General features: G+C 39.5%; 2 protein-coding genes and 2 long non-coding RNA genes across 5 annotated transcripts in view; 3 read left to right on the top strand and 1 right to left on the bottom strand.

Moving 5' to 3' along the window:
* Positions 1–17,243: 17,243 nt before the first annotated feature.
* LOC101794042 (uncharacterized) lies at positions 17,244–30,339 on the bottom strand. Its single transcript, XR_011806519.1, has 5 exons — positions 29,462–30,339; positions 28,789–28,966; positions 27,231–27,304; positions 19,337–19,386; positions 17,244–18,348 (listed from the first exon to the last, which is right to left on the bottom strand). It is a non-coding gene; the product is annotated as an uncharacterized lncRNA (long non-coding RNA).
* LOC119716311 (uncharacterized) lies at positions 19,413–38,581 on the top strand. Its single transcript, XR_011806520.1, has 3 exons — positions 19,413–19,807; positions 28,778–28,934; positions 30,349–38,581. It is a non-coding gene; the product is annotated as an uncharacterized lncRNA (long non-coding RNA).
* Positions 38,582–42,270: 3,689 nt separating this feature from the next.
* On the top strand, positions 42,271–46,358 carry MMP7 (matrix metallopeptidase 7). Its single transcript, XM_005010497.6, has 6 exons — positions 42,271–42,438; positions 42,954–43,177; positions 43,284–43,432; positions 44,742–44,867; positions 45,415–45,576; positions 46,139–46,358. The coding sequence occupies exons 1-6, from the start codon at positions 42,319–42,321 to the stop codon at positions 46,159–46,161; spliced, it is 804 nt and encodes a 267-aa protein (XP_005010554.1). The 5' UTR covers positions 42,271–42,318; the 3' UTR covers positions 46,162–46,358.
* Positions 46,359–69,814: 23,456 nt separating this feature from the next.
* TMEM123 (transmembrane protein 123) overlaps positions 69,815–72,089 on the top strand; it is a 17,341-nt gene continuing 15,066 nt past the window's right edge. For both annotated transcript variants that reach the window (XM_027468025.3, XM_027468029.3), the window contains exon 1: positions 69,815–69,973. In XM_027468025.3, coding sequence (XP_027323826.1) covers positions 69,916–69,973 — 58 coding nt within the window. In that variant the 5' untranslated portion in view covers positions 69,815–69,915. The remainder of the gene's footprint in view (positions 69,974–72,089) is intronic.

Below are 72,089 nucleotides of genomic sequence, written 5' to 3' on the forward strand. Positions count from 1 at the left end.
TGTGAATCTCTAAAGCTAGCTGACAATTTGTGGATCAGTTAGCTGGAGATGGAGAAAGATCTGACAGTTAAGGTTATCTTTAGCAACCAAAACACAAAATTAAAATAAATTGTGCATACTTCTAAGCTACCTTTTATTCATATTGTCTGCAGTTTGCTCATTTATAGCAATGTCCTAGTTTCCTAAAGAGTTACTGGAATAATTATATGTGAATTAGGATTTCATGTCTTGTACAGAAGTTCTAGCTCTGTATAGGAAAGTTATGCCTGCAGAGGAGAACACTTACTGAAGACAGTTAATACTGCTGAACACTAAGTGAAAGTAAGTATACCAAAAGTTTAAATATGGAAGGAGCCATTTACAATCATATTTTCCATATAGAGACTATGAACTTCTCTAGCAGTTATCTTCCATACAAGAGGACTTACAGTTGAGTTGCTTGTTTGTTTGTTTGTTTTGTTGATTTTGTTTGTTTGTTTGTTTTAAGAAATCAGTCCAAACTTTACCTAAAGACATGAAGTGATGAAGAATTTCCAAACATTAAATTAGATGTTTTAGGATTTGAACTATTTTCTCTTAGCTTAAATGGAAAAAAAAATAAAACATTTTCAATCAGATCTAACACTCCTTAGGGTTTTAGTGTCATTAGTCAGATCCTAAAGCTATGCAGGAAGACTAGTGCACACCCTGCACTGGTGGCAAAAGATCCCAAGGAAATACATCATATATCAGTTGCACCATGTAGCAGTTTTTGTTGTTGTTTTTGTTTTCTCACTTGTGCTGAATCATAACATTGGCATCTTTTTCCTTCTAATTCATATTCAAGGTCCATATCTGCTACTGCAATACTGAGAAGCCGACAATTTTTTTATGACATCTTTCCTTTTTTCAGGCCATCATTATTGGGGGACTTAAAGATTTCAAATGCAGGGTCCCCCTCTCACCAGTCTACCTTAAGAATGAAAAGGAGATGCTCTTCTTTATGGGAGACAAATATTACAGGTGTATGACATGACAGTCTGACCCTTTTGGACTGCGGTTCAGGGACCAGGGAAATGCAGAACCACCCGCTGTAGGAGAAAATCATGTCTGAAACCACCTAAAGAACCTGAAGATGTGCAAAACCATGGGACCTGATGAGATGCATCTGCAGGTCCTGAGGGAACTGACTGGTGTAGCTGCTAAGCCACTACCTAATTTGAGAAGTTGTGGTAGTCTGCTGAAGTTCCCACTGTCTGTAAGAGGGGAAGCATAACCCCCATTCTTAAAAAATAAGGGAAGAAAGGAAGACACAGGGAACTACAGCACAGTCAGTCTCACCTCTGTGCCCAGCAATATCATGGAACAGATCTTCCTAGAAATTCTGCTGGGGCACATAGAAAATAAGGAGGTGACTGGTGACAGCATGGCTTCACTAAGGGCAGATCATGCCTTACAAGCCTGGTGGCCTTCTACAATGGGGTTACAGCACTGCTGGATAGGGGAAGAGCAACAGACATCATCTACCTGGACTTGTGCAAAGTACTGGACACTGGCTCCCATGATATCCTTGTCTCTAAATTAGGCAGACATGAATTTGTTGAATGGACCACTCAGTGGGCAAGGAATTGGCTGAATGGTCATGCTCAAAGAGTTGCAGTCAGTGGTTCAATATCCAGGTGGAGACCAGTGACAAGTGGTGTTCCTCAGATGTCAGCTCTGCCAACAGTGCTGTTTAACATCTTTGTTGGAAACTGGACAGTGGGATCAAGTGCACCCTCAGCAAGTTTTCTAATGACATCAAGTGGGGTGTGGTGAACATGCTGGAGGGAAGGGATGCCATACAGAGGGACCTGGACAGGATGGAGAGGTGGGCCTGTGAAGGTGGCCCCAACAAGGCCAACAACAAGATCCTGCACTTGGGTCAGGGCAATCCCAAGCACAAACACAGACTGGGTGGAGAACGGATTGAGAGCAGCCCTGTGGAGAAGGACTTGGAGGTGTTGGTTGATGAGAAGCTCAACATGATCCAGCAATGTCTCTAGCAGCCCAGAAAGCCAACCATATCCTGGGTGGAACAAAAGCAGCCTGGCCAGCAGGATGAGGGAGGGGATTCTCTCCCTCTGCTCTGCTCTCCTGAGACCCATCTGGAGCCCTGAGTTCAGCTCTGGAACCCCCAGCACAAGAATAACATGGACATATTAGACTGTCTCTGAATAATAATGTGGAGGGTGCCTCCACTGAGCACAGCTAAAGGCAAGCAGAGATTGCTCTGCCATCTCTTCACCCTCCCCAGGGCTGGTGTCTTCATAAGCTCAGTGAGATATATTCTCATGTCCTAGCTAAACAGAACACACAAGCATGGTTCATAAAATCATGGCTCCTTCAGTTTGGCAGTCAGGCAAATAAGAAACCAATGTTGAGAAAGACCCACAAAATCTTTATCCCACACTATTCCAAACAGTCAGTGCTCAAAATAGTCCTGAGATAAACTATTCATCTACAGATCTTCTGTAAACACCAAACCACCGAAAGAGAAAGTTCGCAGGTATCTGAAGTGCCTTAATGCAACAGATAACTTGTTAGATACATGTAGTAGATCCCTTCTTGCCATGCGTACTTCTTCTGCCCTCAATACATTCTCTCTCCAGGAAGATACTCTGGAGAAATAAGCAGAGTCCAGAAGACAGTCCTATCAAACTTGCGTTTAAAATAGAATTAATCGTCCTTAAAATTTTCTGGCAAATTTGGAGTAGAAATGCAATTCAAAATACTTACAATAGCTAAGTAAATAAAGAATAAAAATATCTTAAAATTGGCAGAATGAGAAGAGAACATCAGTAAAAAAAAAAAAAAAATCATTTCATATATCTGCATACCTAAAAAAAAAAAAAAAAAAAAAAAAGATTATTTCTCTCTCCTATCTAATATATTGCATTTTTTTCTGACCTGTCTAAGTAATTTGTAATCTTCTTTTCTTTTGCAAATTAAATGGGAAAAAAAATGCAGTTACTCAAAAAAAAAGGGAGGGGGGAGGGGGGTTGAAGTTAGGGGGAAAATAGCTAAAACTTTTCCAATAAAAGTTATTGGGAAAATTCTGACCCACCTGTCTTAAAATCAATTCACACTTACTAAGCGTATGAAATAAGGATGCAGAGTGAACGCAATATTGTTACAGCTGTTCTGAGTAAACCACTGAGCAAACACATTGATTCATTCTAAAGAAACCACATATGGAAAAGCTGTAAAATCTTCGTAGGAGGTATGAAATTAATTTGACTTGGTGAACACAGAGCATGTGTATATTCTGTCACGGGCACTGGTAATAAAATAAATAAGGATGAAACTAAACCAGATGTCTGTGCTACTGTAGTTATTATTTAGTAAAGTTATCAGCCAATGGAGTGCACCTGAGTTTCCCTGAAGACTAACACTAAAAGTAGCATTTAAGATTTTAATTTGATTTTCCATTTTATTGATTTCACAGTGGAAAACTCACTTTAGAGGAAGAGACACTGAGTTGATCTTGATGATATTTTTTTTTTCTAGTAGCCCAAGAAAACTTCCATTATCCCAAATCTAATTATGTTTCATACTTGCAGTTTCTATAGATTTTTTTAAGATCGATCAGTTTCCTATTGATCTCTACAAATTTTTTCCTTTAACCAAATTCTTCAAACATTTTTTTTTTCTGGCCAATGCTGTCCATTTTTTAAGGTATCAGAACGTGTTACTGTGTCCATACAGACCATACTATGGAAACTGCACAATCCAAGTGAAAGAGTCTTAAACCAATTGAAGAGGTGAGGAGTAAAGGTTTGCTAGGAAACCATAGCAGGGTTATTGGGAGTGAGCAAGCATTAAGGCTTGCATGCTACTCTGAGGGAGAGGCAGCAGAGGGGACTAAGTAGGTAGCTTTGTTGTCTTACTGCTCCTCATACACCACCAATAGACTGAAAAGTCTTTTGTCTGCTTTCTGATATCGCGTATTCAAATTTCTGTACCAGAAGTATGGTTTAGATCTTAATTATTGATTGCAGGGAAGGAGTCATGTCATCCCAAACATATTTTTAAATATATGAGAAAATAGTGCTAACACTGGTCCATTTATAGCATTCATAACATAATTCTTCCAAACATATGATGAAAGGCAAAGAAAGATGGGAAAAGGCTATCCAAAGGGCATTGATAAGGAGTTCATAGAAATCAGATGGCAAATGATGCATCACTGGAAGGGAATGGTGAGTATTTAACTACACAGCAAACAGGCCTGATCCTGTCAGTCTGTCCTCTTTGGAAGTAAGGAAGTCAATATAAGCACAAAGTCTGCTTCTTTATTGTTTGATTTCTGTGATGAAGCTGAACAAGACTTCCTGTACATCTGTTTTAACAAAGACTCTGAAATGTATCAGATCCAGATCTGAACAATTTAGTCACCAGATGATTTAAAATCCCAAGGTATAATTTGCATTTAGTTTATCATTTTTCTCCCCCTTAGTTTTAAACTGCTAAGAAACTTTTAATATTTATTCTCTTCAGTGTTAAAGGCTACATGATGAGGTTCCAATTAGGAAAAAGTTGTATATATATTTATTGCATAATGGAAATATTACCTCTTTAAAAATGACTTGGAAATCTCATACACGTTGCTCCAACAGGGAAGCTTTGAATCCCAATTTTGTTTATTTTGGCATAAAGACCTAGTATAACAAGCGAAGAAGTGACTGGCCCACATTGAGCCATGAATGCTTATTATTAACATAATTTTAGGATTAATTTGACAAGGAATTTGAGTTGATTGACAATGAATGCATCAATATTCTACAGTCTGTGCAGTCAGGTTAGCCAAGCTTGTGTGGCCTGTGTACACTACATGTGAACAGCCCAGGTACTGCTAAAACCAGAGCTGGGGTAACACAGATTTGAGTGTTGGCTAATGGTATAAGCTGAGTCTTTGAAGCAAGGTAGTGGAGTGACAGCCACTACAAAGAAGGAATAGATAAAGATGTCCCAAACTGGCTATAAAAATAACCCTTTGTCAGAAAAACAAACTTAGTTATTAAACTGTTAAGAGGAGAAAGATTTTCTTTTTCACATTATAAACAACTCACCAAGAACATAAGAACACTGTAAGGATTGACAGCAGCCAGCAACATATAGTTTTTCCTGTGGCACGTAGCAATCACTACTGACATGCATTCATTACATAAAATGTTCTTCAATGTTCAGATGTGTCTGTAAGCACCAAACAGTGCTCACTGCGGCTCACATTGCATACTCTCCAACAGCAAAACTGCTCCTGGGAGCTCAGTCTAGAGTTGGTTGTGTCACCCTTCTCATTGACACAATACATACATGTAGGTCTGCCAACAGATGCTTTAGCCTGCTGATAGCCGTAGGGGCATTTCATGAATGCTGGCAGGATGTGGCATTCCTGAGGATCAAATCCAGAAATTCTTCAACAAGATCATGAAAGGATTCATGAAAGGATTTTAAAGATGCATGAAAATGAATGTCTGTTCTGTCTGAAACACATCCTTGATATTTAGGCTAAATTTAGATGAAGCACCCTGGGAACAGCCTAGATTTGCAGCAGCATCAGGCTCAGCACAGCCTTCAAGCCATGCCAGAGGAATAGGGTAAATCCTCAGCTCCAAAAATCTTCAAGCTGTTTATACTTTTAATGGTACCCAGGCAATTCAGTTTAAAGCTGACTCATCTGTCTTTGAACTACAAATGCATGGGTATCAACTTCTGCTTGAACTTGTCTTCCCAATCTTAACATCCCAGACCTTAAAAAATATCACTACTCATTTACCATTATATGCTAATTCTGTATTTTTAAAATTCCAGGAGGCCTCTTACAGCTCCATAATGTAAATACCACTATAACACAAATTATAGCCACTATGTAACATGCATGTCTAGCTACAAACTATTGCAGCAGAGCCCTTAGAATGAGTTAGTTCATCTAAAGAACACTTATTTTTTTATTTCTTCTTCTTTTTTTTTTTTTTTCCTTTTCTTTCCCTGGCCCAAAAGCCTATGCATATGACAGAGAGAACGAAAATGTGACTAATATTGTGAAAGGCAATTCCTAGTTTGGTTGCAATTACAGTCCTCAGTAGATCATCAGATGGAAACAGAAAAGAAATGGAAATTGGACTATGAGGACCAGAAACAAGGTTACTCCATTGCCAAACTTTTCCTTTTACATTGGCACAGAGCAGGAGGAATGCTACTAAATCCATTTAAGACTATTCCAAGAAATGCATGTGTTGGCATTTCAAAGAACTTCAGCCTCACCTTAGAAATTCCTGGGCCCATAATTTAAATAATTTTCTCCTAACTGGAATTGATTGTAATGAAATTCAATGAGTCTTTTCTGACCACTTCCTAAAAATCTGAATTTCCAGGGAACAAGATGACACAATAGGAAACCATTGCAGAAGCTGATTAATCAGACACTTTCACCATGGAACCTGCCAAATATTTCAGAAAGAGCAGCTAAGAAGGAAGAAACACTCTTGTGGTTTAAGTGATCCTATGCAAGATTAATGAACAGAGAGGCAAATATTCACACCCATCCAATGTCTAATCATTTGAGTTCGTTACACTGTTTCTTCAGTCTGACATTTCATCAGCACAATCTGTTTTCATCAAGGGAAAAGGGGATTACAAAGCAGAAGATAATCTCCACTCTTCCACTTTAGTTTGAAAGGATTTACTGTGTAATCTCATGAAAGAGGCTTGACAGAGTGGTTACTCAATTATTTACTTGAAAACATTGGTAGAGGATTTGCATATCACTGTTGAAAACAGGGGAATCATAGGGTAAAGTATGAATACTCACAATGTCTGGTGCCTTCTGTTGTCATTGTGTTGTCATAGAATCATAGAATGGCTGGGGTTGGAAGGGACCTTAAAGATCACTCAGTTCCAACACCCCTGCCATGGGCAGGGACACCTCCCACCAGACCGGGTTTCCCAAAGCCCCATCCAGCCTGGCCTTGAACTCCTCCAGGGATGGGGCATCCACAGCTTCTCTGGGCAACCCACTCCAGTGCCTCACCACACTTACAGAGAAGACTTTCCTCTTAATGTCCATTCTAAATCTATCCTCTTTTAGTTTAAGGCCATTCCCCCTCATCGTATCATATCTACCTGAGTAAAGAGTCCTTTTTCATCTTTTTAATAAGACCCCTTTAAGTACAGAAATTTATTGTCAGAAAGTGCAGTCAGGCATTGGAATGTGTTGCCCAGGGAGGTGGTGATGCCACCGTCCCTGGGGATACTAAAGGAAAGGTTGGGTGGGGTACTTAGGTACATGGCTTGGTGGGTGATATTGGTGGTAGAGGGATGATTTTATGATTCTATGATAAAGGAAAACAGTTTTCCCAAGATAAGAAAAGCAGGTGCTGTTTTAACAGATTAATTCTCCACATCATCAAAATCTTATACTGAGTCTGGTATTTTTCAAAAATACACTACCTAGATATATGAAGCTGTGCCACCAACTCTCCACTGCAACAGATTTATTATTCTTATTAGAGAGCTTACAGAACTTCATTCATCTGGTAATTTGGAACCTATTTGTTATTTCTCTTCTATTTTCTCCCTATAAATTTCCATATCCTTTAAATACTGATGTCTTAGTTTGAAGAGAGTAATTGTATCTCATCTTCATTGCAACAATTAAAATCATTGATGTCAACTAGAGGTGTTTAGATTTTGCTAATGAGATTAGCAGCTGCCATCCAGTATGGCTTTCTTTCCTTACACAGGTGAACAGAAATGCTCCTGAGCAGAAAGCAAAGAGCCTGTATACTCAATAGTACTTAACTTCAGCTTTGAAAGTTTTGAGTGATATTATTAGCCCTGAAGTTGTCAGACAGTTGGACTATTTTGGGCTTGAAGGTCTATTGCCACTGGTCTATTCTATTCTATTACCCCACAGATATTTCTTGCACACAGTGCAAGAAAAGCTGCTACAGTGGTGTCTTGGAAAGAAAGGTCATTCAAAGGTATTTAAGAGGAAGGCATACTTTTGTCCTTGCTCTGCAAACTTATTGAATTTTGCTACAGATACTTCAGTGGTGGATTACTTTGCTGGTTCAACAGAATAGTTAGTGCACAATATAGATAAAGTGTATTTTTATAAATACCTTTGTAGCTCATAGAAACTCCTACCCTTTGGACAATCAAGGAAGAAGCTGGCTCATGTGGTTGGTTCTTCACCTAAAGTAGATCTATATTCTATATTATGATGAGAATGAAAAATGAAGTCTTGTGTAGTGTGGAAAAAAGAAAAAAAAAAAAACAAAAAAAAAAAAACAGGGGGAAGAACTCATCTTTGGTATCTTTGGAGCTGAGCATGGTTAGAACAGGCCATGACCACATATTTTCAGAAGCATCCTGTATTAAAACAAAAATTCCCAAGCCATTGCTTCATATTTCTTCCTGACTGTAACTATATCCTACTTCCTTGTGACATACTATTCAGCTTTGGGAACTGCTATATCTCCTCTACATTAGCTGCATTTTCTTTCCCAGGTTTTAACTTGCCGTTTGTTTACTGCTTATAAATCTGACCACACAGTCTGACTTCCTTGTTCAAGAAAAACCCAAGCCTCTTTGTCTCTTTGAAGCACCTACATACTGAAAATACAGCATTCTTAGGCCACGACATTTTATGAGGACGTGCATATATCGCAAACACTGACTGATACAAGCTATGTTTTACAGCTCTGTGCTCAGTACATCAAAGTACGTTTTATGTTACCCAACAGGGCTTGCTGCCAACAGCGTCATCTCATTTAATAGCAAAACACAAAGATTAGTTATGTGGTGGAGGGAACACTAATACAAAGCTAATGTTTGTGAACCCTAGGATTTCATTCTGAAAGCAAACATTATGTGAAGTTTGAGGAAACCATAAAGGGTGCCAAACTCAGCAAATCCCTCCTGATAAACACCTCTTTATACCTTTATTTGCAAGTAAATGAGTGTCCTTTCTCAGACCCTGGTTCTGGAAATACTTATGCACATAGAAATGTGTTTCCTCAGAGCAGTCTTGTTGATTTCACCTGAAAATGCATACATGCTTGAAGTCAAGTACACACAAAGGACTGTGAAGAACATGGAGCTTTTAAAAAGCTGTCTTGATCCTTCCTTTGCTTATGGTGCTGTAAATCTCATGCAGTGCCACTGAAAATGAAATAAATTAGTAAATGAAATAAAACAGCTAGAAGTGACCAGGAGAATAAAACCCATCACAGAAAAGATAATAACCTTCAATGGACACAAGCATTGAATTCAACAGGTGTGGTTGCTTCTCAAGGCCCTCACCATTATAGATCATCTGCACTGCATCTCAGGCTGCAAACATAACACACCTCATTTGACGTTGACATGAGAGATACTCTCCACCCTTACTGACTGCTGTGAAAAGTCAACAGGAAATATTTATTAATAAAATCTTTTCCTACTTACTTCAAAGATTTCGCAAGGATCAAAACCCATTTTGGACTGAAATCTTGGCCCCGTTGAAAATCACCAGCAAAGCTGCCACTGACTTTAAGAAAAGCATGGTAATGCCTTACTGGACAAGATTCCATGATCCTGTCCACAACAGCCAGTGGCAGATGCTTGGAATAAAAAGTACAAGGCAAAACATAAACAGTAGTCTTTGCCCTGGCAAATAGCCTTAGTGTTTTTCCATATGTGTTCATGATTTCATTCATTTTATATTTCTTGGGAATGATCAAGCCAAATCCTCAGATGAAACTAACCTAACATTTGATCTTATTAGTAATTTGAAAGGAAAACTCTTGTATTCTTCAGAAACAGGTATAGTAAATATTATACCATACTAATTGTGGGAAACAGGGAGAAGTTCAAATTCAGTAATCCTGAAGAAACAGGTTTTTCTGATCACTCTTATAAGTGAAGAAGTGTCACTTGTGTCTAGGAAATATTTTTCTTCCAGACCAAGTTCTTATCCCTGAATGCTGTACTCATAGTAACAAAAACATAGACTGTGACCAAAACAGAAGCAGAAGAATGGAAAATACAAAAGCAGACATAGTTAATATTTATCTTGGGAAAAATTATGATTCCTGTTCTTATAAAAACACTCAGAGCATTTAATATCGATAATACTCTAAAACTTTTTAAAAAATCTTTTCATCTCTCAAGAAATGTCAGCATGATGCATACATCTCTTTCACAAGTTAAAGACAGTTTTATCAGAATTAACTTACTACAGACTTAAACATTACTGCTTATTAAGTCTTCTCAATAAAACATTATATATTTTCCAAAATGAACTTGTTCCTTATTTATATAAAACCCTTTAGCATTCGAAAAGTGTGTATACATAAAATATACATACATCAAATATATGTATATCTTTTGGTAACAATAGACACTATTGCAATGCTCAAAACAATATTACTTGATGATTTTTTTTTCTAGCTGAAATCTATTTGAAAAATAGAGTCCAAAAAACTTAAACTCTTCAGTGTATTTAATTGTTGATATACAGCTGAGCTAACCTCTTGTCTTGTTGAAAAATTGATACTGCAAGAGTGCTCCAGCCCTGATATAGTCCTAGGATGTTTCTACGCATGTACTTTTCATTGGGACTGCAAGATTTCCCACCCTGTGGCTACTGTCATTTCAAAAACAGACACAATTTTGGCAACTGCCAGTTACATTCACTATTAAATATTGTACATCATCATTTTACATCATTTTTCTGTGTTTTACAGAAAATTTACAAAAATTGTAATTAGTCCATGCTGAAAAATCTATTGAATTGTACAGATGTATATAAGACATATATAAGACATGTATATAAGATAAGATCACTATATGCAGCAAATAACAAGTGGCAGATGTGGTAAACATTCTGTTCAAAAACGTTGTACTTACTTTATTCCATGTCTTCCTCAGCAAGGCACAGAAACATTAAGATAAACAGAGAGAGAGAGATTAGCTATCCTATTAGGATCTATCTGGATAAGCTGGGATAGCTAAATATTTCTACTTTTTCTTTAAAAGCAAAAACAAAGCCCCAAAGGGTTTTCATTTTGAATGCTATGCAAGATTATAACAGAAACTTTTGCAAAAGAGAAATTCAAAATAAATGGGGTTTCAAACCAAATATTCCCCAATTCACTGTATTCTATTAGAACAAGTCCTTTCTTCTTTGTCCAACAGCTTTCTCTTGACAATGACAAACTACAGAGGTAGCTGTAGTCTTCTAGGAAATGTTTCCTCCTCTTGGTCTTGCTGGATCCTTGTAATCTCTTTGGCTCTGCCTCTTTCAGACTTCTTTTTGTCCCTCTCACTCTCTGCCAGTTCTCCAAACATTGTTTCTGCATGAGCTTGATTTATGGATGAAGTGATTTTCTTGTCCTGCCTTCAGCTTTCCCCTGGATGCAGAATGCTACAGCCAGGAGAAGGCTACAGGAAGCCTTTTCAGTGCCAAGTGCCCAGTGTGTTTAACTAATACCAGTACATCAGGTCTTCAACACAATGCAAAACCAAAGAAGATAAAAAGTTTTTTTTTTTAAAAAAACTAACTTTCAAACAAGCAAACCAGAAAAGAAAAATCAAGTTTCAGTAGGTTTCTGCAAAATGTTAGCTGTCTTCTTTACCAAAACAGATTTTCTGCACTTCATTATAGTTTTTAAATCTTATACACTTGACCACAAATCTGATACTGTTGTGGACATCTGGATGTAGATTGTTGGTAGGATGTTAGTAGCAACTAAAAAGCTCCCTCTTCGTGAGGTACCTGAAACTTGTATTTTCCACATTTTTAGTCTTCTTTGTATCCTATTGGTTTTCTGATCTTTATATAATCTGTTCTGACATTCATCAGCCTCTGAAGGTTTTCAAATGAATGTGTTTTGAAAACAGGCAAAAGAAAAGGGATGTGTGGTTGTTTTTTCTTCTTAACTAAGACTTAAAATAAATAGATACAATCTGGCTTTTGTTTGAATCCTAAACAATTAACTATCTGTTAAGAGTGACTTTCAGCTTGTTGTATTGAGAAACTTTAACTGCACACAACATATCAAGGTATTTTTTCTTAATACAAGGATTTTGACATGTTTTATAATCTCTATAGCATACAAAACTAACAAGAAAAGGGAAAAAATTTCAAAATGCAAAGTTAGAGGAAAAAAAAGTTGAAATAAAATGCATCTTTTATAGATTTTGTGTATGTTTTCTTCTGTTGTCACGGATAATAATAATAATAATAATAATAATACCACAATAGTAAAAATGTAAGTGTTATGTTAATTTTATTGAGTGACTATATGGTTCTTTTTTCATTTCACAGAGAGATGTTCTCACCTCAGCAGATCATGGCACTTGAAGACACACCAAGTCACCATGCCTTCTACATTCTCATTTACTCCATTGCCCATTAGAATTTACCAATGTTAATAGTATTTATGTCATCAGAATAGGCAGGATAAAGAAGACAGTAAACAAAGAGAATGTATGTTTGAGGAGCCTCTGTCTAATGTGACAATTGCTAAAGAACTCATAGAAGGAGACAGGGGCAAAGGATGTATGGTGAAGTCAAAAAAGGAAGAGATTAATGTGAAATGGAAGAAGGTTGATAAAGAGACATCTGGCAATATCTTCTAGCGAAGGGGCATAGAGATCAAAAACATCAGATAAATAAGCCACAAGTTTCAAACATGTTCAAGATGCCATTGCCAAGATGAAAGGGATTTCCTAAAAGAAAAAGGACTGAATCAAAGGAAGGACTTTAAGAAGGACAGGGAGAAGAGGTGAGGAGGCGGCGCTGACAATGAGCAGCTGAAGTGCTTGGAGCTCTGCCTGGGGATGGATGAGGAGCTGACAATGAGCTTATGGGTCAGGATTACAGGGAGGGCAGGAATAGGCGGTATTATAGTGGGCATCTTCTACAGGCCACCTGATGAGGCAGACCAAGCAGATGAAGCCCTCTACAGACAGATAGAAACAGACTTGCATTCTTAAGCCCTGGTTCTTGTGGGGGACTTTAGCCAACTGTTGGACAGCACAGCAGAGCATAGGCAATCCAGGAGGTTCCTGGCATGCATTGATGACAACTTTCATCTCCAAGTGACAGAGGAGTCAATGAGGAGAGGTGATATACTGGATCTCATTCTCACCAACAAGGAGGGGCTGGTGGGAAAGGTGAAACTCAAGGGCTTCACTTGGCTTCAGTGCCCATGAAATGGTGCAGTTTGGGATTCAGATGGTAGCAAGGAAGGAGCACAGTAAGCTCACTGCCCTGAACTTTGGGAGAGCAGACTTTGCCCTCTTCAGGGATCTGCTTGGTAGAGTACCATAGGACAAAACCCTGGAGGGAAGAGGAACCCCAAAAACCTGGTTAATAATCAAGGATCACCTCCTCTAAGCTCAGGAGCAATGCATCCCAACAAAGAAGAAGTCAGGTGAAAATGCCAGGAGACCTGCATGGATGAACAAGGAGCTCCTGACCAAACTTAAACAGAAAAAGAAGGCCTACAGAGAGTGAAAGCAAGGACAGATAGCCTAGGAGGGATACAGAGACATTGTCTGAACAGTCAGGGATCAGTTTAGTAAAGCCAAAGCCCTTTTAGAATTAAATTTGGCCAGGGACATCAAGGGCAACAAGAAAGGGTTCTATAGGTACATCAGTGGTAAAATGATGATGAGGGAAAATGTAGGTCCTCTCTGGAAGGAAATGGGAGACCTGGTCACCTGAGACAGGGAGAAGGCAGAGGTACTTAATTACTATTTTGTCCCAGTTTTCACTGTCAAAAGCTCCAGCCACATGGTTCAGGCCCCAGAAGGCAAAGGCAGGGACTGTGAGAATGAGGAACTGCCCAGCACAGGAGAAGATTAGGTTCAAGACCATCTAAGGAACCTGAAGTCCATGGAACCCAATGAGATGCATCTGCAGGTACTGAGGAAACTGGTGAGTGTAGTTACTAAGCCACTATCCGTAATATTTGAGAAGCTGTGGTAGTCTGGTGAAGTTCCCACTGTCTGTAAGAAGGGAAACATAACCCCCATTCTTAAAAAAGGAAGAAAGGAAGACATAGGAAACTACAGGCCAGTCATTCTCACCTCTGTGCCCAACAAGATCATGGAACAGATCCTCCTGGAGATTCTGCTAAGGCACACAGAAAATAAGGAGGTGACTGGTGACTGCCAACATGGCTTCACTAAGAACAGATCATGCCTGATAAATCTGTTTGCCTTCTACAATGAGGTTACAGCATTGGTGGATAGGGGAAAAGCAACAGACATCATCTACCTGGATTTGTGCAAAGCATTGGACACTGTCCCTCATGATATCCTTGTCTCTAAATTGCATACACATGGTTTTGATGGATGGATCACTCAGTGGGTAAGGAGTTGGCTGGACGGTCACATTAAAAGAGTTGTGGTCAACAGTTGTATATCCAGGGGAAGATCAGTGATGAGTGGTGTTCCACAAGGGTCAGTATTGGGACCAGCACTGTTTAAAATCTTTGTTGGCAACATGGACAGTGTGGTCGGTTGCACCTTCAATAGGTTCTCGATGACACCAAGCTGTGCAGTGCAGTTGACACACTGGAGGGAAGAGATGTCATCCATCCAGAGGGACCTGGACTGGATGGAGAAGTGGGCCTGTGCAAACCTCATGAGGTTCAAAAATGCCAAGTGTAAGGTCCTGCACCTGGGTCGCAGCAATCCCAAGCACAAACACAGGCTCGGTAGAGAATGGATTGAGAACAGTCCTGAGGATAAGGACCTGGGTGTGTTGGTTGACAAGAAGCTCAACATGATCCAGCAATGTGCACTTGCAGTCCAGAAAGCCAACTGTATCATGGGTTGCATCAAAAGAGGCATGGCCAGCAGGGTGAGGGATGGGATTCTCCCCCTCTACTCTGCTCTCATGAGACCCCACCTGGAGCACTACATTCAGCTCTGGGGCCCCCAGCACAAGAAGGACACATAAGTATTAAAACAAGTCCAGAAGAGGTTCATGAAGATGGTTAAGGCTGGAGCACCTCTTCTACAAAGACAGGCTGAGGAAGTTGGGGTTGTTCAGCCTGGAGAAAAGAAGGGTCTGGGTAGACCTTACAATGGCCCTCCAGTACCTAAAGGATGCTGCAGGAAAGCTGGGGAGGGACTCTTTTTCAGGGGGTGTAATGGTAGGAGAAGGGGGAATGGATTTAAACAAAAAGAGGGTAGGTTTAGATTAGATATAAGGAAGAAATTCTTTGCTTAGAAGGTAGTGAGGCCCTGACACAGGTTGCCTAGAGAATTTGTGGATGTCCCATCCATGGAATTGTTTAAGGCCAGGCTGGATGGGGCTTTGAGCAACCTGGTCTAGTGGGAGGTGTCCCTGCACATGGCAGGGGGGTTGGAATTAGATGATTTTTAAGGACTCTTCCAACCCAAATAATTCTATGAATCTATGATTCTATGAAAGAAAACATAGCAATACTTGCAATTTTTTGAAGGTCGAGTGAGGTCTTTTGGAGCAAAGCAGATAAATCATGCCTCTCATCATCACATGAACGAAGAACAGGACCAGCTCAGCAGTAGTGATGTGGGCCTGTTATGTCCTTTGTTAGGCCGGATGTGATATTTTCCACAAAGTTTTTTTGGGACAGCTACTGATTCTGTTTGCAAATAATATTTTGACACCTTCTCCCTATCCTTCATTCTAGCATTTTACTAATGGTTTCTGTAGGAGCAGAAAGACATAGGAAAAAAAAGTTTCCATGGGAATGAATACAGACTGCCTTGCTGTGAGCTGGGCAGGCAGATAGGGAGTGTCTCTCTCTTCCCACCAATTACAAAAGAAGTCTCAAGAGGTTTTTTTTTTAAATTGGCCACCTTAAGTGTAGATATCTCAAGCTAAGTAAAACTCATATCCCAGCTCAAGTTCAGCTTCTAAATATGTCCATAAGCATCTGTGGTCACTATGTCCAGCAGCTAGGTGCCTCTTCCATGCTCCAGCTCCAAAGTTAAGCATTTCTCTGTCTAGCTCATCTAGGTTTCCTCCCACCCAGCATGTGAAGTAATCTCTAGACTAAAGACATTTGCCCAACTTATTATCCTTCCTCTCTCAGTGTAACTTTGGTAGTAGCAGCTGAACAGTTTCTCAATCATGGAAGAAGTTTTGAGATAAGGATCAGAAATGGATGAGATAATCCCCACTTGGGAGAAAGACAAGACCCATGACTTAACATTTTTTGCTGTTTGTTTCAGGAGATTGAAGCATTTATTATTGCCTACATTAGTATACATTAGATAAATAATTTCTTACTGCTGTTTTTCATTCTTGCTAACAGACAAAGTACACATGACCAGCTAATATTAGAGAAGTCCCTTACTCATAAACTTTGTAGGCAATCAGGCAGTGGGGAGTTTTTCCATTTAACTGGTTTGAGCTCATCTGCACACTCCTTCTCTGATGCATCCACAAAGGAAAACAAAAAATCAAAGACATAAATTTAACTGGCATAAAATTAAATGGCTGGACTCAAGTCATAGAACATTAAGGGAAAGAAAAAAAAAAAAAAAAACCACCAACACCACCACCAAAAAATAAATATGTATTTTGAAGAATAAATATGAAGGAATATTACAATAGTACCAATAGCCAATAGAAGTACTGGGCCATGTGGAAAATGTAAACATCCTAATGCTATCTGACTTTGCATCTTGTAAAGGTCTCAGACTCTGTTCATGAACGACTGAAATAAGATTCTATCAGAAGAGAGTGAAGACAGACTGCTAAGATCAGAGGTGGTCTTATCATCAAACAACATCAAACAACATCAAGCAACGCATGATCAAGGGATTACTCTCAGTTGCTGAATATCATGATAGGGTGGGAAGAAAGAAACTTCTGCACTGATTTGTCAGTAGGCTCAGCAACAAAAAGAGAATTTGAACATTACTAACCGTGCAAATCAGTTCTGCTGCCATCCTAGTTATAAGTGAGCAACTACATATTTAGTGTCAAAATGATAATTTCCAGTACATTATTAGAAAATTGGCAGAAGGTATAGGTTTTAAGTCTTATTCATATTCCTAAATAGCTGCTTGATTCTTCCTTTTGTTCAATGCAAAAACGTCAGTACCCAATGACTATTTGATTGTTGTTCATTGTGCAGAACATGAAGCATGCATATCTGAAGACCAAAACTAATCAAATGTGATATATTATGAAATAGTCTGTGAAGAAGAGAACCCAAAACTGTATGTCTTGTTTATCTTTAAGGATTTACTTCAGCAATATTCTTATCAGACACTGCATGTAATTATGCTTGTGCATCTTTTAACACAAAACTCAACATAATTTGATTGTTTTGTCATTCAAACTTCTACTGCCAAATCCTGAAGCACAATTCATGTACTATGTGCAATGTTGCAAATCATACAAATCACACTTGCCAAGCTGAGTTTGTCAAAGCGAACAGTTCAGAAAAAGCCACCATGTCTTCAATAAGTCTGTGAAAAATGAACACACTCATTAGCAATCTAATGGTCAAATCTACATACACTGCAGATCTATACACTGATTGTTATTTCCATAACAAGATAATTTTGAAATCTCTAGTCTGGGTGTATTTGTGTAACTCTTGTCAAATCTAGAGTTGAGGAACTGAGCTGGAAAATTTGATTTGAGGACATGAGTAAGATTCACTGTGGGAAATTCAGAATTCTTTTCTTTAAACCACAGAGGGCTGGCATCCTCACTAAATGATGGTTAACTTAAGAAGTCCTGGGTGTTCTCAGGAAAGAATTCGGTTTTTGCATGATTAAGTTCTAATTGGAGGAAGTGATTGTTTCACTGTTTCATATAACACAGCTGCACCTCCACTGAATTTTTTGGACTGGGTTTTAATTAACAATTAATTTGCATAGTGTTTCTTTTTTGTTTCCTCCTTGTTGAGTGGTTAGGGAGAGAAGAAGAAAAGATTGTGGTTTTTGTTTGTTTGTTTGTTTGTTTGTTTCTGCCACTAAATTTCATAATGCTAAACTGATGTGTCCTAGTTTCTTTAGGTTACATAGTTCTGGAGACAATCCAGAAGCTAGGGGACATAATTGTTCTGGTTGTATTGAATGGGGAGCAATCAAGCAAAATCACTTGGTTTGCCATGAAAAGTGTTCAACTGGTAAATGCAAATTTTTTAACAGAAATTGATACATAAGGAAAAGTGGGCCAGTACATCTGATATGTTGAACTGCAGAGACTACAACTTAGGACATACTGTACAGACAAAACTCAAAGTTGTTCCTTTTTGTAGTTCTTCCTGCTTTAAGTCAATGCTGGATGTACAATCATGCTAACGCACAGGGATGAGCCTGTAAGACCAAAAGAAGTTAAGCATTCAGCCCATGTGTTGACATAGCCTCCCAAAGTTTTGACATTCATGTTATCTCACTTCAAATACAAGGAACTGGTTATACAAATCTAAGGTTTACCAGTCAGAATATCTGAAGGACCATTTTCCCAGTCAGATCTCCTCAGAAAAATGAAGTACCTCCCTTTCTCAAAGCATAAAGAACATATTTGAAGGTACAGCTTTGTTTGAAGGAAAACACTCAAATACCCAAGAATTAAATCCTAGAATACTTATTATTAAGGGAGTTGCTACATACAGTGATAAGCACTATTTGTTTGGAGCAGTATATTTTAATTGAAACCTCTCAGGAGTAGAAATGCACATTTGGACATTGGATAATGAATAAATTGATTTGCTTCGATGCTCAAATTGCACAAACAATTTTATAAGTGTCTTGTGTTAGTCAAACAAAATATTTTGCTTGACTTGAAGGGTTTCATTTGTGTTTTTTAAATTTTAAAAATAAGTTCAGGTAAATGTAGCTTTGAAGCATCATTTTGTAACAAGAATAAAACTTTTTATGTATATAAAAGTTTATATATATATATGTACTTTTTTATCTAAAAGTTGTACAAAAAAAAAAAACATTTGGAAAGGGATGAAATTATTTAATGAATTCAGGCTGAACTCACAAATTGTTCTATTCAACATGAAAATGAATTATTTTAGTGGATAATTTACTTACCTGGAAAAGTTCCTTCGATTCTATTTCTGTGAGTGTTTGAAATGTATTAGCAAAATGCACCTCTCTATGTTTATGCATTGTACTGCATTTGCAGAAGATGTATCCACACATTAGCAGGTTTTAATGGTAAAAAAGGGGGAAATATGACTGGACAAAATCATGGTTTTGAGTTAGTCATCACCTGTAATGTGCAAGTGCTTCGTTCATCAACCTTAAAGCATATTCACAATATTCTTCCAAAAGTATGTGATCCATCTATTACCTTGTTGTCGTCTCCATAATAATCTTGGGCTCAGGGATAGATTTTAAGCTCTGTAAAATATAAATAGTTATGAATCACTCACAAGTTTGAATCACATCCACAGAGCCAGAGAAAAGCAGCGGAGGAAACTGGTTGTGAGAAGTTCAGTTAGAAGACATGAAACTTAGTAGGCCAGTTTTTTTGTTTGGTTGGTTGGTTGGTTTGTTTTGTTTTGTTTTCGGAGCTGTATTTTTGCAGAAATGCAAAACAAACCCAAAGGAATAACTCATCATGATGTTCCCTCAGCCAAAGTAACTGCAGACCATTTCACAGACTGAGAAACACTGAAGTGAAGAAGGAAAGATTTCTGGGTCACACGTGTGAGATGTCAGCTCTGAGGACTGCTGCAGACTTTTTGGTCCAGATTCATCTCTCATTCCCTTGACAAAGCTGCAGGACTCTACAGATAGACCACCAAGCTGTTGGGAAAAGGTAAGTATTGCCAGCAAGAGCTGATGCCTCTTGTGAGGCAATAGCTGTAGTCCTTGCTGAGATAAATCAGATTGAAAGAAGAAGTTGTCTGTTGGAGGGGCCTACATGAGCTCTCAGGAATTAACCTGACTCCAGTGGGTTATTTTGGTTAACTAAAACAGTAGTTGAAGTCCATATAAGATGAAGTACATGACTGGGATGCTGAAATGAAAAAGCAAAACAAATAACATGTGTGTCAGCTTCAGACTGAACCACCAGAACAGTAAGACAAGTATTTCTTTAAAATGTCATGGTTTGACTTTGGAACAACCTTTGATAATGTGTCAGTTCAGACTGAACAACCACAACAGTAAGAAGAATACTTCTTGTCATCCTTTGAAATGTCATGGTTTGATGTTGAATTGGCCTTTGATAAACATTTTGGTTTTTTGTTTGTTTGTTTGCTTCATTGTTTCCAGGATTAATATTTGATATTGCAGAAGCATATAAGAGACTGGGCCTTACCATCATTTAGATGTTAGTAATGCCCTCACTTCTGTCTGAGTGTGAGGATTCCTCTGTTCTCCAAATTCTGTTACTAGCAATTTCCTGTATGCCACGTTCCTGCATGCCACATTCCTTACTCATCTTTCCTAAGTCAGTGCCAATGCAAAGTAGAAATGACAAAGCATGTTATTCTGAAGCTTTTATTATTTATTTATTTATTGGCCTAAAATGTCAATATTCTTAGGTTTTCTTTCAGATGTTAGATATATTACCTCTTGTTTCTACTGTCATATTCCTGACCTGAACAGCTTCTGATCCTGTCACTTTCATACAGTTGCTCAGGAAACAGCCTGAGCAACACTTCCTGCACTGTGAAGACACATGTTCCTTTTAACACATTATAATTGAAATATATCTTTTTACTTTCAGAAGTGCTTGTCAGAGGAGAGATGAAATTCTAATTATGTCTCTATTCATATCTTCATTATGAAGACATAATGTGGTGACACCATTCAAAACATTCACAAAGTGACAGAAGTCACAGCTAGACTATTTTACAGAACGGGATGAACAATAAAATACCACTGAATGTAATCCAAAAGCAAGAACCATTTTGCTCTGTAAATTAGAACAATGTTATTATCATCATTCAAACTAAGTATATGAAATAAATTTGATTATTTTGCTTCTAGATATAGAATAATGAGAGATATGGAATGTGAGCATTTTTAGAAAAAAATAAATTCTAACAATTCAATTTTTAAAAATTTCCTGAAGCCATGTAGTCAGTCAAAATCCTTCTTTGGTCAACTTCAAATGATTGGAGTAATTAGACCACTAAGAATTGTTATTTTAAAATATATAGATTCATGGTCTCTCCAGAACAGGAACAGGATTTAAAAACATGTAGCCAGAAGCCTTTTTTGGTTTGTTTTGTTTTTCCTCATATTAATCAGAGTGCAACCTTTTCTCTCTGATGTGGATAGACTTTGAGCAGTAGTCAATATCTTTGTCTCCTTGATTTTAGGTTGAAATGCACCATTACCTTCAGACAATGAATTCATATTAGAGGGAAAATTAGAGAAAACAATGTATCATTTTGTTTAAACAATACTTAAAAGCAGATTACAGTAACTCTTCAGGATCTGCTGAAGGAGGGAAATACTTGCAGCTTCCTTATGTCTTCAGGCAATTCTTCACACAAAAAGGGAATTTCCAGAGTCAGTCTCTCAAATAAAATATTTGTATATCAATGCAGTTATTTTTGGAACTTTCCTTATGTGCAATGATATAGAACTGCACAAGGAAGAGGTGACTCAAATAGTCAAAACATCTCTAAGAAATTCAGGTGATGTCACACTCTGAAGTTTGCGCAGCTGCAGAATAGAGACTCTGGTATCAGGATAACCACTGCTTCTGACGGTGTTTGCTTTTCCTATGTGTTCTTGTAAATCCCCTGGCCAAAAGGCATTTTGAAGGGATATGTTTCCTTCTAAGAAGAGCAATAAGAATTTTCATGTTCTAACGCAAATGCTGATGAATAAGGATATCTTGTTTCAGTGCAAGCCCCAGATGAACTTCAAGTGCTGCCTATGGCAAAATACCAAAACCTAAATCAAAGTAATCTAAAAAAACTCTGTGCAAATGTGTTTAGTGTATGCTACAGTTTCCTCGGGTACTCAAATATACCTAGTATTCCATGTGAATTTTGTATTGTGAGTCTAACGCACAGTACATAAGTATGCCTTTGAGTCAAGCAGTTCCCACTCCTGAAACACTGTCTCCAGTGTGAAAACCCAAATCTTGGCTCTCTTCTCCCTCTGGTTGCTGCCATCTTTCCTGCTGTGTCCTTGTCCTGGTTTCAGTTAGAATTAATTTTCTTCCTAGTAGCTGATGGAATGCTGTGTTTTGGCTTAGGATGAGAAGAGTGCTGATAACACCCCGATGCTTTAATTGTTGCAGAGCAGTGCTTATACTAAGCCAAGGACATCTCAGCCTTTTGCTCTGTCCTGCCAACGGGCAGGCTGGGGGTGCAGTAAGAGCTGGGAGGGGACAGACCCAGGACAGGTGACCCAAACTAGCCAAAGGGGTATTCCATACCATCTGACGTCATGCTAAACAATATATAGGGGTGGCTAGCCGGGGAGAGGGGGCCGGACTGCTCGGGGTTAGGCTGGGCATTGGTCAGAGAGTGGTGAGCAATTGCATTGTGCATCACTTGTTTGTACATATTATTATTACTTTCCTATTATCACCATTGTATTATTAGTAGTATTAGTATTATTGTTATTATTATTTTTGTTATTATTATTTTCCTGTCTTATTAAACTGTCTTTATCTCAACTCACGGGCTTCACTTTCCATTTCTCTCCCCCGTCCCAGAGAGGGAGGGGGGAAGGTGAGCGAATGGCTGCGTGGTGTTTAGCTGCCGGCCGGGTTAAACCACGACAGTCCTGCAGAGCAGGGAGGTCTGCAAAAGAGCCAGTGGATGCTCTGCCCTCAGGTCCTTCAGATACACAGGTCAGCTTTCACCCACAATAGAGGAGAGAGAATGGTTTGGACTTCATACAGTATTACAACATCAAAAGTGCAATTCTACCATGATAGAAAGGAACCATTATCACAGAATTTCTAGGTTGGAAGAGACCTCAAGATCATCGAGTCCAACCTCTAACCTAATGCTAACAGTCCCCACTAAACCATATCCCTAAACTCTACATCTAAACGTCTTTTAAAGACTTCCAGGGATGGTGACTCCACCACCTCTCTGGGCAGCCTGTTCCAGTGCCTAACAACCCTTTCAGTAAAGAAGTTCTTCCTAACATCCAGCCTAAAACTCCCCTGGCGCAACTTAAGCCCATTCCCCCTCGTCCAGTCACCAGGTACGTGGGAGAACAGGCCAACCCCCACCTCGCTACAGCCTCCTTTAAGGTATCTGTAGAGAGCGATAAGGTCGCCCCTGAGCCTCCTCTTCTCCAGGCTGAACAAGCCCAGCTCCCTCAGCCACTCCTCGTAGGACTTGTTCTCCAGGCCCCTCACCAGCTTCGTCGCCCTTCTCTGGACCCGCTCAAGCACCTCGATGTCCTTCCTGTAGCAAGGGGCCCAAAACTGAACACAGTACTCGAGGTGCGGCCTCACCAGAGCCGAGTACAGGGGGACGATCACCTCCCTAGCCCTGCTGGTCACGCTGTTTCTGATACAAGCCAGGATGCCGTTGGCCTTCTTGGCCACCTGAGCACACTGCTGGCTCATATTCAGCCGACTGTCCACCATCACTCCCAGGTCCTTCTCTGCCTGGCAGCTCTCCAACCACTCATCTCCCAGCCTGTAGCTCTGCTTGGGGTTATTGCGCCCCAGGTGGAGGACCCGGTACTTGGCCTTGTTGAACTTCATGCAGTCACTTGGCCTTGTTGAACTTCATGCAGTTGACCTCAGCCCATCGGCACAGCCTATCCAGATCCTCCTGCAGAGCCTTCCTACCCTCGAGCAGAAGGTAGGTACTTTATACAAAGTATCACAGAATCATAGAATCATAAAGTTTGGAAGAGACCTTCAAGATCATCTGGTCCAACCATCACCCTACCACCAATGTCACCCACTAAATCATGTCCCTAAACACCACGACCAACCTTTCCTTAAACATTCCCAGGGATGGTGGCACAACCACTTCACTTCCCTGGGCAACCTGTTCCAACGCCTGACTGCTCTTTCTGAGAAGAAATTTCTCCTAATTTCCAACCTAAAACTCCCCTGGTGCAACTTGAAGCCATTCCCTCTAGTCCTATCACTAGTTACCTGTGAGAAGAGGCCAGTCTCCAGCTCCCCACACCTTCCTTTCAGGCAGCTGCAGAGAGCAATGACATCTTCACTGAGCCTCCTCTTCTCCAGACTAAACACCACCAGTTCCCTCAGCTGCTCCTAACAGAACTTGTGTTCCAGGCCATTCACCAGCTTCATAGCCCTTCTCTAGACATGCTCGAGCACGTCGATGTCCTTCTTGTAGTGAGGAGCACAAAGCTGAGCACAGTACTCAAGGTGCAGCCTCACCAGAGCTGAGTACAGGGAGACAATCACTCCCCTAGTCCTGCTGACCACACTGTTTCTTATATAAGTCAGGATGTTGTTGGCCTTCTTGGCCACCTGAGCACACTACCAGCCCATGTTCAGGCAAGCATCAATCAGCACTCCCAGATCCTTTTCTGCCTCTGTCCATTGACCCATCTTGTCCAGGTCCCTCTGCAGGACCTTCCTACCCTCCAGCAGATCGACACTTCCCCCCAGCTTGGTGTCATCTGTAAATTTACTGAGGGTACACTCAATTCCCTCATCCAAGTCATCAATAAAGATATTACAGAGGATGGGCCACTACACCAGCCCCGGGGAACACCACTGGTGACCAGTTGCCAGCTGGGTTTCAATCCATTCACCGCTACTCTGCATACGGTCAGCCAGCCTGTTTTTAACCCAGCAAAGTGTGTACCTGTCCAAGCCATGGGCTGCCAGTTTCTCCAGGAGAATGCTGTGGGAGACTGTGTCAAAGGCCTTGCTGAAGTCTAGGTGGACTACATCAACTTTCCCTCATCCATCAGGCGGGTCACCCGGTCACAGAAGGAGATGAGGTTGGTCAGGCAGGACTTGCCTTTCATGATCCCATGCTGGCTGGGCCTAACCCCCCAGTGTCTCATATACATTGCTTGATTCCATTCAAGATGACCTATTCCTTCACCTTTCCTGGCACCAAGGTCAGGCTGACAGGTCCTCCTTATGATCCTTCCTATAGATGAGTGTCATGTTAGCAAGTCTCCAGTCATCCAGGACCTCTCTGGATGACCAAGACTGCTGATAGATGAAGTAAAGTGTCCCAGCAAACACATCGGCCAGCTCTCTCAGCACACTCTTATGGATCCCATATGGCCCCATGGACTTGTGACAGTCCAGGTGGACCAGCAAATCTCAAACTGTTTGAACCTGAACTGTAGGGGGTTCTTCTGCACCTTGTCCCAGATTTCCAAGTAGTTTAATGGGAGGGCATTTAAATTAGTTACCTAATTCTTGGAACATGCAAAAACTGCTTGTAGTACGTGCTATATGAAAGAAAACCTTTTCATGGGAGAAATTCTTACTGAATGTCAGTCAGTCATCTCACTCAGGTCTAGGCATGTAAAAGTTTGGTGTCTAGCCTAGACTTCATCAATGGCCAATAGAGAGAGAACAAGATGGAGAGGATCCTTCATCCCACCTATGTGTCTGTCATTGTGAAACAGGACAATCTGCCCCTTGGAAGTGACTGTGCAAAGAACCTGATGAATGAGATAAGAAAATGTTCAGAAGTCCTGAAAGTCTGATGACCAAAACAGTTAAATTATTCTGGTTCTTCCTATAAGTTCCCTTCTCTTGTAACAATTGTGTTGGTTTGAATAGAACAAGCCAATGAAAATGTGCATTAAAGGAAAAAAAAATAAAATAAAATAAATAATACCCAAATACCCTTTGCAAATATGATTGGACATAATGGCGCAAGTGAGAATGAAAGAGAGAAATTGCAGGAGCAAACTAAATCATGATCCATTTCTTGCTCTATTGAACAGGAAACAGACATCCTAGAAGAATCTATTTATAAGTGCACTTAGAAATGAACCCCTAGAAACTCCCATTTTTAAGAGGAGGGAAAAAAAAAAAAAAAAAAAAAAAAAAAAAAAAAAAGAGGGTTTAATCAGCCTATATTCTTTTAATTCCCTGCAGCTCTTTGTACTGCTCATATCATAGATGAGAACATAGAAGCTGTTGACTTAACGTGTACCATAGACTTGAAAGAAAGTCGATTTAACAAAATTCAACAGTTATTATCCTCTGGGTTCAAATTACAGTAGTTATTGGTGGAGCTGATTCCAAGAACTGCCATCTAAAGTGCACTGTGCATTTTACTACAACATGGGAAATTTTTCCCATTTCATGAGCCTTGTGTTAAGCTAAGTTATTTATAAGGAAGTGAAAGAGAAACAGGAGGTGATACAGAGATGAAGAGGAATTTTGGACAATGGGAAGTGTCCCTTTTCTCAATCATCTGCCTCTTACCAGTGAAATCTTTCTGCTAATCTCCATGAGATTTGGATCCCGACCAGGACAATGATGTGGCAAACAAGGAAGTGTGAAAATACAAAACCTCTTGCATGCAGCAGCTAACTGTGCAATTCAGCAAGAATATTCACATCAACCATTAGTCAAAACTGTTACTTTTTTTTTTTTTCACCAAGAGTTTTGTACTTTGACACATGCCAAAGGGTTGAAGATCAATCAGTTTACAAGAATCATTTTAGGAATGATTTTTTCTGTTTCCTTCTGTTTCCTAGCTCTGGTCAGGAACAGATTTATCTGCTTGGGAGGTTAAAAGTTATGGCACATATTCTCTCTGTCATTTACCCCTCTCAGCTTCCCATCCACACTGCTACTGCATCTGACCAAAAATACACATTTCTTTTGAAGTGCTCACTATTGCAGCATATCCCTCCTTTCAATCCCTTCTGCAGATGTGCTCCTGATTTCAGGACAAATTTGACTTTTCCCAAGGAAATAACTACAGGGCTGGTACCCTAGGAAACCACAGACAAAACCGTAACAGAATTCAATGACAGTAGTTAAAGACATATTTATTTCAAAACTGATTTTTTCCTTTATGTTGATTGTTGTTGGTGGTGGTTTTTGTTGTTGTTGTTGTTAATGATGATCCACCAGTAGGATATCATACTGTGTTGTGCACAAAGATTCTCCATAATGTAAGTACTTCAAATCAGAATTAAAAAAAAAAAAAAAAGTAAATAAGATGGTTTAAACAAAAGGCAAAACATATGTAATTAACTTTGTAAATCCTGAGCAAATACTTCTTTTTTTTTTTTTTTTTTAACACTATGAGAAAATTCAAAATAGCTGATTACTGTACCTTCTGCTCTAAAAATCCCGAGGTCCACATGATTGATTTATTGCAATACATCACAGAAGACTCAAATTAACCATCTGTCAAATAAGAAACAGTAAGTTTATTATGAAACCTGAAATATACTTTCAAATTTGATGTTAAGCCTAATGGATCTTTTTTTCTATAGTTAGGACATGATCTGTTCATTGGAATGTGACTGCTCATGAATTTGACGGTTCTCTTGGGCAAGGGCACTCCAGAAATGCAGACTCTCTCATGTTCATAGTATAGAAAATTTTCAGCTCTTATTACTTGTCACTTTGCAGTATTCTGGAACAAATCCAAGCATTTTGGTTCCATTTCAGGATTTAGAGAAGTGAGGGGCAATGCAGCGTTTTCAAATATGTGCACATTTTCCCTAAATATGTAGGTAAGGGCTTTTTTCATTGGAAGTATTTGGCTTCAGTAAAAAATAAATAAATAATACATTTAAAGTGTGTACCAAATACAAAACAGCCATCTTTTGAATGATGGCAGGAGCAAGAGAGGCAAGAATGGTTTAACATTTCAGTAGTTGAGTCACACAGGTTGGTAAATCCAGAACTGTGATGGTCAATTAAATGACACTGCACACAGACCTATTACTGCTGGAAGTTTTTGAGGGATCTTCATTCATCCTTGCAGCCAGTGAGAGAGTAAAGTGGATCATAGTCCATAGCACTTGGTTAACATTTTTTCAATATTACTTATAGCTCCTGCAATGGCATAATTAATGACAATGAGCTTTTAAGCAAGGCTGCCTTGACCTGGACACATTGCTTAATTGTGTATTTGCTTGGTGAATATCTCTTTCAAACATTTTATTTCAGTATTTAAACCCTGAAGGCACAGATGTTTTAAAGCAAAAGAAGAGAAGACTGAATATACAATTTATATTCTGATGGTCTCCAAGTTTTATTTTAAGATTAAACGGGATCATCTTTAGATGATGAGTAAAGCACATTCAAGAATTGTGTTGCTTTTCTGTAACACATGTTAGAAATATAGATTAATTCAGTATTATGCCTTGTTTTTTATATATGCTTTGCAGGTGTAAGTATTCTTTAGAGAACACAGCCTTGAAAATGAGACAATATATTCCAAAATCTGTCTCTGGATAAAAAGAATGAAGAAAAAGGCCCAAAACTTATGTCCCTGATTGTGTAAAAATAAAAATTTAAATTAAAAAAAAAAAAGGCAACAACACAAAACATTTATTTACTAGCAGGTTATACATTAGTTTAAATTCTTTGTTTTTAAAATTTTCCAGTTCCTCCAGAGCAGAAAACTGAGAAACAAAGCTATTTCATAACATTTGACTATTTTTGGAAATGATCTTTTTCTCAAGATATGTAAAAGTTTATTTTCACAGTATGCAACACTTAGTGATCCAAAACCATGGTACATGGTTTTATACCATGGCCATGGTACAGCACACCCATTATTTTCTTAACTTCAACAAACTTAATTGTTTTACACATTATTTATAGGAACTGCAAGCAAGTAAAGCTAGATTAAGTTTTTTTTCCTAGATTTCACTTACCCGTTTACTGACTCTGAAGAACATGCAAGCAACTGTAAGTAGGAAAAAGTCCTGTTTGGATGTTGATGTTCAGAGGCATCAAAAGGACATTGTCAGTGCTGAGCACTCCTTCGCATGCATGTAGCTTTGAGCACGTGTGTATTCATGTAAGTATATTTATATTTCAGTATACTAGCACCTACAGCATTGCAAGAAAATGATGCAGGGAATGTATAATTGTTCAAATGAATTGGTACCTGTAAAATGTTTCACTTCATTTTGTACCACAAATCTAAAGCTCAGAGACTCAGAATTCTGGTTGTCATTCCATCTTCCTAAAACCCAATGTGCACGTGGTTCCAAAACTCCAAGAAGAGTAGTAGGTAAGTGACTAATGTCTTTTTAACCTGTTCTTCTTAAATGTTTCCAGGAATGGAGATTTAAAGTCTCACCAGGTACTCTGCTGCACCACTCAACTACCCTGGCATTAGAGCACTTATCCTAACTGCTAAGCTAAGTCTTTTCACAGCAGAGAGCAAGAAAACTTCCCTCCTTCTTTCCCCTTTGCCAGTACAACCCATGTATCTGTGGAGTGGTGTCACATCTTTCTTCAATCCTCTCCTCTAGACTTAGCAATCCCACTGCCTTACATTTCCATGTAGGATATGTTTTAAATAACATTCCTGTGGCTCACCTCTGTGCTCTCTTCAGCTGGTCTCTGCCTTTCTAGATGCATGGTGCACAAAACTGTACGTGAAACTTTCCTCGGAGACTTATCAGAACCTTATGGAGCAGAATGATGATTTCATTTGTATTACTTCCTGGATGATGTTTGTCTTCTTCAAAAGATGAAAACATTTTTAAGCTTGTGATCAACTGTTAAGCAATTCCTCATTCTGCATGGTAATGTGCAATATTTAACCACAGACACAGCATTTAAACTCCTTTATAAACTGCATCCTTTTCTATTCATGTCTTGAAGATCAAACTTAAATGCATATCTCAGTCTGCTTTAATGTGCACCTGTAAATTCCATAAGTTTTCATTGCTTTTATACATAACACCTGTACTTCATATTACATGCTTAGTTAAAAACTGATAGCTGGTTTTGTTTCCTAACTCCACTATTTAAAAACACTATTTTAAAAATATATATTATATATTCTTTTGTCTGTGAGGCCTTACTTCTAGTATTAATCATTCACAAAGCCTACTAAGAACTGATATGTCCATGTATTTATTCCAAATAGAGATATATTAAGCAATAGTTTATTAACCAAACCTCAGAAAAACAACCACTGCCCTCCATGCTGTTCAGCTTCCCTTGCGTTACTCTGTGCAGGATGATGAAATGGAAACCCTGTTTCCAGCTCTACGTAGAAGAATAAGAAGAATTCACATGTGTTTCTAAGAAAATAAAACTAAGCATTTTGAATGAGATACTAGTACAAATCATCCCAATTTTTAATAACATGGCCAGACAGAACTTGGCTAGGTCTTTGTTAAAATGTGGTAGCTTAGTTAGGTCTAATATTAATCACACCTGGTCATTTAAAGCATTTTCTATAATTCTCACAACAGGCCTTCAGCATTGGATAAGAGTAGCTGTTGAAATCATAATACCAAGTTAAGCTAAAGAGCTGAGGAAGAGGATGACTGGTACTACACTGACTTCTCCAGGGACTCTATCTCTGCTCTGGAAGATCAGCAACCACAGCATGCACCGGGCCTGAGCCTGTAAAGGACAATGTGATCCCATGAGGGAAGTGAATGTTGCAAGTTGTTTTGCCAATCTTTGTCTCAAAGCGGTGTTGCCACATTTCATGTTTTATTACTCAACTTACTAAAATTAGATTTCTTGAGATCTAAAAAAAAATGCATACTATTGTTTTGTGACCTCTTCCCTCACTCTACAACGTTCAAATGGTTTGGTCAACCATACCAAACTTCCACACACCTCACATGACTACAGCAACTCTTTTTAAGGACAGATTTGCTGTAGGATTTGTCTGTCATTTTCCTCTCTCTACAGCAGTCACAGGTTAACTTATTGCTATAATTTTGGATTTAATAGTACTTGATATTTCAAGCACCTCATAAACACTGAATTAGGTTAATATACAGTATAGCTTCTATTTCTGTGGTTGCCCTTTAAAGACAATTCAGTACACCTTCATCTGTGCAACTTTAGCTATCTCAGAATCACAGAATCTAATTTCTAAGTCATAGAATCACAGACCTCTGCAGGTCATTTGCTCAAAAAGGGACACCTGCACCAGCTTGCCCATGTCCAGGATGCTTTTGAGGATCTCCAAAGAGAAGAATACATAAGCTTTCTGGGCAGCCTGTGCCAGGGCTCCATCACCTGCACAGCACAGAGTTGCTGTCTGGTGCTCAGAGGGAGCATCCTGTGTGCCCAGCTGTGCCCATTGCCTCCTGTTCTGGCACTGGGCACCACTGACAAGAGCCTGGCTCCATCTCCTTTCCACCCTCCCTTCAGGTATTTATAGACATTGACGAGATCTCCCGAAGCCCCCTCTTCTCCAGGCTGAGCAGTCCCAGCTCTCAGCCTTTCGTCACAGGAGAGATGCTCCAGTCCCTTCATCAGCATGGTGGCCCTTTACAGTATGTCCATGTCCCTCTTTTACACAGGGCCCCAGAACTGGACACAGGGGGATGGTACATAATAATAATAATAATAATAATAATAATAATAATAATAATAATAAACAAAGCAAGTGTTGCACAATGCAACTGCTCACCACCCACCCAGCCAGTCCCTGAGCAATGGCAGCCCTCCCCAGCCAAATTACCCAGCTTTTGTTGCTGAGCACAATGCCATGTATGGGACATCCTTTTGGTCAGTCTGGGCCACCTCCTGGCTGTGTCTCCTCCCAGCTCCTTGTGCACCCCCAGGTACCTCGCTGGCAGGGCAGGACCAGGAGCTGAACAGTCCTTGGCTCTGTGAGCATTGCTCTACAGCAACTAAAACATCCCTTTGTTATCAGCATTATTCCCGAATCCAAACCACAGCACCATACCAGCTACTAGGAAGAAAAATAACTCTATCCCAAACAAAACCAGGACACAAGGCTGAAGCTCTAAGCCATATTTTAGTGTGTTGTCTAGATCTGATGCAATCTTGAGTTAATTGGTCTGTGTTATGGCTCAGAGTGGTGCAGCAGTACTGGCTAATAATAAGGAAGTCTGGTTGGTTCTCTGCTTGGTGTTACTTATTCTTCTCAAGGAAGGCTTGAGAAAAGTGCCACAAGCCAATGTGCCTCTTTTTTGGAAAAAGGACTGGGGTCATGGGAAAGGGAAAAATGTGACAGTATCTTTGGTAAAGCTAGAGGCTGGGTAAAAAGCGTGTGTGTTCTAAGTCCATATTTGCTTTCTTTCCTACTTTCTACTACACTTTCTTTTCCACTTGTTATAAAATTACTGCATGGCACTTCTGTCAGAATAGTAATTGCTTCAGATGTCTCGTTTTCTGTTACAGTGATTTTATACCAGATATCTATTATTTAAAATTATCTTTTCTGAGTCCCACAGGGTTGTGCTCTATAAGCATTAAAAGTTAACATAAGTTATTTTTTTTTCTTTTATGTTACATGAAAGAAATCCATGTGTAAGTACAAGAAGCTAGAAGCTGTATAGTCTAATTAATGATCTAGTCTCACAACACACAATCTGTAAGTACATCACAGCCTGCAGATTTAACAAATCTAGCCCAGCTGAGCTGTGTGCATTGCTTGTCTATTCTCATTCACTCTAGAGCATAGTAATGATGTTATGGTCTATGTTCTGTTAGCAAGGTAAGCATAACTTGAGAACAGGTTGTACTAAGTATTTAGAATGTTGTATATTTCCAAGAAAACTCAGAATTCTGGCAAAAGGCATCAGCTTTGGTCCTGACTTACCACAAGTTTTGCTCCTTGTCAAACTAGAGCAGATGTGTAGATTTGAGAAAGCAGGTCTCTCAGATCCCAGTTCTATGAATCCAAAAACTTTTTGGATTCAAAACTACTCTTGGTCATACATTCAAGAGCAGGTTTAGCTGCCCGAGAGATTAATCTGGCAAATAACTGCTAACCCTAGTCTGAATCTTCTCCCATCCCACAGTAATAATAGTAAAATGAAAGCTGAATTTTATTTTCTTCGGTATTGTTCAAAAGATGGTAGTGGCAGCGATGTAGACAGCTGTCTCATGATCTGTCACAGCTTTCATTTTCGCAGACATAGGCTGGGCTTTTCTGAAACTTTGGAACAGGTATGGCAAACAAGGGCAGAGTTTCCCAGAATTTAACACTACTCACTTGTAACTGATGTAAGTGACCTCAGTGGTTGCAGTCACACATCCTGAATGAAAGCTGAACAATATGAAGATTTCATTTTTTTCTCAAGGAACCGCAATAAGGCAATGAGTGATGTTGTGTAATGAAGATTCTAATAACTCCAAAAACACTGGTGTCAGTAAGTGCATGATGTATCCATTCATTTAAGATCTGGCACTATTGTGCATATTAGCCACAGGAAAAAAAAGTCCTTTCTTAGCAGGAACATTCACATCATTAAGTGAGTACTTTTTTTTCTCAGAGTTTTGGGAGCCATTGCAATCCTCAGTATAATACCTACAGCAGCGCACACAGGCTAACATCCTTCTGTTGTGAGCTCGATAGAGAACACCTCTCTGGCACAACAACTGTGACTTCACTGTACACCTATGATTAATTTAAACTAATTGCAAATGACAGAAAAAACATCTGTGTGGGAATTGTATAGTGGACTGTTTTTTTGGTCTTCTTGACAAGGTATGGTCACTGATCTGTTAGTGTGGTGGAGTCAAATTCCTTCTGCCCTATTTAGAGCAGTAAATGACAACTACCTCCAGAGCAACCCAGAGAAAAGTCAGGCTGGGGCAGGTCATGTTCAGACTTCTCACTATGATAAACTAATTCTAACTGTAGCTTTTAATAAATTAATTCTAACTATAGCTGTTGATTTGTAGCAAAATGCTTCATTATTTTCTATTCACCAGGCAGGTTAACTAAGCTAGTTTCCACCTTCCATAAAAATGTAATTTTGTATTATGTAAAAATGCAAACTATGAGGCTACAATAAAGTTCTGGGACACAGAACCAACACTAAGGAGAGTCTTCCTTTAATGTTTAATCTTTCTTTGTTACACATTAAAGTAAAGAAACATAAAGGATTAAAATACACAGCAGCCTTTTGTTCCTGACCTGTGTCCAGTGATAATCACCTGGCAATTGCAATTGTTTCTGGAGAAAATGTAGTGACGTTAACTTGATTTTGAAGGGCCAGGAATGATGGGTGTGCTTCACCCTGGTAGTGTTTCACTTCAGACAAGACCTGTGCTTCAAAACCAGTCCTCTGATCATCTCCATTGTTTACACTTGTGTTCGTTCACACTGGGAGCAGATGGATGTGAGCAAATTTGGTCCCTTTGGGATGGTACTGAGCCAAAAAATATATTACCTTGCTGGCAGATGCTCAGTCCACTGGACCAAACCTGAATTGGTCTGGAGTATCCTCTTCCCAAATGAATGCCCAAGCCTTAGCACCCATTATTTCACCTTCCACATCTACTTTATTCCTTAATATAGACATAGACTTTGGTGCCTGGATAGAGTGTAGGCAGGCAGACTTTTGGTAGTGACTGAATTGTGGTGTGGAATTCCCCTTTCTTTCAGCCTGAAAGCTCTCTAGTTGGTGCCTTGTCCTTAGGTGGCTACCAGAAGCCAACCCAGCTGGTCTCTCACTCCTTGTCCTCAAGAGGAATGGGGAGAAAATATGATGAAAAATGTTGTGGGTCAAGAGAAAGACAGGGAGATTACTTACCAATTACCATCACAGACTCAACTTGGGGAAGATTAATTTTATTTATTGCCAATAAAAAATAGAGTAGGAAGGTGAGAAACAAAGACAACACCAAAACCACCTTCTCCCCACCCACCTCTTCTTCCCAGGCTCTATTGAACTCTTTCACTCCTGATTCTTCTATCTCTTCTCCCCCACCCAACGGGATGTGGTCAGTTCATAACACTTAATTTTGGCTGTTCCTTCCTCCTCACACTGTTCTCCTGCCCCCTCATACAGGATACAGTTTTTCACCAACTGCTCCCACATGGGTGCTTCCCACGGGCTACATTTCTTCACAAACTATTCCAATTATGGGTTCCCCACAGGCCCTGCCAGGCACCCTGCTCCAGCATGGTCTCCTCTCTGCACGTGGCAACTTCCTTCAGGGCACATCCACCTGCTGTGGCATGGTGTCCTCCATGGGCTGTATTGTGGAGATCTGCTCCGGCATTGTCTTCCACAGGCTGTAGGGGGACAGCCTGCTCCACCAGGGGCCTCTTCATGGGCTGCAAGGGAACTTGTGCTGCATGCCTGGAGCACCTCCTGCCCTCCAGCTGCATTCACCTTGGGGGCTGCAGGGTTGCTGCTCTCTCAGCTCTCTCCCCTCCCTCCCAGCTGCTGGAGCACAGCAGATTTCCCATCTCTTCAATTGCTCTCCCAGAGGCCCACCCAGCATCACTCATGGCTCAGCTCTGGCCAGCAGCAGGTCCCTTTTGGAGCTGTCCGGAGCTGGCTCTGATCTGACATGGGGCAGCTGCTGGGCTCTGCTCACAGAAGCCAACCCCACTGACACCCTGACACCAAAACTTCACCACATAAATCCAATATGTTAGCTTCTACCTAAATTCTCTCAATTTTATTCAAAAATGGTTGTCCCTTAAAAGTTTAATTGTCAAAGTCAAAATCTTATATTATCATGAGAACTCTAATTTTAAAAATATTTTAAATGTGGTTAACTAAAATAGCTCACTTTGGCTTTTACGTTCTGTATTTCTTTTTTCATGAGCAATCAAACTTTGAAGTAAATATTTGTTTAAACTGAAAAAAAAAAAAAAAGAATTTTTTTTACTCAAAAAGTCTCAAAATGCATAATTTCATCACCTTCAAAGTACTTTAATGTAAACCGAAAAAGTGACCAAAATTTGACAAGCCTTTTTTACACCTACAATTTTAATCTGGACATCTCTATCTATTCAGGTAAACTACTTTTGGTTCAATAAAAAAAATAAAAATCTAAGAAGCTTCCGCACATGAAGCAGTCTCTGAGAGCAGCAGTGATATCTTTTAATGCTTATCCTTGTGGTATACTTTTCTACTGGAGAAGCTTACCATGCCGGTTTATCAACTCAGCTTTCCAACAGAGAAATATTCCACATTACAGATTTCACTGAGAGAAATTATTAAAATTACAAAAAAGAAATGAATTTGGAAAGGATGACCAGAGGTCCTCTAGACCAAAAAAAGAGCTATTTCCTTTAGCTCCCACAGGTGAACCCCATTTGGGCCCATGGACTTGTGTATGCCCAGTTTGCTTAAGTAGTCCCTGACTGCCAATAGCAAAGGTGATACTCTGTCCCCATGGCCACACTCTGCCAACAGCCTCCAGGGCCTGTGAAGCACCAGGCTGTACACTGAAAACAGTTGAAGAGACAACCTTAAGTACTTCAACCTTTTTCATTTCCTTAGTCATTAGTTTCCCTGAGCCACCAAGTTGTGCAACCATAGATTCATTAGTCTTCCCTTTGCTGCCAGTGTATTTGTCGCCCTTCACATCTACCACAATTTTAAATTCCAGCTGAGTTCTATTTTTTCTAAATCCACCCCTGCATGCCCAGACAAAATGTTTATACCTCTCCCAGATAGCTTATCCCCATGCTTATCTTCTGTGAGTCTCCTTTTTTTGCATTTGAGCGTGCTCGGGAGTTGCCTGTTCATTCATGCTGGCTTTCTGCCATGCCTGCTGGAGCTTCTGCACACCCATGTGGACTCCCATGGCTAAGTCCAAACAGTCTTAAAGGATTCAAACATAAACAAACATCAGCTTGAATTCCAGCCTCAGGGTTACTCTCTCCTCATAGGTGTGGGACTTTGATGCTGCTGCAAAAAAGACAGTATGTGTAAAACCCAGCGGAAGGATATAGTCCCCCTAAGGAATGTGACTATGCTTAAGAGGAATCAGAAAAAAAATATATTTTTGCTATAATAATAAGCCAGCTCAGCACTTCTTGTTGGTATGTGGTTGAACAGACATCACTGACTTTCTAAAATTTCTTCTTTCTCTTTTCCATGTGTTTCTGATTTGGTTAGTCACGTGGAGCCTGGTTAAGCAACCGCTAAGGCTGGTAACCAGCTACATGAATAACTGTGCTAAAGTTAGCAAGACTGCTTTGTGACTCACTCTTCCCCACTCGAGTACAAACAGCCCTTATTTGGTTGTGCAGCCTTTTAATGCTTGTGTTGCTTTTTAATGATGACAAGGTCAAAATGCACCATTCTAGAAAGCTCAGTATAACTTGCTTTGTGTAAAACAAACGCTGCAACTCTGCTTCAGGGAGGACAATTTTGGTGAAAGAAAATCTTAGTAGTATAACGAAGTTTATCAAGAAGCTGATATTATTGTCCTTACACCCAATTATTGGAAATCAGACAGGAGAATAGAAGGACCCAGCCCAAACCCAGGAGCTGCCTGACCAGCAGGCTGTCAGCTTTCCAGACATGAATTAGTGTCATGAATTAGAAATCATTTGAACAAAGACAATAACATGGTCATATCTGACAAATTCTAGAGAAGAAAAAAAAAAACTTTATGAAAAAAAAAAATACCAACACATTCACATATGGTTGGGTTTTATTTTTTCACCATCCTTTTTTTTCTCAGTTCTATCCCTCTCAATTTAGATGATGTACACAGTCTCACACATTTTATTCTAGAGCATAAAACCCCAGTGGTATGTCTGTAATTCTTCTGGAATTGCTTTACTGCTTCATTTTATCTCAATGAAGTCTTTAGCCTCTCTGAGGGGCGGTTTATTTCCATGTTAGAAACAGGATTTTGAAAATTATGTTAAATGCAGAGTTTGGGGTTTTACTTATATTCCAGAGACCTATAGAAATCATCCGTGCTCAGCACAGGTCAAGATACGAGAGCTTGTCTTTCTGTGCCTACTATGCCTTTCAAAACCCAGTCTCTGTCATCACTGAAACCCAAACTCATTGTGCTGTCCCTGCAGGTATGGACATGTGCAGATCCTCGGGGTGAGTCAGGACTGCCTCACATTGCTCCTTATTTTGGGTAACTTTTAGTGTTGACAAACTCAGTGCAGCATTTCCATGCAACCAGCCTTTCCATGCTGCTACAGCAGCGAGAGAGTAATAAGGGTCTGCCTGTCCTTGCAGCACCACTACATGACCAGTCTCAGTTTGTTTTGAATGAGACTCTGCCACTTATCACAGAGATTCACTGCTGCATTACCAGAAACCTGAGGTTACCTTGAGCCAAGTATGAAATTAAAGGTTTCCTGCATGAAAGGATACAGTTTTGTTAAGACAAGACTTTAAATTGCAAGGCTTTAAATTGCATCTTGACCCAGTCCTATAAAGACAGTGTTAAGCCAGACTTACAAATGGGTGGGAAGAGCTACAAAAAGGTAATTCACAAATGAAAGGTGATTCTAGCAGGTGCCCCTGCTCCTGTGCCAGTAAGATTTGTATCCATACTGCAGCGAGATGCAGCTGACTGACCACCTGCCCTCTTCCCTTCTCTCTGTCCTGTACGAAGGCTTCTGGAGGAAGGAAAGACTGCATGCACCCAAAGGGTTTATCTTATGACTTAAATTTAAAGTGAATGATGAATATTATTATATGGAATTTTTTAAGAGATCTGTATACCTCTTTTACCCATAGGAAAGATATTCCTTATCCATGGCATTGACCAGAGAAGCAGACAAATACAACAAGGTAAGATGTCAAACATCACAAGTGAATGTAACATTCACAGGAAGGCTATCTCCCTTGTGGCTTATTGCTCAAGGTGATTATTGTAAAATCTTTTCTCTACATTTGCATCATTTTCCCACATTATGACCCAGTCAAAATATTCTAAATACAAAGTCATTAATTGCAAAGTTAATTCTAAACAGCCATAAGATGGTAAATCAACAAGTCGAGATATGTTAAGCCTGATTGCTTAATTACTAGTAACCTAAGTCTGTTAGTTCTTATCACACTGTTTGTGCTGCACACAAACCTCTAATCCCTTCCTCAGGCCTTTCTTCCCCTAAAGCAGCAGGGCATCAGGTATATCCTGCTGGGAAATAGCTCAATGCATCTTGACTCAGACAAACAGAAGGGAAGAACCGGGTTGCCTCTCTCCAGAAATGGGCTGGCATGCTGCTGAGAGGCCTCAGCAGCGACTGGAGTGCTTTACTTTCACAGAATAGGGGTATGTAGCCCTGGTTTCCCTGTCTCAGGGGACTCCATTGAAAAGATGCCCCTCAGGGGTGAAATCCATGGAAATGGAGTGCAGAAGCCATGGAGATGGGACACCCTCTGCAGAGTAGACTTAGCCAAGAAAAATAGCTAATAATAACCATGAGTGAGCTCCAGATTTGTGTTGCTCAGAGGCAATTTTGCATCTAAAAGGAGTGTGCCATGCAAAGATGAGATGAGGAGAATGAAAGATGGTTTGTGGAAAAATAATGGCAAGGTTCTACATGCAGATTGGGCCTCACTGGGCTTAGTCCTAAGAAACTGAAGAAAGAAAATAAATAAATAAATAAATAAATAAATAAATAAATAAATAAATAAATAAATAAATAATCCAAGTCAAAGATACGCCAAGTCTGATTTTTTTTATTATTATTATTTTTAAATCAAATTAAATAACCAGAACAAAAGGTATTGATTGTCCTAGAGACCTTAAGAGTCCAGGTCTATCCGGTTTGGTTGGAGCTTAAATACAATATTGCATAATTCACAAGTGACCCAAACAAAACATTTCCCAGAAATTTTTGACCATTTGTTTTCCATGGTATTTACTATGGTGGGTTGACCACAGGCAGCAGGTAATCACCACACAGCCACTTGCTCACTCCCCACCCCACCCACAATGGGAAGAGTGAGAGATTACGAAAAAATAAAATAAAATAAAATAAACTCATGGATGGAGATAAAGTGAAGAAATCAGAAGAAAAAAGAAAATGTGATGCAAAGGCAATCACTCACTACTTCTCACAAGCAGATTGATACCCGGCCAGTCTCCATGAAATGACTACCTCAAAATACAACCTCCATTTCCACCTTCTTCTTCTGGCAGCCCAGTTTTATTTCTGAGCATGGCACTCTATCATAGAGAACATCCTTTTGACAAATTCAGGTCAGCTGTCCTGGCTACATCCTCTACCAGCTTTTTGTCCACCCCCAGTCTATTCAATGAAAACCTTGACTCTGTGCAAGCACTGTTCACCAATACTCAAAACATTGATGTGTTATCAACACTTATAGCCACAAATCCAAACACTGTACCATGCCGGCTGCTATAAAGAAAGCTAGCTCCACCCCAGCCAGATCCAATGCATTCACAAAGACAATTTAGCAACTCTTGACCTGCACTAACTCCACTGTTGGCCACATTCAGGTTGGCCAGAGTCCAGCTGAGCCTTCTGTCCAAGTCAAATGACCAGGAAACAATGATCATTCACCACTGAATCATTCAGTTCTACTTCACTTTTTCATCCCACTGCAGGGCACAAAACTGCTCATGTCCAAAGGAGGCTCAGGTCTTGATTTCTATATTTATTTTTTTTCCCCAGACCGCAGAGACTGGTGCCCATCAATGGGTTCCTCATAGGACATCATTTCATGAAATATGCTTGTTCACAGTAGGGTTACTCAGCTCATTAAATGTCACAGTGTAAAAATTTCTGTGGCAATCTTGTGAACCTCCTTAATAGATCTTTACGTCATATATATATACAAACACTTTTATTTTCAAGTTGTGGCTACAGTTATTCCTATTAATTATTAAACGTCTCTAACAGTGTTTCTTCTGACTGACTTAAAACTCCTCTATTCTCTGGCATAGGCACAGGTTCTCTGCTGAATGCAAAAGATGTGATTATGACATTTGGCCAGTAAATTAGCTTTACCTGACCCACAACAGCTTGTGTCATTCAAAACCAAGGCAAAACATAAAGTGTGCAAAATTCACACAGAAATGTCTTTAAATTAGCATTCTATTCTTTTTAATATTGGTCTTCCTACCAGAATTAAATTGATTCCCAATGGTTTTGAGCCCAAATAAAATGAGTTTATTCTCATTAAATTATTTTTGTTTCAATTCAAGCCCCACATTAACTTAAAAACCCTCTTGAAAAAAAAAAAAGGGGGGGGGGGGTGAGTTGACAGATATCTATCAGAAGATAAAATGGAGCATAAAGTCTGTCATTTCTCAACAAACGCGTGCATTTACACTCTCCTTTTCAGCTTTGCCCATGGCCCAGTTAAAAATACAAAGAAGATGTTTAGTATTCTGTCATTTGGAATGCCTTTTGAGGCCTTCAAATTCCACTCATGCATGTGAGGAATTAATCACAAGACTCATGGAGCTTAAACACATCCTCATCTCACCTGCCACCCAGACCCTGGTCCAATATCAAGTAGAAGCCCCATTCTTTTAACAACTATTTCAGACCTTACTGTGTAATGCAGTTCTCTCCTGCATAATTCAATAGTGTTTTGGCATAGATCATTTCTCTCTGAAATCAGAAGTCTTTATTATCAGTCAGGAGTGCATTGGACTTAAGCCAGTAGCTCACGAACTCTTCCATGTACATGTATGTTCACTTACTCCCCTTTTAGCTGCCCTATTGTAAGAAACAGTAACAATCTTTTCCCATTGATGTGCCTTTCCACTTGGGTTAAGGACAACACTGCCACAAAAACACACACCCTGATAAAAAAAAATCACAAGCCTGCTTGTGGACTGGTGTTTCCAGGCCTCAAAATCTGCTACTTCCAGTGGGTTTTGGTGGAAAGCAGCTGAGACCAGTGTTGGTCTCAGGGGACCAGGGAGGTTTTAGCTGCCCTCCCCACCTCTGGTTTTCTCTATCAGTGCTCCATGAACCTTCAACACATTGCACTGGTACAGCTGGAGGTAGAAGATGGCTATATATGTCTTAGGGTAAGCTCTTTTCTTTTTCCTGTGTGCTTTCACATGTTCTTGTAAAGTGAGATAGCACTCCCATCCATCTCATCTCTGCTCCTGCATCAACTAACACAGCCAGGTTGTCTGACCAAAATGTTGCAAGATGTCTTTGTGTATAAGTAAGGCATGGTAAGAAGTGGTTATACAGTAACTGTATTGATGAAGTTACAGAGGGTGAACTTCCCTGTGACCTTGTGATTTCACTACTGGAATAATATGAAAAGGTAGAGCCAAAGTTGGCTGCTGGTTGTGACATGACATCAACAGGGAAGTCAAAGGGAAGATTTGTTTAACATGCCTTCCTTTACTTCTTAGAATAGTGATGCCATTACATTAACACCACCAAAAACTGAGTCACGTACATGATTGCTGCATGGAGCTAACAGGATCTATATAAGCATTTTAGCTGTGGTCTTGGGAGACAGAAGGTCAAACACTTTCTGCTGTAGCGAGGCTCCTTGCCAATGCTGGGGACTATGCAATACCTCCTTTTTTGTGCTGCCATTCTCCTACCTCAGAGTTTTGCTTTTCCAGTACAACTTAACACAGAACTATGGAACAATGCTGATTTAGAGACTATAAAGGTATGTTACTAGGGGGACAATGTAACTGCATTATGAATAACCTGATTTTTATTTAACTTCTACATTCCTTTCCTGTCTATCTTATCTAACATTGCAATATTTTTTGCAGAGGTGACATAAAACTATTTAAATTTGCTGATTGACTTAGATACCCTAAGTCTAACTTGCAAAAGAGACCAAGTTCCAACTGTCAAATGAAGGGGAACACATCATTTAAAAACATCTTAACGATATTTTATATTATTTTGGAGGCTGATTGATTTGAATGTAGATTAAATTGCATTTATTTAAAAGAATTGTTTGCTTACTGTGTTGTGCTGCTATTACAATTATTTTCCTGTATGTTAGTCTACGCTACAGAGAAAATATCATATGTTAAACTGAAACAGGAAGAAAAAAATACTAAAACTAGCTATGACTGCAGGACAATGAAACAATTCAATCAAATGTAAAATGCAGTTACTGAAAAATCACAGATATAAATATTAATGTTTATTTTCCTTTTCCTTTTCCAGGCATATCTCAATAAGTTCTTTCCAATTCTTGATAGAGCCCCTAAACTCAGCTTAGAGGAGAGGATTAAAGAAATGCAGAAGTTTTTCCACCTGACTGTAACTGGAACATTAGATGCAGAAACAAAAAAAATGATTCAACAACCCAGATGTGGAATCCCTGATATCGCAGATTACAGAACATTTCCTGGAAATCCAAGATGGAATAAGAAACTTTTGACATACAAGTTAGTGATGTTTCAGGTTTTATGGCAAAAGGGGTTATTTTGTGTTTAACTATGCAGGCTTCCTTCACAGACTAAATGCTGTTCTCCTGTTTCCTTTTTCTGCCAGGATTGTTAATTATACACCTGATCTACCCCGACAACATGTGGATGATGCAATTAGAAGGGCTTTTATGGTATGGAGTGATGTGACTCCACTGAAGTTCAAAAAAGTTCTCTGGGGGTATGCAGACATCGTGATCAGATTTGCACGTCATGGTGAGACTACATCATTTTTAAATGCAGTGCTCCTTAGCTTTGACTTGCAGAATCTATTTTTATAGCCAAAAGTTTAAGAAAGAACAATATGTTTATATTTATTATTAATTTATGTAGAGTTTACCGTCTTTTTATAATGCCATCAGTTTTATATATCATAAATCAATTTTACTCCCATGCAAACATTAGAAAATCCCGTAGGAGTTACAGCTGTGAAATGGAGGCAGAATTCAGCTGCAGTCTGAGACACCTAAACTGAGATGTTCGGGGGTATGTCTGCATTGACAAGAGTACAAACTAATGGGAAGAGGTCTGCAGAGCAAAACAGATGATGCTGAAGAATCGGCATCCACAGGCTGGAGTCAGGCAGGATCAGGCAGCTTTAATTTGGAATAGCTTTATCCTGGTTCTCTGGACTGACCAAACCTTTGGAAGCTGGGGTACATTAGGTTTGGCCCCAAAGAGTATCTTCTGGTTGATTTTATTCTAAAAGGAACCCCACTATTGCACTCCAAGACTGCAAAAAGGGGCAAGCTAGGGCATGGTAAATGGGGATGACTGGTAGGGTCACTGCAGAAGCTCGTGATCCATAATAATACATGAATGTAGGCATACCTTTTACTTGTGTCTGGAACCCAAACTGACTCAGCTCAGCCAAACTAAGATAGAAATGGGTATAAATCACTTGTCATGAACTAGGACTAGGGTCTCCTTTGCCTGTATTAGGTCTGCATCAAGGTCCATCATGTGTTCTGGGGGAAAGGACACAAATCGGCATTCGAGTCCCCCCAAACCCACAATCAATCACAGATGATAGCAGTAGATAATAGACCCTAAAACAAGGCCAGGGACAAAAGAACTCAGATATTCAGTTACATGGTATTCTAGCCCAAATCATTGACTTCCACTACAATCTGTATAAGTGAGTGTCTAGAACTAAAGTTGCATAGCACCGTCCAACAATAAAAACATTCAGGTGCTTAGAATGTTGTCAAGCATTAAGTTTTTATTCTGAAATAATCCCTGAATGCTGCTTCAGAAACACTTTTCTGGCAAAGGCTCAGCTGTCTCTGAAGCTGTCTCAGAAACTTCAATTATCAAGTCTAATTCTTGAATTTAAGTCATGAATTTGGAGAGTGTTTCCTAAAACCTTGCTCCTTGTTTTTACAACCTTGTTATCATAGGATTTTTATTTTTCAAAGAATAGTGATGAAAAACTGTAGGAGAAACAAGCAACATGCTAAAATTTGCTGAATTTAAGAACTAGAGCTGGCGCTATCTGGTGACATTTCTTTCTTTTCAAATGTAGAGCATGGTGATGGATATCCTTTTGATGGAAGAGGTAACACATTAGCTCACGCCTTTGCACCTGGAGAAGGGATAGGTGGAGATGCTCATTTTGATGATGATGAAAGATGGTCAAGGTACAATCAAGGTAAAACCCACATTTGTGTATGAAGGGAGAAGGGCAAATATTGTATATGTCACAAGAACACAGTCATAGGAAATACTTTCCATAACACTTCATGATTCGGTACCATTTTGTTACCAACATTTCTTTCCTTCTTTTCAACTACCTATGTGCTTTTGCTTCCTTATCATAAGCACTTATATAATGCCTGTTCGTATGGATTTTAAAGAACTTTTCAAAGGCTAAATAAGGACCATGATAGTCTGTTTTCTATATAAAGTATGAAAAGGTCCTATGACTTGCTGGTAGGAGTATGGCTGACTAAAATCAGAGCTGGAAAGAGACTCAGGGTGTCTATATGTGTATGCACAGGATAAACAATATTTTGATTAAAATGTTAAGAGTTAAATGAGAAAGTTCAGTAGTAAATGATTAATAAGTGATCAGCACACCAAGGTTTCATTCCAAGGACAAACCAAGGAAAGACATAAATTCTCTTACTGCTTAACTCTTTGTATGCTGAAAAGAAACGTCCTAACTTGAGATACTTTTCTATGTTTTTATGGTGCAGAAATTAATTTGTTCCTTGTTGCTGCTCATGAATTTGGCCATTCTTTGGGACTCGCCCATTCAAATGTCCGTGGAGCTCTGATGTACCCTCTCTACTCATATGTGAACCCAGAAACCTTCACACTTTCAAAGGACGATAGGCAAGGAATTCAGAAGTTATACGGTAAATTCATAAGATTTGATTTTCAAGATAACACCTAACATATATGTTCCACTGCTCTCCCTGATTGCAAGGGCTTCCTCATACTGCCAAAAGAAAGAAGGGAGTAACCTGGGAAAAACACATTCCTGTACACTCCAGCCACTATGTGTCCTCTGTAACATGTCCCCATTGCAACCAAGAGCTGACAGAGCAGCAGTGCAGCAGCCTGGTGCACCACCTGTGCATATCCAAACACATCTGAGGGACCTTGCTTTGTAAATGAGCTGTTTCAGCAAGTGGGGCCACAGGCTTAGTAATACATTGATCCCTAGGAAAACAAGAGCTACTGTCCCACTTACCAAGTCAATGGGAAGGTTTAGTTAAGGCAGAAACTACCCAGAAGTAATAGTGGGGCTTAACTAGAATTGATTCCATGGGTCAATTGACCCCTTTTGCCATAGTTATTTTTTTTTTAGGCACCATTTTTCTCAGGGAATGCTAGAGAAACACTAGGAATAAAACATAGTTGTTTGCCTTGTCTGTTTCTAACATAGTCTCTATATTTTGTGTTTCTTTCCCACAGGGAGCAAGCCAGCAAACTCTTGAAGAAAGTGTTTCAAAAAAAAAATAAGAATTCAGATCTGGTGGTTTTGGTATTCCAAAACCATTTTAAGGCTCTGGCCAATTAAAGTGGTAAGCTTCTGAATGCCACCTTCTATCCTGAACTTTTCATAGATTTGTTTATACTTTATACAATTTCACCTGACAATTAAAAAAAAAAAACAAACAAAAACCACCTTGTATACTCTGTTGTTTAATGTTTTTCTTTCGTCTGGCATTTCAGTGGTGTATTAAATAGCTCCTACATGTGCAATAGACAGACAGGCAGGCAAATATCCTTCTGAATAGAGGTGCAGCTACAAAATAGACTGTATGCTAGAGCTGCTAGAGCTACAAACCCTGGTTCTGACTCATTTCCAGTTCCCACACAGGAGTCCTTCACACTATAGCACCACCTTCAGCAACAGCCATCCTCTGGGCCCCACCAGGACTCACTAAGATGGGTCACACAGGGTTTCCATACTCTCACAGTAGCCCCAAGCACTTCTTCTCACAGACCACCATCACAGAGGAAGACAGATGAATAATAACTTCATAAAATCATAGAGTGGTTTGGGTTTGAAGGGACCTTAAAGATCACCCAGTTCCAACACCCTGCCATGGGCAGGGACACTAGACCAGGATGCTCAAAGGCCCATACAAACTGGTCTTGAACACCTCCAGGGATGGAGCATCCACAGCTTCTCTAGGCAACCTGTTCCAGGGCCTCACCACCCTCATATAAAAGAATATCTTTCTTATATCTAATCTAAACCTACCCTCTTTTAGTTTAAAGCCATTCCCCTTTCTCCAATCACTATAATTCCTGAAGAAGTGACTCTCCTTAGCTTTCGTGTAGGCCCCCTTTAAATACTGGAAGGCTGCTGTAAGGTTTCCCTAGAGCCTTCTCTTTTCCAGGCTGAGCAACCCCAACTCCCTCAACCTGTCTTTGTAGGACAGGTGCTGAAGCCCCTTGATCATCTTCATGGATCTCTTCTGACTTGTATTAATACTTCCGTGTCCTTGTGTTGGGTGTCCCAGAGGTGAATACAGTACTCCAGGCACCACTTCCATAGGCAGCAAATAGCTACTTTCAAGTAGCTACTTCCAAAGGCAGCATATCAGATGGCATAGCGGAAGGTACATTTAGCCACAAGACTGGTCTTCCCACTTGGAGAAAAGTGGAAAAAAAATAATAAAATAAAAATAAAAATGACTGTGACAGTGGACAATGACCTTAAGGGTCCTGGAAAGATGCAATGTTTACATGATGTAGCGTGTTCTCTTGGCCAAGATCCCCACAGGGAACATAGCACAAAACAGAGACACATAACGTTTTTGTTGAGCTCAAGCTGTTTGTTAGTACTGCTCGAATGGAATGGAATGGAATGGAATGGAATGGAATGGAATGGAATGGGTCAGGATAGGACAGGATAGATCAGGACAGGACAGGACAGGACAGGACAGAACAGAACAGAACAGAACAGAACAGAACAGAACAGAATAGAATAGAATAGAATAGAATAGAATAGAATAGAATAGAATAGTTCAGATAGAACAGACCCACAAAGATCCTCAAGTCAAATTGCCTGACCACTTCAGGGCTAACCAAAAATTACAGTCTCATAATGAGGGAATTATCCAAATGCCTCTTCAACACTGACAGGCATGGGGCATCAAGCACCTCTCTAGGAAGCCCCGTCCTGTGTTTGACCACCTTCATGGTACAGAATTTTTTCCCAATGCCCAGTCCAGGACAGCCTTGTGCCATTCCCACACATCCTGCCATCAGTCCCAGGGAGCAGAGACTGGTGCCTCCCTTGGCATTGCCCTCCTCAGGGAGCTGCAGGGAGCAATGAGGCCACCTCATTCTCCAGACTGGACAACCCTTGGGTCCTCAGCCTCTCCTTGCAGGACATGCCTTCCAGCCCTTTTACCAGCTTTGTTGCCCTCCTCTGGATGCTTTCAAGTACCTTAACATCTTTTTTACATGTATATTGTGGAGCCCAGAACCGCACACAATATTCAAGGTGAAAAATATTCTAGTGTTCAGTTACTTTCCATATGAACTGAGGTGAATGGCATAACCCTCCAGAGGTGTGTGTGTTCCTCAGAAGACCATCCTGACCATGGGATACATCTGAAAGACCACATCCAGTAAGTGCATGAGCTGCCTGCCCTGCAACAGGGTCAGAACACGGTGGGAGAGAAGCACCCTCATATCTTCAAGGAGACAACTCTGAGGGGCAGGAATGCTCCTCCAACACATCCATAGCATGTGGAATATAGTTGAAGCCAGGATCTTCTGCCTCAGAGAGAACAAAGGTACCACTAATGAGCTACCAGCATCTTATCCCTTGCTGAGCTCCTATCGTGCTTCCATTCACATAACAAAACCTCTGCTTTGGGGATAACAGCTGCCACTGGCTCTCCTCACGTTCAGTATGCTCCTCGTCCTGCTTACTAGATGTAACTACGCAATATCTGCCTCCATCTAGTGGTACAGCTCGGCAAACTCTGCACTACACCGTGATGAAGGTGTCTAACCTATTCACAAACCCACAGCAGTTACAATACAGCTCTATTAAAAGGGAGATCAGGGACAAGAGCAGTCTGAGCAAGGGGCCGCTGCCTCTTCCTTCTTCACTTTGTTCGGTTGCATTCTGTGTAACTTTTTACATGATCTCTCCACTACAAACCTGAGGACTTCTGAGTTAATTTTGTTTTTTTAAATAGCATCTGCTTGTTCCTCTTCCATACATAAGAAATGGGTAATTGTACCAACACAAAAAGTATTTTGTGTTGGTAGGACTTCAAAGTTTTGTTGAGTAGCTTGCACTACTGTTCTGTTAAATAAAAAGATATTAAAATGCATCTTTGCTGTTCCAGATAGTATAATGAGCAGCAAATGTAGTCTGCCTTGGGAAGGAAAACTGTCTACATTTAGGATGAGTCCTTTGACCACACACATATAAAGGATAATCCTTACTCCTATAAAAAAGTCATGGTTCCTACCCTAGAGGAGCTATTATTGGGACTTTACCCATTTATTCAGGTATCCTGAGCCTACTTCTTCAAACACAGGGTGACATTCTGAGAAAACAAAGTTGATATACTTGTGATAGAATTGAAGTACAAGGACATCTAGGAAAAAAAGATGGTTTAAATTCACATTACATTATTGATTCTACTTCATCAGAAATAGCATCTGCTCTCTAATAAAAGTTTAAGACAAAATGTATGTTTGGATAATTTTAGTTGTACCATCCATTCATTTTTCTTTCTTTTTAGAAGTGGTTATAACTATAATTGTCTTATATAAATTCATCTGTACATATGTATGTACAGATGTATGTACAGGTTAAAATTGATTAGCATAAATTGAAAAAATATCACGTTATTTTATTCCTTTGAATAAAAGCACAGTAATACTACTGTGCTCTAGCTTTTTTCATTTTCCAGAATTTAAATATTTATTACTTAAGAAGTGTTTGAAATAGTTTGTATGTCTAAAGATATTAAATGAAGTGATGAAGTTTGATTTCCAAAGCCATAATTTATCATTTGGAGGCAGGGTGGGGAAGGGAATTTATCAATCCCCTTTTTTTAGTTTTAAGTCACTGCTTTTTCCTCTTTCTATCAGGTTAAATAACATATTATTTTCAGATACTTTTAGGTATTATTTAATTAATGCAAGTAGCATTGTCTCCTCTTCTCCTTAATGACTGTAACAGTGCTTGGCTATGTGGAGGTAATGCACATTCAAATGTGACAGTCCTTTCTTTCAGTCTAGCAGGATACACGATGAAGGAGAATCATCTTTAATCCAGACCTTCTCTGTGAAATGTGCGGCACTGTCTCTTTTGGAATTAGTTTCCTCTGGAATCTTGGGAACTAAAGCATTTAATTCTACGAAGAAAGCCAGGAAGGAGACTATAGGAGGCATAAGGACTCTTTCATTTGTCTTTTAATGTATTAATTTTCCTAATAATAGTAGAATAAAAGATATCAAGACAGTGCATCAAGAATGGAGGGTTGCTTTGACATTGCCCAGATGAATGCAAAATACTAGTTGAAATATCTCAAGGTAAGAAATACATCTTTGGGTCATTGTTCTCATCTATAGGAAGATGGTCCGCCGACACACAAAGTAACCATAAGCCCAGCTCTGAAGCTCATTTAGCAGCCTACAATTCTTCATTTTCTGGTTCTCTGTGCCTGAGATTAAAGAAATAAAATGTTCAGGTCATGCCCTGAGCAATACATGCTCCCAGAGCTTTGTTTTTCAGTGAGATATTTCTACACATTAAGTGACATTCAGTAGAGTTTGTCTGATTTCAACAAATGATAATCCAGTCCTGGTGTCATAATATAAGGTCCAACTCTTCTTACTTCCTAAAAGGCCACCATTCTTGAGGAAATTTTCAAGTCTGGAATCAAATTATTTTACACCAAGTAGTAGGGGCATGATTTGTGAACTGTTTTTTTAAAGATAGTGGGTGTTTACCAGAAGAGCTTGGTTTATGAACATGAGCCCCTGTTCTAGAAAGTAACTGCAATCAGTACAGCTTTCTAATTACTTAGCTCATTCTGAAATTTTAGCTATTAAATATTTTTTACACCATTTCCATAGTTGATGCTAAACTACGTTTGAAAAAGAAAAATAATGTAAATCATCTTGTAGCCTGAAAATGTGACTGCCTCAGAAAATCTGTTTCTATGTATAGATGTTAGTTATTTATATGCAGTAAGTAAAACTATAAATAAAAAATACTCATTGATTTACCAGGTAAATTTCTTTCACCAGTTGCCAGATTGCATGTTTTAAAACCCTAATCAGAAACACTAAATTATCGGTGTGAACAGAGTTCAATATATTCACTTTCTTTATGCAGTCTCACTCTGACCTAACAAAAGTGTCTTTAGCATTTGCAGTTCTTTGTTGCAGCCAGTCCAGGGTTCATTTTAAATTATGAATAATCATGAATAATAATTTTAAAAATGCATTATTATTACTGCATTTGTCCCCCCAAAAGAAATTAAACAGTGTTTGTGGTCTTCTGCTAATTAAGGAGAGCCTATGAGGGGAGAGGGAAGAAGCTGGCAAAAGATTCAGAATGATCTTTATGTTATAATCTGAGTCCTTTTACATGGTTCAAATACTGCCTGAAGAAATTCATGGAGGAAAATAATAATAATAATAATAATAATAATAATAATAATAATAATAATAATAATAATAATAATAATAATAATAATAATAATAATAATAATAATACAATACTCCTACCCATAAATTACTAAGCCCTAAGCCATTTCTCTGGGTGGGGTGATAAAATTATTAACATTAAAGATTTGAGAGGTCTGGCTAAAAAGTTATCCTGACTAAAAGCACATTCCTTTTGACTAAAAGCTAGCAGTCTGATTGTTTCCAACCTCCCCACTTCTGAACCAAGATGATACTGGATGTGCTGCTCCTATGGCTCCACCAAGATCCACCTCCCCATTCTGTTAACTGCGGCAGTTAACAAGCAACTTAAGGAGCCAACTGCTCCCAGGGATGGATGTTTGGCCATGCTAATGCATAAATGATTGTCCGGAGTCCATCCCTTACAAGGATGGCTCCAACACCTGGCTTTGTTAACTCTGGAATGATTTTTTCCTCACCTCCTCCCTTCTTTTGAAGCAGTATGAAAACACAATTACTTGGCAGAGAAGAGGGGGGCAGAAGGGGACCTGCTGCCCAAATGGTTTCTTGCTATGATCAGAGTGAACTAAGCTTCTCTCTGACCTGCCTTAAATTGCACTTGTGTTACTCTGTACTTGGAGTCCCTGTATTCTCCAGTATGGAGAATTACTACTGTATGCTCCTCCTGTTATTATATTCTCATCCAGATGGTTCTTATGGGATAAGAAGCACTGAACTACACAGATCTCTCAGTACAGCTGTCCATATGTTTAATTCTTTTTTTTTTTTTTTTTTTTAGTCTTTACAGGATATATCCTTAAACCCAACCTGTTTTTTCAAGCCTCTTTGCAATCTGCCCAAATGCTCTCTCATCTGCTTCTTTTACAAGCTTATTTCACCAACTCAGATCTCCCTATCTTCATCTGGCTATTTGATTACAGTCTGCCTCATTGTTTCCCAAATAGTTCTCCTTTTATTTCTCATTTATGCACAAATCCATCCCTTTTCCTCTTCAGATGAATACTAAAAATATGTGTTTGCTTTTACTGGCTGCTGTTCCTACGAAAGACGAGGGTATGCCCTCAGCACCCCACCTACTGTGATGCACTCCGACACAGGGAAAACCAGCTGAGCTCCCAGCCCAGTCCTGCATGGAGCTTGGCTTCACACAACAGCTCCTGTTGTTTCAGCTTTTAATTCCATAATAGGACTTAATTGATGCATACTCTAGATGAGGTCCAGTGATATTGAGTATTAAGACAGGAATGAGATCTCTGGAGAACAAATTTACTGACATCAGCAGCACCAAATCCAGCCTTAGCAATGCATACTAAAGCTGCTGCAGGTAAAAAAATCACAAATATGTGATGGGAAAGAGCTGGTGAGCTGCAGAAGTATGAGCTATGACCTGTCACAGTACCATGCTCTTGGCTTTTCTTTGACAGCATCAACTGGAAACTTCATCCAATCTGAAGATGTTTCTGTTTTTATAAAATTATATCTTCAGCAAAACCCACCTCAAGCAGGATGTTCTTAATAGTATCAAAATTATTTTTTTTAATTTCAGCTATGTCAATCTGAAGTAGTGCCAATGACGTCAATGGAATTGTTTTGGACTTATCTGTAAGAGTAAATGTTAGCAAAGAACTAGAGAAAATATTATCTGTTTTGATTATTGTTACAGCAGGAGCCATCACAAGCCAGACAACCACAGATAATCACTGCTTGTTGGAAAAGACAGAGGAAAATTATTTGTGGGTGGAAATTGTTACTGTTTTCTGTCAGCTCTAAAAATAAAGTACACAGATAATAAAACAAGAAGAATAAAGAAAAGCAAAGGGCGGATCAGAGATACTGGAAAATAGAGAAGTCCATCTGTAACAGGAAAACAGAACACACTAGAGGTCTTCTGCTTGGCCACATGAAGGTAGCTGACAGCTGATATGCTGAGTGTAGTGAGATGCTCTTCACCTCTGGTAACTCAACAAGTAGAGCACTGCCAGTTAAAAGTTCAGAGATATATTAAGTGAAGAAGGAAGTACTTTTTTTCCTTTTTTTTTTTTTTTTACATAGCAAATAACTCAGTCATGGAATTCATTAGCACAGGATATTTGCTAATTGTGGAGGCTCAAATTATAAATGGACTCTGGAAGGTTCAGCCACATTTGTGTAGGCTAAGAGTTATCAAACATGAGGGCCTGGTGGCGACTGGTGACTCACTACCTTGCTGACTACCAAAGGAAGGATCAATTGAAATTTGCCCAGTTTTGTTAATGTTGCAAATCTTGATACAGGTGAAAGGAAAGACCTTGTCAGCAAAGCCAAGAATTGTAAACTTAGCAGCCTAACCAAAGAATTACTATTATTCCAGATTTAAATATTACAGAGAAAAAAAGGAAAATAAAGAATACTAATACAGAAAAAGTCTCAATGATATAGACAAAATAATTAACATACACTTCCCACTATTTAACCCTTTCTCTGTTGTTGTTCTCACCCTTCCCCAGCCTCTATGGATCCTACAGTGCTTTGTGTCAGTCTGAGGGGAGAGAAATGGTGAGGTGCCAGCATCCCAAGTCCTTCCCACAGATTCATGATGTTATTGATGGTTTCTCTCTTCACTCTAGAGTCTGCCTTTTGTTGAGCTAAACAAAACAAGTTCTATCTTTAGAACACATTCCAGTTTTCTACTCAGTCTGCTGAGTCCTCTCCCATTCATCAACACCTTTTTTTTTAATTGTAGGCCCCAGAAATTGATATATTTAAGTAGTTATTTATCATGTCAAATGGTGGAAAAAAAAAAAAAAAAAGGAAACCACTATCAACCCCACCTGCTTCTTTCTGAGACATCTTTATTTATTATACATTTTACATTACACATTATACATTGGGGTATATGAAATGCTTTAGTTACTGCCTCATACTGGAAGATCATGTGCAACTAGTTATCTACCAAGACTTGTAAGTCATGGAATCACAGAACAGTTGATGTTGGAAGGGATCTCTGGAGGTCATCTGCTCCAATCCCCTGCTCAAACCAGGGCCACCTAGAGCAGATTGTCCAGCTCCATCTAAAGCCCTTTACACAATCGGTGTGTCAAAGTGTAGGGACAACAGCATCCTGCTCTAAAGGTCATGTCACGGTGAAAATGATATGTGGCATTACTGTGGGCTTTCTCTAGATGGAGCTTTGCACTCTAAGAAGAGAGCTCTAGGAGCATAACTGAGGTGGTGAAGAAATAACATGCGTTCAACACATCAGAACACACCAATCTACACAGTTCAGACATGAATTACAAAATACAGTACATGGGCAAAAGCTTTTGCCCATTCCATTAAATGTTTGTGCAAGCATTTTGAAGATAAATTGGAGTGATTAACATTAAGTATCTTTTGTTTCTCAACTAGAGTAAAGTCTTGTGGTGGCATACTTGATGAGGTACTACCCCTCACAAGTAATTCAGTAGGAATTTAACTGTTACTCTGACATCAACAGTTACCTGATAACTATTAGTCCCCAATTTTTCTAGCTCAGCTTCTGCATTACAAAGCCTTGGGCAAACCAAGTACAGTGCAAGAACAGTCAGTAGCATAAAGAGACAGCAAATAAAGCAATCCTGTACAGAACAGTATTTAGTGCAAAAGTTTGGCCACAGTGATTGGCTCCAAAATGCAAAGATTTATGCTTATGTGTATAATATAAGTGCATGTGTGTATCTTCATATTTATCAGCTAGACAAATACAGTTATGCATATAAAGTGTATGGATATATTTTAACTACAGGTCATTAGTTTATATGCCTTTTGTGATGTGCAATTAGTTCTTTAGCCACAATTTCAACAGGGAGACACTTCACACTGAGCTTTGACTTTGAGATCCAGACATAGGTGTATACAACATGATGTAAAAAAAGAAAGGCAGTAAACTGCCACTTTGAAGCCAACTAATCAGCTATAGAAGAGCTTAAAATTGATGTTAAGCCATTGGACAAATATAGAGAATATATCTGTTTAGACTCTGAGGATCTGTAGATAAGAGAATCAAAATGATCCATGTACTATGGTTACTACAGAGAGGTCAATTATCAGCTGATTGTCTTTTTTTAAGGAAGAATTTATGATATCTGGAACACAAGATCGGGGAAAAAAATATCTGAATTTACAAACCCATGGTACAAACTCAGGAAACATTCCATTGTGCAAATTCATGCAAATGGAATGAGGGTTCATACTGTTTATGACTAGCAGTGCCTTTCTTTCTCATGACAGTTATGACAAAAACATGTAGCAGTTGAGGATAAAAAGGGAAATTATTGCAAAATACTTTAAGAGACTGCCTCGTCTCTTAATGGGAGCTCTTTAAAGCTCCCAATGCTGTTGTATTTATTTAGTACTTGGGAAACATGCAGTATGAACATCACTTTAAAAATGAATAGTTGAAAAGTTTGTGAGAATAGTGGGTTTGCTATCAACTGGGATTATTAGAAACATTTTTGCAACAAGCTTCTTTTAATGTTTTCTTATGCTTCTGAGTATGGATGGAAAGAGTGATAGAAGACGTGGGAAAGAATCATAATGTGGTGAAGAAATGGTGTAACTTTTTCTCTCTGGCCATGTGCTTTCCTTCATTCTTATTTTTTGAATTAGGTACTTATGAAATTAGAATCTAATCTTTCCATAAGATTTATGGTTTTACAGCCTGGAAATGAGAGGTTAAGTGATAATCTGTGCAGAAGTCATGTAAACTAAATGCTGGGACAGCACCAATAACAGCTCAATATTCTTTTAAATGCGCCTTATTTTGCAAATAAGACTTGATCACTTTGAGTTCCCCTTAAGGTAATTTTACAAACCATTTAAAAGATCTGATTTTTATTTAGCAGTGAGTAGAATATTGTATGGTAATAAGGAAGACACAAGCTTTTATGAGAAGCCAGAATAATCAAGGAAGAAATCACTTCCTTCTCTTACTTGTGTTTGCTATGGCTACAAAGCAGAATGCTGATATCACGTCACTATCAAGCTAGTTCAAAATGTTCAGAGTTAACTCAGGTTGCAAATTGTGCTCAAGAAGATGGATAAATATTGGTCAGTACTTTCAACTGAGCTATTCAATCCCAGAATACGGCAACTGCAGCACAGAAACACTTTGGATGTTGGACATGGCACATATATGTAAGCTGAGAAATGCAACCACCATTTTTTCCAAGTTCCCTATACAATTTTTAAGCATTAGAAAAGCCCAACACAAGTTCCACCACCTATTACATCATCCATCTTTGCATTTTGGCTTAACTATTTCTGCTGAGGTTTTTCAAAAACACTCTATAGTGCTTAGGAATCCAGATACCTACTGGTTAATGCACTAATCCTAACCTTTGTATGCTGTCTTCCTGAGAGGTTTATTGCACTGTTATCTCATCTTCTGTTTGTGTTGTAAAATATTTCATTTACTAACGATGTTTTCGTCCTGTTTATACAGTATCTCATACAACTGGCCCTCAGTCCTGTGTGTTTAGCTTCTTCATAATTACAGAAGATGTAGTGGTATAAAATAATACCCCCTCCTCTCCCCCAAATGATCTACGTACTAGAATTTAGAGTCACATAACTGATAATCATATTTCTGCTTATACCTCGGTTAAAAACGCTACAGACCTTAGATATCTTACTCAAAGTCCTCATGGGTGACAATTGCTAGAAAGCCAGATGACAGCTAAGAAGCTGCCCTAGGCAGTTTCTGATTTTTCAACAAACTATACAGAGAAAATAGAAAAAATACCTGGCAAGTAGTTCAGTGTGAATATCCTGGATGTGCCATATCAGACCAAAAACATTGCTTCAAAGAGGATCCTGTGTCTGGACTCTTTTTCTGATACTCCTCCAAACAGCTCTAGCTTCGGCACATCATTTGTAAAATGTTTCCACTGTGGTGGTTTTTGCTTGTTTGTTTTGTTTTGTTTTACATAAGATACGTAGCAGTGCTTTCTACTTTTCTACTGATTCTGAGAATACCACAGTTCTTTCATGAATTCAGACCCATTTGTCTAATGTGCACTTTTGAGGCAGGAATGATAACATCCACAAGAGTTTCCATGAAAAAGGAAAAGGAAAAATATACAAGTAAACTCAAAATATTTTGCTCTTACTAAGTAAACCATGCAAAGAACCTGCATAAAGTAAACAACACTTTTATAAACCAAACCTTAAGTTTGGTTACCCAATGCATTCTCATTTAAAGAGTTGAAGCAGAAACATCATCTTTGCAGCCACTATAAATCAAACACTGAAACTTGTAAACCTATTATAGACTTTTTTCAAAATGCCTTTGCATACAGTAAGAGAAGTATTTCTCCTTATGGTAATTTGTGCTATCAGAAAGGTATAATGAATCTGATATTAGTTACTCTAGGTACCTTACTTCTAGGCTATGTCTATAAAATATCAAAAAAATACGATTTTAATGACTTCAAACTTAATTTCAGGCATCATACAATGAAAATCTTTCCAATCTGAAAGTGAACTCACAAACTGATGTACACCTTAGACAATTTATATGAATTAGTTCCCTTTAATTGTAAGACAACCCATGACCCACAAATGTGATAACTCAGGCCAAGCTGAGATGTGAGATGTTCGCTAATGATTTAGATAGAGAATCAAGTTCAAGGTGTTGTCTGACTGTTGGCTTCCATCTTGAAAATCAATGTCACCAATTTCAGCTGTCTCCTTACTATAGAGGCAATAATTATTATCACTGAAGAGAGTGAAACTTCTTTTATACTCTATGAATTCCATGTGCTTAAATCTCTTTTTTTTTTTTTTTTTTTTTAACCTGGGGATTCACAGGAGTTTGTTTCAGTGAACGACTTAAATGAAAGAAATCAAATGGATCAAATACAAATGCATTGGTACCCATAGTGAGAAGTCCAGATATTTGGTAAAGCTTTTTCAAAATGCCAAGAGTTACTGATTTTTTATTTATTTATTTATTTATTTATTTATTTATTTTGTGATATGCTTTTGCCTTCTTAAGTTCTACAGCATTTTTTTCAGTTCAGGATCAAAACCCCATGTTACTTTGTCACCCACATTTGTTTATGAGAAAGTAGTTCCCAGGTGCTTAGTGGCCTTGTTACAGTACTTGCCTGAGTGTGCCAATATCATGGTGCTCACAATGAGAACTATGTCAAAGCCTCATGTGAGTTCGCAGCTCACAAACTGTTAATTTCCCCAAAGGTGACTCAGTCTACCAAACAAAATGACTATCTGCTTGAACTAACTCCAGTATAAATATTTCATATTGGTATTAAAGTAGATTTTAGAGGAAACAGAAACAGAAGCCTCTGGAATCTAAAACATTTACACAATGAAGAGTTAGCTTCTAGCATACTGCAGCACTGACCTACTTCACACGCATTTTCATAGCAGCTAGAGACATATGATTAGTGTTCACTTAGAAGACATCAGTAATAATTAGGATCTCAAACAATATCTGCTAAACTGGGTGAAAGCACTTAAAGACCATTAGTAGTGAAAGTGTTGTGATATATGACAGATATCATTTATGGATTTTTCTTTTGCTAAATCACAAACAGTATTTGTTGCTTTTAGAAAGGGTTCAGTTTGTTATCAGAGGTTGATTCACTTGCCCTGACAGTTTTTCATTAACAGAGATAATAATAATAATAATAAAAAAAAATACAACTGATCTACAAAGTTTGGCTATTTAAAAATATAAACTATTTTACTGATCTGCAAACATTGTATTTTTTTTGTATGAAGCCAAAGGAATGCAAAGCATGTTTATTGGATATGGCTGTGAATAGTTTAATAGTTTGAGGGTTTTTTGGATTTGAGGGTTTGTTATTATATTCAAATAATGTGCGTCCTAAAATTATGAGATGAGAAATTATAGGCACAGATATGTGTCTGAATGTATTACATAAAAAAGGAACAAACAAACAAACAATCAAAAAACTACTCTCTTTAAAACAAGCAATGTTCATTGTTTTTATTACCTCAGTATATCTACTTTTCTTTAAATTTCATACGGTAAACATTATACTTAAATCAGATAAGCCTCCTATGATCCTATAAAAGTACACGTTGAATTTTAATTCTTTTCCTTTCAAGTCTGAACAAAGTTTATACATGCTTTAAATCTATGTCTGTTAGACATGCTCATCTGAGGTTGCTCCCAAAGAATTTGGAGATAATGTTATATACTAGTTTAGTATCTTTCTTACAATGTGTTTTTAACACATGCTTCTTCTCACATTATTGGTCTGATAAAAAGTTCATTTAAATCATGTGTAGTGCTCAAAACTTAGTACTGGAGATTTTTTAACTTGAGCCAGCATGCTCAACTGAAGCCATGTACCTAAATAGTGCATTAATGTAAACATGCAGCAGGGTAATCCATGACTCTTTACACGGTTCTGCAAAAAAAGTCTAAAACACGCGAAAATGATGCAACAGAAACTACCAATTGCTGTTGTGAAGATTTGTTCTGTTTCCAAATTGACAGACTAATATTTGAATATTTCAGGAGAAAAATACATATTTGAAAATAAAGTTATTTTCAAAAACTGTATTTGGATAGCTGTGTAATAAAAAACAAACAAACAAAAAAAAAACACATCTAAGCATGTAGTCACTAAAAAGAAAGCATAAATAGCATTTGGTTTCAGACACCTTTTATCTCTTGACTGAGTTGTTATTCACCTACAGGAGGATAAGGACTCTTATCACTGTGCTTTGTCATATGTGGCAATCATCAACTCTGCGTTTATTTTTACCTAGTCTATTTCACCTGAGTATTCTTTAGCAATCTCGATGGATTTTCCTTAGGTTTACCAGAGAATTCAAATTGATATGCTGGAGGAGATTAAAAGAGAGTGCCATCTTTAGATAGATATTCCAAGTGCAAGAACACTGAATCTGCCTCTTCACAATGGATGGGATTCATTAAACTGATCTGATGCATGGCACAACCTCCCCAAATCACACAGAAATGATAAGACATGCGACACAAATTTAGGAATGAATAGCCAGAAACTCTTTGAACTGGAACTGCCTGAGCTCTTCACAGTGTGGAATGAAAACCAGGGTTGTATTCCTCCTTATTGATATGTTTTGTGTATTTTCTATTGCATGTTTCCTACTTTGTTCATTGATTTAAAAAGATGATGAGCATTAGTTCTACACACTGTTAAAGAGCTATCAGTCAGTCCATTAAACATAGCTTACATCCGTGGGGAAATGACACAAATTCCCAACAAAAGAGGAGAGCCCTGTTCTCAGTCCTCCCAGGTAATATTGTGGAGATGTTCCTCTCTGGAGAATCGATGCCATCTCCTTTATTTCTTGGTTCAACCATTTTTGTATTTTCCCAGTGGAATGCAATTAACAACACAGAAGCAAATATGTGTTCAAATTTTTACAGTATGAACCAATTTAGGACCATATTGCATAAGAGTTCATAAACTAAAATAACTCACTCACTGTTCCTCTTCAGCAAAACGGGAGAAACAGGATAAAAAAGCTCATGGGTTGAGGTGAAGACAGTGAGATCGATTAAAAATTAGGGCATGAGTTATTGGATTTGCCCTTCCCACTACATTTGAGAAAGGAAAAAGATTGACAGACATTTTCTTCTGGGCAGCCAAGGTCTGGGCCTTCCATCAGCTCCTGGCACCTGCCCTGGTGATGTGGTGGCTGTGTCACAGCAGCAGAATGTTGGCTGTGGCCCATGTCACAGATGATACAGCCATCCAGGATGGAGGCAAGGAGCACATGAACAAGGGCTGAGGTGGGGAGGGGGTCAAGGACAGGAAGGGCTGGGCCTGGGTAGGGATGCAGGGGTTGTCCCTGGTGGGACAGGCGGTGGCTGTTCCTTCTTCATCTTCTAGAGCTGGAGGCTCATGCAGGGACATGACCAGACCATGGCACACTCCTGTCCTCAGCCACTCAGCTGAAGGGATTTGCTGCTTTCTACAAGGACACCAACATCAAGATAAAGCATCAAAAATGTTATCTCTGGGCACCAACCTGAGTGATGCAGTGCCCATGTCACAGCGGGCAGCAAGTTTGCGGTGGCCCACGTGCTCCCTGTGTTTGTCAGCATTACCCAGCTTCGTGCAGCCACAGGTCCAGGCTGGTCACAGCTGGGCTACAGCACACTCCTGGCCCAACTTCCTCAGCCACTCTGCCAGAGGTTTCTGCAGCTTTCTGTGGTGTCCTGGACCTAATGGTGAGGAAGGCAGACAGCTCATGCACCGCACCATGGGCTCACAAGCGTGAGACACGTGTCCCACAGCCATGGACGAGGGGAGCTCCTTGCCACCCACACTCATTGTTTCTCTATATGAAAAATCTGAAAAGGAAATGCATCTCAAATATATATATATATATATATATATTCTAGTTCATGAACCTGTTGGCTACTTCTTATGGTTTTGTGGTCTTTTTTCAGGAAACCTTTTGGGGCTTTCCCTTACTTTCCTTATTTCTGTATTATATTCAACTTAAATATCTTCGTGTATATAGATAGATATATATGTATATTTATGTATGTTTGTATACACGTATGTATGTACATATATAAAGATATCTTTATTCATAGTAATATAGATGTATGTGCGTGTATATATAAACATATCTAAAGTGTATCTATTAAAATATGTATGCATAACTGCATACTCGTATATATATGTACAGAAGAATATATAAATCTGTATATTGTTATGGGTGAGCACACACTGATGTACAAGGAGTCAGAAGACAATCAGAAGGTGCTCTAAGATCACAGGAGCATAACAGTTTTCAAACAGGGCATCCAGCCAGAGAGCAGTATGGAAATGTCCTGTGTGAGCGTCCCAATATTTCATTATGTTTTGTTTTGTTTTTTTTTAAGAACCTCAGCTTCTCAGCCAATTGTAGGTCCACATCAATAATAATAATAATAACACCGTACTGGTGTCTTAATGATACCTTAATAACATCTCAAAGTCATGGTAGAATCTTAGTTTAACCAATGTATATAAACCATTTTATTGTGATACAGATGTCTCTGGGGTCGGCCATGCCATGAAAGCCAGCACAGTGCTCTTTTAATTCCTATGGAGTGGGATCCCATTTGCTGCCTTTCTACAGATCTTTTTGTTGCTATTTGAACTAATAAGTCCACTAATCAGATAATAAGATGGAGCTAACGTACAGAATTAGAATATTGTCTATAAGAGACTCAGAGTCTTAAATTCATTGGTGATTTAACATATGTGCCATTGTTTCCCTCTGCTCTGATTTTTTGAGCCAGACCTCTCACAAAAATGTCAATGCTTATAAAGAAAGTGCATAGAAGTTGTGTCTGCAAAGCCAAGCGTGACATCCTCATGCTCCTCAAAGAGTCAAGAAGAAATATTGGTTTAACATAAGAATATTGTTATAAAAAAATCTATCGTGATCAATATTAGTCATGTTTCAAAATTGTACTATGAAATACTCTTGCTTTTTACTCTTTAAAGGGAAGGGCATGACGACTTGTGAGATGATACATGCTACGGTTCATAGTAAGTTTGAGATAACAAGAGCTCTGGACCAAAGTAGTTTGGAATCAGGATTTATGTCACTAGGATGAGTGCAAAAAGCGTCCAAAAGCAGGATCGGGGAGACTTTGCCATATTAAGCAAAGAGCATCCCAAAGCAAACAGCTGCCATGACCAGCACACCCCTTTGCAGCTAGCCAGCTCCTTAGGACTCTGACATAAGTGAAAGATACTTGCCTCATTTCTTTGTATTAAACATTATAAAAACAACCTACTCTTACTTCGTTATTATTTAATTTTAACGATTTATTATTTACTATTTCCTCAAATCTATATATGATTGCTCAAAATAAAATAAAAGGTAGAAATCATTGTCATGATCATCACAGTATTCAGCTGTGGAAAGAAAGATACTGTATTGTATAAAGAAAGATAATGTATTGTATAAAATCAGATAAAAAAAAAAAATTGTATAAAGAAAGAATCGTGGAAAGAAAGATACTGTATTGTTTTACAGAACATGCCATATATAGAAATATAAAAAAGCATCATTTTTATTGAAGTGCATTTTGCACACTCCTTCTGTCTCTACTTCGAATTATTTTTTGTTTCATTTTAATCTTGAGATTTCTACTCAGTGAATGTCCTTGATGGCATTCATTTTCCAGCACATTTGCTATGAGGTCAGGTTAGTGTCTCTGGAACCAGGATCTCTTCACGTGTTTAGTTTTATATGGTGATCATATTTAACTTTCTGGAACATCTGTTTCATAAAAATTAACATAACAGCATGTTCATAACAGGCCTGTGTGAATGTGTAATGGAAACAAAGAGAGCACTAGCATCCTCCTTTTCCTGAACATGACACAAGCAGCCAAGAATGAGCTGTTGAGCACAAGCAGGCACCCCTGAGAGCTGGCAGCCCCAGCCCCGGTACAAATACAGAAGAGTGAAATACTCCTTGCAACAGCAGCAGTCACACAAGACCCACAGAGACCACAACGAGGGCTCAGGCCCTTTTTATCTCACAATGCTGTAATAGTGCAAAGGCAAACCACCAGATTTATGAGAAAATCAGGACACTTCTGGCAATGGATGCCCATTGTTAGCAGCCTCACTCCGCTGGACTGAATGCTTCCTGGCAACAGTCCCTCTTTTAGTAAAATATTACTGCTTGAATTGCATCAAATCAATGCTGATTTAAAATGTTTTGAGGGACCCCTTTATTTTCATATTTATCTTTCAAACATCACTTACAAAAGCATGATGGACTCCCTTAATATGTAAAGTACTCTGGTCCAGAATTCCACTTACTGGAATAAGAAGGAAAAGCATTTGGATATATTAGTCTCTTGACAAATACCACACAACAGTAAATTCTGTGAGGGAGTACAGCCAGTTTCTCAGAAGCTGTGATTAGAAATGTATTTTTAAGGTTTATCTAGAAACATAAGCATATGACAGTATATGTATCATGAGATTATCATCAAAATGAGAAAAGAAAACAATTATATTTCATGGGAGTACCAAATAGAAACCATCTGACCAAAACAGAGACAGACAAATTAATCCCTGAATCACATCAATGTAAGCCCAGAAAGACTCCAGTAAGATTTATAAAAGTCATCCTGGATTTGATACAGACAACACAGAATAAAATTTAGCCTATAATATTGATAATAAAAACAACACTTCCTGGCATTTTTATTCTATATTTTAAAATATTTACAAGGAATTTTTTTTTGTACGTTCAAACATATCTTGGTACAATCACGTGTCATATTGCCTATCCTTCCCATGTTTCCAAAAGGTTAATGTACTGTAAATAGCTCTAACTCAGGGGAAAAAGAACTTCCCCATAGATCTTTCTCCCACATCAAGAGGAAACTATGACTTGCTAGAATTTCTAAAATTATGAAACCCATTCAGCAAAAAGGAACTTTGACTGATTTTCAGTTAGGTCATGAAAGCACTGACTTTCAGATGTGGTCAGTATCTAGTCCTCTCGTTCAGTCTGTGAAGAGATGAGGATGCTTGAGGCGTTTTTTCTTGCCTTTTTTTTTTTTTTTCATAGCACTCTAAACTGAGGCTCCAATACTCAGACTGAATTTTAGACATTACATTTTAAAAGGCTACTCTTAATATATTTTTTTTTTATTATTGTTTTGTTTTGTTTTGTTTTACAAATTGCATGGCTTCTGTTGCTTCTGGCTAATTAGGCAGGTTTTTCCCTTCCTTCAATCTGCTCTCCTAGAGGCCCAACCAGTGTCGCTCATGGCTCAGCCCTGGCCAGCAGCAGGTCCCTTTTGGAGCCTGCTGGAGCTGGATCTAATCTGACATGGGGCAGCTGCTGGGCTCTGCTCACAGAGGCCACCTGTGCAGCCGCCCACTACCAAAACCTTACCAGGTAAACCTGATACACTCCCTCTCTTTCCATCTATGTAGACGCACATCTGTGTCCAAGTGTGAAACAGATCCCAGAAGCCAGGTGGGGTTAGTTTTAACCAGCTGTAGGACAGACATGCTCAAGAGGCACCTGCCCAAAACAGAAGGAAGCATCATTGTCCATGCCAGGTAGTTAAACTTCCCCATCCAGGACAGTGTGGAACCAAAGTACAGTTGCACCAAGGGCTGTTCTTAGCTGTTCCTCAATTCCACCAATCTGGCCAGGTTCCAAAATCACCTACTACACTGAAATTCACCTGAAGCTTCAGTTACATGTATTTATTTTTAATATTTCCTGTTTATGTCGTTAGAGACAGTTGTGGCATCACCTCTGTAGGTGGCTGCAGTGCACTTAGCCAACAACCCCCTGCTTCCGTCACAGCACAGCAGGGAGAAGTTACCTCTCTTAGACTCCCACTCACCACCAAAGTATCCGTGAGCTTTCACTTTAAACTGAATAGTCAAAATAAGGTGTCTGCTACATTTGAGTTTTATAAAGTGCTGTGATCTGTACAGAAAAACTGCTCTACATGATGTATTTTCACCATTGAAATTACCCATCAGTTATGAGTGGAAGTGTTTTCCTTCTGATAACCCAGTACATTATACAAGAGGAAGCTAGCTGTTGTAGTCAGTATCTTACTCATCAATATGTAAAACAACAGCAAAAAGTGGATAAGAACTAAACAGGTGTGGTTCCCATGTTCCTGGTAATACATAAGCAAGGCTCCCGAGCACCCTCTATAGCAGGCTCCACGCACCTGTACCAGATCCCTGGTTGAAAGGATCCATAGATGAAGGTCCTGCATCAGGACCTGAGTGCAAAGCTAACTGCCAGGCACAGGATCCACATAGGTATAACAATGTAGTTTTAGTACAGAAATCCATATATGAAATAGCACCATAGAGTTTGCAGAACAGAAAAGCCAGCAGGAGGTTCATACTTATACTGAATATAACACAGTGATGAATAATCCGCTGCGTGGCTTGGAAAATTTAAGGCTATCCAGGAATAGAAATTTCATGGAGTAAAAGGCTTTTCAAACAATGATGTGTACAGATCTTTCTGACTGAAATAGTTGCATTATGGTTTGTTTTCATCACAGTTGTTCACTCTTAAACAACAGAGAGCTCAAGGGAATGTGTTTTCATTCAGAGTGTGCTGGTGCTTCATGTGGGAGCTGCGGCTCAACAAAATATAGCTAATCCTGATAGCATCAATAATAATTGATGAATAATAATTAAGAACAATATCCCTTACTCTTTAAGAAGTATGAATGAAGAAACACAAGCAAATGCAGATTGGCTAACACTGATTAAATAGTTTTGTCTACCTTGGTTCTTACCTCACTTAAGAAGTAGATTTCAACAGAGCTTAAGTGCAACATTTGTAACACCAAGAAGCATGAATTAAAGTTACTCTTGCCAGTATTTCAGCAAAACATGTTGCATATTCCTGTATTTTCGTAAATAGAAACACTTTGCTGAGCTAGCAAGGTCACTCTGACATCTCAGAATATAAAAGCAACAGGATTTGTAAAGCACGGTGTCATCTATTATGTTTGGAATAACACCTTTGGGGGTGGGGAATAAAAGCTCGTACATGTTGGATCCAGACACAGCAGACATCAGACTAAGTATATGCTGTGAATGACTGTTCTGGGTGTAACCTAAATTAGTATTACTCAAGCATTGTGAGAGAGGAAGACAGCTGATTAAGTATGTTAACCAGGAGAGATGACACTCTATGAGATGCAGGAAAACTACAGTGGTCATAAAGCTTTCATCGAATAAATACTGAGTCCAAGGTTTTGAATATAGTTTGCTGGTTTACATCCTTACAATCAGTTGTGGCATCACCTCCGTAAGGTGGCTGCATTGTGCTTAGCCAACAACCCCATGTTTCTGTCGCAACACAGCAGCGAGAAGTTACCTATCTTAAGCTCCCACTCACCACCAAAGCATCTGTGAGCTTTCACTGTAAACCAAATAGTCAAATTAAGAAGTCTACCACACTTGATTTTCATAAAGTTTTCTGATCTGCATGGAAAAACTGCTACATAAGAGGAAAGTGCACTATTGATATTACTCAAAGATCTTGAGAGGAAGACAGCTGTGACAAGGAGAGATGACAGCCTATGGAATGTTGTTCCACACCTGCCTGAACATCAGGGCCATGAGTGCACTACTGATCCTTAACTGATACCAACAAACCCTGACCAGCCTCGCCTGGAAATTCCATCCACATGCCCTCTGCTCAGTCATCCATGAGCATCATCTTTCAACTCAGGCCTGGGCCATCAGTCCTTGCTAGACCTACCTGATAGCTGTGCCTGTCCCCAGCCACCCTTAGTGACTGACAAGGGGGACAGCATTATGTTCTGCCCTGTCCCCTGCTCTGACCTTAGACCTATGTCATAGCTTTGTTTTTGAGCCACCTCCTGCCATTCCCAGCTGGGCTCCCTGGATCAGGCTCATCACCTTGGCTCATCTGAGACCAGGGCTGACCACCTGGAACCACTCTGCTCAGGTCCTGCCTGTGCCGCGGTCACCCATGGCACCCGTCACTTACACTAGGGCTAGTCCTGTTCTTACTGCTCCCTGACATGGAATACCACATACAAATGTAGGAAGAGAAAAAAAGAAAACCCTCACCTATTTTTACTTGGGAATCTAGATGAGAAATCATTTATTACACCATGTACCAAAAGAAGATGGTAACTTTCACTAGATTTTCCCAGAACTTTTCTTTCTTCTCAGCACATGAACAGCTCTCAGCTACCCCCAGATATATTGTCAGAAAATCACTTCCCACAGGACTATGAACATCACATGGAGCTGGATCAAGCCAAAATGACAAACACCAAGTTTTCCACCTTCTCTGTCTTTACACAGCAGAGCTCATGCTACTTTTCAGCACATCTCAGTTCCTGCTAACTCATCGCTTCTACCAGAGTTATGTTTCTGTCTTCCACAAGTCTATGACTTCTTCTTGTTCTGTGTATTTTGACTACTCTTCTCCTGCAGATACACAAGTTGAGCAATGTTAATTAGGCTAGTCCCAAAATAAGTTGTTTCCAGTCTCTTCTAAACCTGATGTTTGCCAGAGTTGTGCAAGAGCTGAAGGAGAACTTACATAATTAATACCTTTATCCTCTAAATACATGTTAGATTAATAAAAAACTCTTATTACAAGCTTTGCTTCTATAACCACAAGCCCTTATACTTCATAACATACGTATTATTAGCTTTACTGGAGTTAGGCTAGCAGCAGTTGTTATTCCTACTGCCAAGATAAAGAAAAGCTTTGGAGAATCATTTCAGAAAATTCACAGGCAAAAGGTTCACGTTGCTCTTCAGTTGCCTCATTCAGGAGAACTACATGGGAAGCAACGCAAAACAAAGACATAAGAAAATGCCCAAAGTGTAACACATATCATCTACTTTCACCAAATGCAAGGCCTTTATTCAACATTTTAGTTTACCACTCTCTTGCTGAGACTTACAGACAAAATGGTTGTGAAAGGGTAACTCCGTCATAAGGAAGTGACCCAGGTCTATGCCTCGGTACAATGTCACCACCTGCCTTTCTGCTCTGAGGCCAGTCCCTTTCTCTCTTTGGCTTGGCATGCAAATATCTTTGTGCCACAGGGAACATAAATGTAGTGATGCATGCTAAACATCCTCCTGTGACCTTGATGAGGATGCTACAACCACCCACATTGAAAGTATTTTTCTCCAGCTTTTTAGAATGCAATTTGTAGCAGCACACAGTTGTTTTTCCTTTAATGAAGGCTTTTCTAGCTGTTTTGATACTTAAGAACACATTCATAAATTTCCTTTACAGTGTCTGACACCAACCTTACGTTAGTAGCATGCAAGAAAACATATATGGTAGCAGACATGAACAGTTCTTTTACTTTATGGCCCTTGCAGTCAATTTTGTAGCTTTGCTGTTAACGATGTGTAAAACTTTTCCAGGTATGTAGGGAAATTTTAGGATAGCTCTGTGGCCTCCACTCAGGTTACAGAACTGCATTAAACACGATCTGTCTGTACGATGGGTGACCTGTACCCTGTTACCCACTGCGAGCAGCCAGGCAGTCGCATTAGGAAGAAGCACAGTAAGCTGCGGAGAAGACGGACGAGTAGACATTATTGAGACAGGCATTACCAACAGCAGAGGAAGACCCAAGTTCACCACTGAGACTCGAGAGTTATTAAAACAACACACAGAAAAGGCATTTATTTATATCAATAACTGAAAGACACGCATGTAGCACTCCTAGCACTCGGCTCCTGCTTCCCCTACCACTCACAGACTCACAGCACTATTACTCTAGCACCGTAAAAGGCCACTCCCCTCTTTCCTCTCCTCTCTCAGCTCCTCTCTCAGCACCCCCCACACCAACCCCAAACCACCACAGCCCCCAACCCGCTCCCATGCCCAGCGCTGAGGCAGGGCTGGGCGGGGCGCCCTGTAATGGCCGCCGCCCCTCGCCCCGCCCCGCCCCGGCCCGGCCCCGGCAGCGCCTGGCGTGCTGAGCCCGCTGCCGCCCTCCGGCTCTCTCCGCGGCCATGTGGCTCTGGGGCTGTGCTGCTTGCGTGCTGCTGCTGCTTGTCGCCCCCGGTTCCTGTGAGTAGCATCCGCGGGAGGACGGGAGCAGGGAGCTGGAGGCTGCGGGGATGGGTTGGGGAAAGCCGGGGGGTACCGCGCCCCGCTCTGCCTCAGGGTGGCCCGGGGGGGTCGCGGTGCCCCGGGTGTGTTGCGCCGCGCTGGGAGGGTGCCCCCCTGTCCTGCCCCTCTCTGAGGCACGGTGACATCGTGGCGAGCGGTTTTGGGTGGCTTCGGGAGAGTTTGGGCTTTGCTTTTGGGACAGGTGGTGGGTTTCGGTGGGTTTCTGTCCCGCGCGGCAGCAGTGCGTCCCTGCCCGGTGGCTGGCGCTCCTAAACGCTCAGCTTCTTGTTTTGTGGTGGTGAAAGGCGGCATTCAGGCGGCAATTGTCAGAAGGCACTCGAATAAAAAGAGAGAGACAACAGTCCGAGCTGCCAGCATCGCCTTTTCCAAAAACTGAAACGCCTCGTGCAGTGCTTCACAGTTTTCAGAAGTACGTAAGCCGACAGATGGGTACCAAAATTAACTTGAACAAAATAACGTTCTTGCCCTAAATAAATAAATAAATAAAATTTGTTTTTTACACTTTTTTTTTTTAACCGAAACTTACTTGTAATCTGTTTACGGCTTTGCTGAGATTATGGCCTCCATTTCACAAAGATAGACTGCCATTTCATTAGATAGGAGATTGGCCTGATCTGTCCTTTATTGTGCTGCTTCCTGGTTCTGTATGCTGGTTTAACCCCACATACAGTCAGTGCTGTCTCCTGTGGCAGGGTTGGTCTCATCTAACTTTAGGCAGGCTAACTTTAGTCCTTTTATACTTGAGTTTGTTGCGTAGGTTCCACTTACGACCTGGTGAGAGAAACTGTGCCCTTCTAGGTTCAGCTCAATGTCACCACTATTGAGGTGACTGCTGTAGGGTGAGCCAGGGAGCCCCTGAGAAGTTATTATTTATCAGTATGTATGGATACACTTGATTAAATAACAGCTACGTTTGGGTCAGGCTCTGATGCGTGTAGTCTAGGTCTGTTCCTTAATATAACACGTTGAAGTACAGATTTCACGTTCAGACAAAAGTGAAAAATGCATCATTCACCTAAGCTTGCATTTTCGGTTAGTCACAGAACAGCACTTACACGGTATGCTTTGCTATGTTGTTCAGTATTTTTTGTAATTGTTTCTGGATCTTTTTATTCTGCCCACATATTCAGCAACTTCCAGAAACTCCTGCTGAGGTCTGTGTTGGTTTCAGCAAGGGTTGGTGTGATATGAGAAGGTGGCAGTAGATTTGTCCTCATTCCAGTCAAGACTGTTGGGCAAACTTGTTATTTCAATATAATGCTGTTCTTTTACTCTGCTAGAAAGTTTATTTCTGTGTGTCAAGTCAGTGGAAGAAACATTTACCAAAATAGTATGGTCTAGAAAATTCCTCCCCATTATTATAAAAAATCCAGTTGGTTTCATGACATCTTACAGAGTACGGAGAACTGATGCTCCTGTGCAGGGAGCCCACCCCCTTCCTACTCATTCAGAAAAGATCTTCAGCATCTCCTCTGAGCTTACTTGTGAACAAAACTGCTCATGACACCAGAAAAGAGTGGCAGCAGCAGTCTCCAGACCTGAAAATGGGCATGGCGTTTTTATTTCAGTGCATCTCCATTCTTCTCTTAGATCCTTGGGTGGCAGCAATAGGTTTAAGTGTTTTTCAGTCTCAAATGGACTGAGGTTGAGAATCAGTTACTTTCGTCCCTGCTGTTTCTTTAAGCATCTATGTAACGGTATACATGCTTTCCTTTGCAAGACTGTGAGATAACTTCACAATGTTAGACATGAGAACACATCCAAAGAGTTGCAGAGATAATCCTGCCTGATCGTTGTCACAGGCTGAAGCAATAACCTTGCTAGGTCAAGACCACTTAGACAGAAAAAGACCTTGTTGAGCTAAAGGGAAAAGAAATATGGAGTTTCTGGATATCACCAGCGGTTTGGATTTATAGTTTGTCAAAACTGCCTAGCTGATGTTGCAATAGATTTGAGACTGGGGGTTGTCCTTGTTTTACTTTCCAGAATTTGAGTTTGTTCTGTTCCCACTGGGAAGAAGGAGAATCCTAATGGTAGGGACTGTCAGGGGGCT

Source organism: Anas platyrhynchos, chromosome 1, assembly GCF_047663525.1.
Source record: "Anas platyrhynchos isolate ZD024472 breed Pekin duck chromosome 1, IASCAAS_PekinDuck_T2T, whole genome shotgun sequence".
In the NCBI taxonomy this organism is placed as follows: Eukaryota; Metazoa; Chordata; class Aves; order Anseriformes; family Anatidae; genus Anas; species Anas platyrhynchos.

Excerpts from the sequence above, each read along its gene's own strand:
- MMP7 (XM_005010497.6), top strand. The coding sequence starts at position 42,319 with ATGCTGGGGACTATGCAATACCTCCTTTTTTGTGCTGCCATTCTCCTA. Across the intron at positions 43,178-43,283 it reads AAGAAACTTTTGACATACAA|GATTGTTAATTATACACCTG; the intron begins GTTAGTGATGTT and ends TTTTTCTGCCAG. Across the intron at positions 45,577-46,138 it reads AGGAATTCAGAAGTTATACG|GGAGCAAGCCAGCAAACTCT; the intron begins GTAAATTCATAA and ends TCTTTCCCACAG.